At 35.9% G+C, this 57,689-nt stretch overlaps 1 protein-coding gene across 1 annotated transcript; it reads right to left on the bottom strand.

Annotated features, from left to right (window-relative positions):
• Positions 1 to 20,598: 20,598 nt before the first annotated feature.
• On the bottom strand, positions 20,599 to 54,866 carry LOC129253718 (amine oxidase [flavin-containing] B-like). The gene is made up of 17 exons (XM_064095533.1): positions 54,113 to 54,866; positions 48,348 to 48,442; positions 47,631 to 47,768; positions 38,899 to 39,003; positions 37,473 to 37,668; positions 35,820 to 35,857; positions 34,757 to 34,820; positions 31,954 to 32,042; positions 31,172 to 31,255; positions 30,455 to 30,530; positions 30,028 to 30,118; positions 29,611 to 29,664; positions 29,120 to 29,177; positions 25,584 to 25,681; positions 24,532 to 24,643; positions 24,078 to 24,140; positions 20,599 to 22,665 (listed from the first exon to the last, which is right to left on the bottom strand). Exons 1-17 carry the CDS (start codon positions 54,165 to 54,167, stop codon positions 22,477 to 22,479), a joined length of 1,605 nt encoding a protein of 534 aa, XP_063951603.1. The 5' UTR covers positions 54,168 to 54,866; the 3' UTR covers positions 20,599 to 22,476.
• Between the last annotated feature and the right edge of the window lie 2,823 nt (positions 54,867 to 57,689).

Here is a 57,689-nt window from a genome sequence, read left to right on the forward strand (position 1 = left end):
TGCAGTCAGTCATGATAAAAGCTCTGCAATAACCAAATCAGCACTGCACTAAATTTGAATGCTTGATTGTTCTGTCCATATTGATGCAAGATGCCAAAGAATAAGACCAAGAGGGGCAAGAAATCCTTTCTGTTTCAAGTGACCAAGGTGGAGATTCACCTGCACCACAATCTGAACATAGTGATGCAGCTAGCGATGAAACTCCAAAACAACAAAAGGAAAAGAGTCAGGCAAAACAATCAAGGTACTTTGTAGATCAAAAACAGAAAATTTACGTCAGAAATACTCAGTGGGCTTTTTCTGATTTCTCATTCTGAATTTGTATTTTTATATATCAAATACAAAATCAGAACACGGTTTCAGCTCTGTGGTTCTGTTTGCAAAAACGAAAAAAGCATATCGCAACACTCTTTCCGCTCCTTAATTCTGTTTTCGGACAACCTGACCGCAAACATCAAAATTGACGTCGGTTCTCTGATTTCTGATTTGCTTTTCGTTCATCAATATTAAAGAACACCATCTACGTCAACAAAATGTTTAAAGCGCCAAAGTTCATAATTATCTTGATAGAATTCAAAGTAAACCAACGTTCTAGTATATATACTGGCAAGCATATTGGTGTCGATCTGTATTCATGGTTGGGGCTGCTTTGTTCTCTTGTGAGGGATCTTTTTGGGGGGATATCTTTTATTTCATTTGTTTTTTTTAGTTTGGGCGGAGGTCAGTGGGGGAAAGACACGATAAAAGGGCAAAATAATTTCAAATTAAGTGAGTTATCGAGGGAAGCGAGCGAGCCAAAAATAGCTTCTTAATACATAAATCAATTTGTTATGACGGATTTCGTCATGATGTTTCAAACATATATCATATCATAATCAGTTACAAAAATTTGGTTTATCTATTTAAAAGGCTATTTTTGGCTCGGTCGCTTCCCTCGCTCACAGCATTTTGAAATCAATTTAGCCCTTTATGTCATGTCTTGTCCCGAAAACTTTAGAATGGACTTAACAGACAACTAATTATATTTTTATCCTACTTCACAGCAGTACAGTGTTCCCGACAGCAGCAAAGATGTTTTTATTTATTTATGTATTTATTAAAAGTCAATGCATAACATATAATACACAATATATAAATAAATCTCTAATGTTTAGAAATAAAACAGATCAAAGAAAATTGAAATGTATCCATGTAATTGAAATTATTTGAAAAAGGAAAAAAATGATTATAGCAATAATAAAAAGGCAGAGTAAACGACATAAAATAGACAACAGTATATTTAAATTGAATAAACATATGAACTAAGAACCTCGAGAATGAATTACTTCAAAATCTTAAAAGCTTGTTGGGCTCCTGGGGACAGGAGAAAAAGCAATGAGCAGCAAAGAGTTGCTTGAGAAGTTTATAAAGCAGGGAATGATATAGGCCTACTGTATTTTGTTTCCGCAAAGATGCCACACGCAGCCGTACGCAACGCTACGTAGACAAGTTACGCAACTCTACGCGACACTATGCTCCCCTACGCAGGGACTACCCCGATGAGTACGCAGCGAATATTCGCGTACTCCCTACGCAACTCTACGTAACTCTACGCAACCTTCGGTGTGAAAGCCCCTTTATTGGCGAAAGATGGATCCGCCCCCTGCCTGTCGTTGCAGAATCCTCAGTGGAAAATTACTTATTTCGCAGTCTTCCGTCGTCGATCACCAACTTCAGGGGAGTGTTTCATCAACATTTTCATCCGACAAGTTGTCAGATCTGACATCTTTCCTGGATTCTGATTGGTTGAGAAGCACTGTTACTATAGTAACTGTCGGATAAAATAGGACTTGTCGGATAAATGAAAGGACTTGTCGGACGTTTTATCCGACAAGTCCTATTTTATCCGACAGTTACTATAGTAACAGTGCTTCTCAACCAATCAGAATCCAGGAAAGATGTCAGATCTGACAACTTGTCGACGAAAATATTGATGAAACGTCCCCCTGGGAATGTCTTTACAAATAACACGTCTCTGTGCATGGGTTAAATGTTGCCCCCCCCCCTGGCGCCAGCGGCGTAACAGGGGTCGGTGGCCAGGGGGGGGGGGCAAGTGCCAAAAAATTCCCGGTCATATCATGGTATGAACAGGCGTAATGGTGCAATGAGGCGACTATTTTGAGGAGGCCAGATGTTGCGTATCGAGCAGAATTTATCTTTTAAAAAGAGTTGCGAGCGAGCGAAGCGAGCGAGCAAAAATTTTGACATTTTTAATACAAAAATCCAATTTTGTGATAGATTTCGACATGATATCCAGAGAATAATATATTTCACTCTTCTCTCTTTAGATTCCTTTCTTGTGGTCTTTACGCCACTGTGAACTGCAGCAGTAGCGTGAAGAGTAAAAAAAAACTAAACGAGGGGCGCAGTATAGCACATGTGCTAAAAAGCTGCTTTATATAAGTCCCGAGCGAGCGAAGTGAGCGAGAAAAAATCACCTTTTCATGAGAATCTAACTTTTAGCTATTTTTTGACATTATATTCAGTAAAAAAAATAATATCCTACACTTTTCCTTTGCTTTTCTTTCCTCCTATTTTGTTGTTCTTGTTTGTATAACTTTTTGGGGCCATGGGCCAACCCTTCCATATGCAGTGCTGTGCGGTTGGGGTCCGGTGCGGAGCGCCCCGGAACTACTTTAAACCTCGCAGATTGCCGATATTTTAATCAAATCGCGGGCATATACAGAATATGTGACATGGTTTGTCTAAATCAGACAGAAGTCGCTCGATACCGAATTGAGAAAATGGGTAAAATGCTAAGAATTTTCAAAAATGTCGAAATTTTTATTTTTACATTTTAGGGATGTTTAATGTTTCAAGTATAGTCTGTCAAAAAATCAATCGAAAATGATAACGGGAAAGTATCGAAAAAGCCGTTTTTCTGCGAGTGTTTTTTTCGGTCAGTTCGAACTTTTCTGACACTCCGCTCGTTCAGCAAGCTCAAATCTTCGCGCTGTACTAAGCTCCGCCCCTAGCAACGTACGCCATTGTTAATTGGCTATTCATAGTACTCGCACGTAGCCGGTGCATGAAGGGGATTATTTAGCTGAAATCGATGAGCTGGAGTTGAGAATTTGCATCCCGTTAGTAAATCTTTCTTAACAGGCATGCTTTTGAAAAGCGATGCTTTTGATCTATCTTTTTGAAGCGCGGGCGGGAAGGTTGTTATAGAACTGGGAAGGGCGGGGGCGTGGGCGATGAGCTCGATTATTGGGTCTCAATAAAAGCCAAGGACAAAACGTATTCAAAACACGGTTTGTAAGTGAGGATTAATTTCATTGAAATTACAAAGGATATGCTGAATTGAGAAATAATATTTTATTTAATCTTAGGCCCATTATCAGGATTTTTTCATTAAGCGTTAAACTTGAGATGGCATTTTCAAAAGAATGATTCTCAAATCCTTTAAAATATTGATCGTCAGTGAATCCGTGTTTATTTATTAAGTTCAAGAGAACGAAAGAGATCAAATCTATCATTCTCCCCTCACTATGTTGGTTCACTGTGTATTCCCATGTCTTTTCTTTTTTTGTATGGTTCTCTCTGTTGGCCATTGTCATAGGTATTTATTTCATATGTAATTCATTATAACTATTGTTATCCGAGGGGTCTACGATCCAGCTTCTAAGTGGACCTCTTCATTTCCAGCGAAATATTCACCATAGTTTTTTATTGCAATGAGTTTTTATCAATTTTGGTTTCACATTTACAAATGTAACTGAAAATATATAAATATAACTGAAAGGTAGATTGCATGTATTCTACTTTGCATTATTTTCATGATACTTGTAATTTTGTATTTTTGGGGAAATGAGACAAAAAAAACTGAACTGAACTAAAACTGTAGCGGGAATAATCATAATCACTTATTCAAGATAGGGAAAGCGGGATCTGGAAATGTATACTGTTTACTGTACACTTTGTGAACTTATAGGGATTAGAATCATATCAAACCCTTTATGATTCAAACCTCTCGCCGTCAAATTTTCTCATGTCGTTTGAAGAAACAATAGCATTAGCGAAATGTTAACAAAGATACCAACAAATCCAATAGAGAGATGAAACAAGAAAAAAAGATCGATTGCTTAATCAATCACAATCACCAACGATAATCGTGATTCAGGGTAACTACAATGATAATGATAGTATAATACTAACGAAAATAATAATAATGATAATACAAAATAACAATTATAATTACAGGGATGATGGTGATGATAATCGTCAAAATGACAATTATGATAATTAAAAGAAAATCAATAATTAAATATAAAAATCAATTTGAGCTTGTACTGCCTTTTCCGTATCTCAACAGTTATGGCTATCAAAATAAAATAATTCTAATCAATTTAAGAATCATAAACTACTAGGCTTAATCTTAGTGTTTTCTTGCTAAAGGCCTATAGGCATAATAACGTTCTCTGATGGGTGAGAAGAAACATGGCATTAATACTGAATTTTGCTTGTGGTTTAATGTTATTGTGATAGAAAATAATAATAAAAAACAAAACAAGCATGTTCGAGTTAGCATCTGTGTCTGGCTTTGGTAGGCCTATTCATGACGAAATGCTAACAACGCAATCATTACAAAAAAAAACAAAAAAAAAACAATCTGTTACGATTCCTATTTTTTACTTTTGATGGTGCAAGCATAGGCCTTTACGTAGAAAAAAGACAGATTTGATAATGAACAATGAAGATAGTCCAGGGTGTAGCGATGGGGGTGGGGATGCTCCCGGCCTGCGCCAGGTGCAAAGTTTTTGTAAAATACTTCAAAAGGTTTAGGTTTTTTCTTCTAATTATAAAAGCTAGATTGGGGTAAAGAAAGGAAGCATCCCCCTCGCCTTCCCGCCCGCGCTTCAAATAGATAGATCAAAAACATCGCTTTTAGTGTTCCCAAAAGCATGTTTTTAAGAAAAGTTTACAAAGAGGATGCGAATTCTAAAGGCGTAGGTGTGGCGATAATGGCACTGGGCCGGGCGGGGGCGTGGGCGATGGATTATGAGCTCGAGTATAATCGCGAAATAAAAGCCAAGGGCAAAACGTATTCAAAACACGGTTTTTTATGAGGATTAATTTCCTTAGAATTACAAAAGATACTATCAAGGAGACAATGATAACAGGTACTTTCTCTATCATAGGCCATGATCAGGATCTTTTCATTATTTAAAACGTTTTTTTTTCGGAGATGGCATTTTCAAAAGAATTAAAGATTTTCAAATCTTTAGAAAATATTGATAGTCCGTGAACGTGTGCTAATCTATTAGTTTTAAAGAGAATAAATAAAGAAATTAAATCGAACATCAAAGTTTGCGCTATCCAAGTGAAGCCCCTTTCACAATGGTGAATTATGTAAGAAAAAGAAAGAAATTGATGGCTTAATCCATCACCAACAATAATCATGATAATTGAAAAAAAAAATAATGGAAATAACAATGACAGTAATACTAACGATAATAACAGTAATCATAGATATAAAATAACAATGGTAATGATGATAGGCCTGTAATGGTAAAAATGTTGATTATGAATGATGATTTTTTTATAAATACAATTTAAAAAATATATCAGGAGCTTGATCTTTTATCCGTATCTCAATAGTACTAGCTATTAAAATTAAATATTTTCTAACCAATTCAAGAATAATGACTAATAAGCTTAATATTAATTTGTCATAGGCATATAATAGCGTTCTTTGATGGTTGATAAAAAAACATGGCATCAATACTGAATCTTGCTTGTGGTTTAATAAAAAAGTTATGATAGAAAATCATAATAAAAAACAAACAATTATGTTCGAGTTAGCATCTGTGTCTGGCTTAAGTAGGCCTTCATGACGAAATACAAACAACACAATCATAACAAAATAGATAAGAAACCAATCTGTCCAGATTCCTATTATTACTTTTGATGGTGCAAGCATAGGCCTCTACGTATAAAAAAAAAATTGATAATGAACAATGAACGCGAAATAACCAAGGACAAGATGTATTAAAAAGACCGGTCGTATGTGAGGATTAATTAATTTCATTGAAATAATCAAGGATGTGCAGAATTAAGAAAGTTTCTTTTAATCATGATTACGATATTTTCATTAGCGTTTTTAACATTTTCAAAAGAAAGATTTTCAAATCCTTAAAAGATTGATCGGCAGTGGAAGTGAGTTTAGTTAATCAATTTTAAAGAGAACGAACACTAAGAGTTAAACGTAACACGTTCTTAACAAAAAGCGGGGTCTATGAGTGGGGGGATGTTAGACTTCTTGCATGATTTTAAGAAACACATCTGTGAAAATATCCTTCATGGAAGAAAAATAAAGCGGAATAAAAGCAAAGACGGCGTGTGCCTCTGTGTGTTGGTTTTTACGGTGGTATAAACACAGTTCGCTTTACTCATTTTACCCCGGCATTTTACGTTTTAAACTCTTCTCATAAAGGTGATGAAAGTTCTTAAGATGCCACGAAATTGATAATAACTTCAAAAAAGAAGGAAGAGAAGAAGGAGAAGAAAAAAAATGAGGAGATAGCAGATTAAACTCCCGGATTAGACTCATGGTAGTATAGGGCCGATACAGGCGCTGGTATAGACTCAAAAAGGTTCAGTCCGCATTCAACATGGACGCCACACACAATCGCACCTGAAAGCACAATGTGACAATAGACAGAGAACAATACCAGACACGGCAAAAGCCACGCAAAATCCCTCACGGTCCAATAAAATTAGCTTGTGTTTCTCTCTTAAAAAAAAACGTATAATTAATGGTTGAAACGATTACAAAAACTCATTTTCTTTGAGGAGAGATCTCAAGGATTCAGGAAAACCCAATTTTATTGTAAATCATTGACGGTTGCTAAGCACTTTCAGTCAATGAAAGGATGAGTTTCCGCGTGAAACATGTGAAAAAAGCTCCGAGAAGTCTGAAAGCGGGCGAAACTTCAGAAGCGATTTTCTCGTAAAAATACTTTTTATGAACTCTCGTACCTGGGACATTTAAAAACTATTTTCTCAGCAAATACCGTGTCCCTTAGCATGTGCTATATATCAAATTAAAGCTTGAGAAATGGAGAATCATAATCTTACAAAAAATTATGTTTGAAAAAATCGAATTCTGTCTGCTTTTGACAGGACGAGTCACATATAACTTTTACACAACACATTTATTCAACCCAGTTGCGTAATGAACCAAATATTTTGAGGGGGCGAAACATATAGCAATGTGGAAAAAATTTTATAAAGTCGCCAGCGTGCAAAGCGAGCTGGAAAAAAATTGCCTATTGAAATCAAATTCTAAATATGTGATAGATTTTTCCACTATATTCAGCAAATAACACATTTCATTGTTTCCATTCATTTCATGATACGTTGTCTCCTATAATTTCTTTTTATTTTCTCTTGGGTGTGGAACCAAACCCCCCCCCCGCGTCAGTATGCCAGTGATTAAACGTGATTGAACGGGGGGCGTTATAGAGCCATTTGAAGGTTATAAATGAAGAGCCCCTACTGCGTGGGGTCTGGGGCAAAGCCCCGGTAGCTTATTTGCATAAAATTTAGCAAGCTTATAGCACGATGTTGTATGCAGTCCATTTTTCTTCCCGCTCTTTAATTTCAATCATCGGCAGCCCGGTCGTGTTATTATTTTTTGTTCTTGTCCCTTGTGTTTGTTTTCCAATTTAGCTTTTGACTAATTACATTCTACCTTCGTTTCCCGCTATTGTTTGCCATTTTGTCATCTTTTAATTTATTTCCCACCGTGCTATTGCATTACATAGGCCTATTTCGGAATGATTTGTTCTTTCTCAAATGTTCTTCTTTCGTACATTTTCCCGCTTTCCTTCCTTTTCCATTTAAAAAAAAAATGTCTTCGTTTTCTTTTCACTTTTCCCTTTCCCTTTCATTCCCCTTTCTTTCTCCCTCATTTTTTTCTTTTTCCCGTTTTTCTTTTTTTTCCCGGTGATATCCGCCAGGGGGGGCAACTTGCCCCCCCCCCCTGCCCCCCCCCCCGCCTGTTACGCCACTGCCTGGCGCTACGGTGAAAGCTAGATCTGTCCCTGCCAGTCGTCACATCGAAGCCTCATGCGGTGGAAAGTTACTTATTATACTCATTCATTCTTCATTGGTCACCAACAATATCTTTACAAATGACACGTCTTTGGTGCGACCATCCTGTCTCATCTCAAAATGATTTTGAAAACATAGTAATGCTCTATTGCCATACCTGAGAAGGTCTGATCAGCCTGGATGATCTCGTATAAGCACCTAGCCGATTATAGACGCCCATTATACAGGGTAATTCACCGACTTCAACCCCACCCCATACTCAAATGTACATGTATACTTGATATTCATTGTTATTATTATTATAATTGTTATTATTATTTTTTTTATATCATGATGATGATGATGAAGATGATTATTATCATTATTATTATTATTACTATCATTATTATTATTATCACTATTAATTATTATTATTATTTTCTGATTTCTGCAATTTTAGTATGGAAGTTAGGAAACATGCTCATTTAAAACTGGTCACTTAGTCCAGTATCCGTTTGGTCCAATGCCCGATCAGTCCAATTTCCACTTGGTCCAATGCCCATTTGGTCTAATGTGTAAAAATACATGCAATATGTAGTAATAACAGGTGTGCACCCCTCGATCCCCCTCCGGCTCCTGCCTCTCATACACCCCCGGCCTGACCCCCCCCCCACACACCTTCACCCCTTTCGTGACAGATATATCAATGCACAATAATTCTCTCTTCAGATCTCAAAATTGAAAATTTGATTGTTTTCATCAAGTTATTTCTCGCTTGCCATTTGTTTTGAATGCAAAAAAAGAACAAACAAAATAAGAACAAAAAAGGTTACGATTCTATGCATTACAAACACATAGATAATAATAATTCCATGTCCAAAATTAACTGACGCATTCGGCAAGAGAGAGAGAGAGATAGAGGGCTATAAATAATATTAAAAAAAAACACGTTACACCATGACCCTACGTTAAACATCGATTTGACGCGCCCCCTTAGGTTAAGGCCAAATCATAATTCCCATCTTATGTCCCACCTCTCCGTCTTTCTTCCTCTTTTCCTGTCTTCTTAGCGTCCCCTTTACCTAGCCAGGGGACACTTTCCAAAAAGCACCACCTATACGCGAATGATTGGGGGGAGGGGGCCTAGTTTCAGTGATCTTCTATTCCACTGACGTAATTAAAGGAGAATGAAACCCTTGAAACCAGCTGAATCCATATCAAAGAGAAAAATCAAAGAAACATATTGTTGAAAGTTTGAGGAAGATTGAATGAATAATGAGAAAGTTATGAGCATTTGAATGTCGAGATCACTAATGCCATGTAGATCCTCCCATTGGCAATGCGACCAAGATCTGTGATGTCACACACGTACAACTCCCTCATTACTTTAGTACTTATTTAACTTATATTCTCACTTTTAGAGAGTCTATAACAAGGTGAGGTGTTCTCTTTATGAGAGGACAAGTACAGAGGTTTCACAACATTATATCATTGATGAATCGTTTGTCATATGATTAGAATGAGCAAAAAGAGATGTTTTGGGGTATATTTTCAGTGTCCAAAAGGGGAGAGTTGTACATCTGTGACATCATAGATCTTGGTCGCATTGCCAATGGGAGGATCTCCATAGCATTAGTGATCTCGACATTCAAATGCTCATAACTCTTCTATTGCTAGTCCTATTTTACTCAAACTTTTGTTGATCTCATTCTTTGATTTTTCTGCTTTCACAAAAGCTAACTTGCTCCAAGAGTTTCATTCTCCTTTAAGAAAAAGATGAAGGGGCTGATTTTTTTTATCAATATGGTGCACTTTTTCTGTTACATTGTAAGGCAGCAAATACTATGGAATAACAGTTTTCTCCACACAAACGCACAAAACCAGTGTGTTTATCCTCAGCACCAATATTCAAGTAGAACCCCAACATAACCGTCAAGTTGGGTATGAAAGCAATTTTTTTGCTGGAAGTTGTATAAGGTGTCTACTTCAAGAATCCGACGGGTGCCACCTGGGCACCCTTGGCCATTTTTTTTATTGACGTCATAGGCCACGCCCAACTTTTTCTCATACCTCTTAATGTGAATCGCTACGCATTTAAAACGTGTCCAGGGCCATTAAATGTCATTTTAGGTCATAAAAGGTCAAATTGGGTCACAAATGTACGTAATGCAACAATGTGGAATATAAATCATGTTCGGGAATACAAACAAATTGGGCATTATTTATGTAAGCCTATTGCGTTATTTATGTAAGCCTATTGCGTTATGCTGAGGATTTGCAGATTAATAATCTGACGAAGGCTACTTTGGCAACCTTGGGCGAAGTCATTTTCTGACATTATAAACCACACCATCCTTTTTCACATAGGTCAACCTCTTAATTATGGCTAGTGTACAAAATAAACATATTATGTATGGTATCAAATTAAAGCTTATGGAAAATGGAATGTATACATTTAAAGGTCAGAAAAAAAATGAAGTACAAAGGTGACCTTTATGTCATTTACACGTACGAAAAGTTGATGATTGCGCGAGTTAAACAGGACTTTAAACAAAACGTTTACTATATAATTATGTATCAAATCATTTCATATGATTCCAAATAATCTACACCTGCAATTTAACATTTTACACCATGTCTGGTTATATTCCTCTTACAACTACATTCTGTACCATACTTCTTCAACCAGATGCTCATAGGATTCCCCTTCACCAACAATCTCAACTAGATGCCTCTGCTCTGCCAGAGCTGTGTTACTTAGATTCACACTTGCAGTATGAACTATGAAATATATGATTCGACGGCCGACCAACAACAACTTGAAAGCTATAGAACAGGGTGACGCTGACTTTTATGGTGGCCCTGAAGGGACATCGCAAATAGACCAAATCGCGAATATTCACGACGAAATTGGCGACGAAATTCACGACGTCGCCAATTTCGTCGTGAATTTCGTCGTCAATTTGAATATTTACGACGAAATTGGCGACGAAATTCACGACATCGTGAATTTCGTCGCAAATTTCGTCGCGAATTATTCACGACGAAATTCACGACGTCGTGAATTTCGTCGCCAATTTCGTCGTGAATTTGTTCTGCTTGCCTGGGCGGTATGTATGGTGGCCCTGAAGGGACATCGCAAATAGACCAAATCGCGAATATTCACGACGAAATTGGCGACGAAATTCACGACGGAATTGGCGACGTCGTGAATTTCGTCGCCAATTTCGTCGTGAATATTCGCGATTTGGTCTATTTGCGATGTCCCTTCAGGGCCACCATACTCACCTCTCAAAAACTTAAATTGGAAGGCTAATTCGTGCCCATAGCAGCCTAATTTTATACCCTTCATTTAAAGGACAAGTCCACCCAAACAAAAAGTTGATTCGAATAAAAAGAGAAAAGTCCAACAAGCATAACAATAAAAATTTCATCGAAATCGGATGTAAAATAAGAAAGTTACGACATTTTAAAGTTTCGCTTAATTTCACAAAACAGTTATATGCAAATGAGACTATGACGTCATCCACTCACTATTTCTTTTGTATTTTATCATATGAAATATTCTAATTTTCTTCTCATTGTCAAGTGATACGATTAATTCCTCCCTGAACATGTGGAATTACCATTGTTTAATACTATATGGTTCAGTCAAGTTGGTCCTTATTGTCAAATCTATACAAAATGAAATATTGTATAATTCAAACAATAAAAAACAAAAGAAATAGTGAGTGATGGACATCATCGACTGACTCACCTAGTTGTGCATATCACTGTTTTGTGAAAAATAAGCGAAACTTTAAAATGTCATAACTTTCTTATTTTACATCCGATTTTGATGAAATTTTCAGCACTATGCTAGTTTGATTTTTCTCAATTTATTCAAGTCAGCATTTTCCTGGGTTGGACTTGACCTTGACCTGAAGTGGGCAGTGCTCATTCAAGCATGAATAGTTTCCCAACTTTTTGTGTCATTTGAACGTTGACATTATTGACTTTCCAGATATGTAAGTCTCTTCCCAATTGGATTTATTTTTTTATTTGGCAGCCATTTTAAAAGTGTATAGTTTTTTTAGACGCATCTAATGTTATTTAGATGCCTTGTTCACCGGCAAAGGTGCCGCGGCTGGGATCGCTCCGCGGACTTCCATGTGTCTCGTCAGGCGCCGCAGACCTCCCGTCCACGGCACCTCGAAACACATACACACCCGCACCACAATCATCCAACACACGCACCTCGCAATCATATAATACTCACATACATTGAAATAATATCTATCACAAATACTTATTATAATGTCAAGAACCCACAATATAAACATGTTACTGTGAAACGTCATTTTGATATACTTTCATGATATTATCATGAACGTTTTCATACCCTGCAACCAATATTTTCACGGTATTCTTTATTTATTGTGCTAGTGGGATTCTTCTAAACGGAGATGGGGGTAAAACAGTGTGTTAAAGGGCTTGTTCAACCTGACAATTTGATGGTTTTAATAAAAGCAAAACAAATAGGAAAAATAATATTAGTGAAGGTTTGATGAAAATCCGTCAGAGCAGAACTGATTTACGAAAATATTCAAAATGTTCATTTTGTGACAAAAAGGTAGCTTCTCAAAATGCCGTGAGATATAAATTCCTAAAAGTGTACTAAGAAAAAGAAAATGATTATTATATTTCGATGATAGATATACTCCATCACTTTTCACCCCTTTAATATTAATCATTCATTGTGTTTCATTTTAAAAAGGGAATCCATGAAATTTATGCCCCATGACACATCGGGGAAACTGCTCACATATAAAGTCACAAATAACACACACATAACTATCTTATACTGTAATAAATTTTCATCAAATCGTCACCAATATTTTCTCTTTTCTATTCTGCTTTTATTAAAACCAACTAACCATTAGGGTGAACTTCCCCTTCAACATTAATTAGAGCCGGGTTATTTGGACCCAAGCACCTCACAGCCGGGGGGGGTGGGGTGGATTCCACTCCCCCCGAGATCTCGGCCGCCGATCACGCGAGCGCCGCGAAAATTTGCAGAGCGGTAGTGTGTGATGGAATCTACAAGGATGCACGGTTAATATTTCATAAAAAGGGATTTTGTCTATAAACTAATTATGCTAATTTATGCGTAAAATAGAGAATTTTCTTTAATTAACTAAATACAACCCAAACAGCTAATTTTCTATTCGCATACTCTCTGTAGGATTCAGATCAAACGTATCTAAAAAAAATAAATCAGTATCGCAATTTTTTATTATTTATTTCATCGTTTTCTTAATTTCTTGTGTATTCTACTGTTTTTCAATTGTTTTTTTTTTTTTATGGAAATGTTTGCCGAATTAACTTAACCGATAAGAAACAAGGCAAATTCAATTGATTTTAATCAGTAAAACTAGAAGTAATGATACATCCATGAATTAAGGCTAAAAACACAATTTTCAATGGAACTGTAAATAAATTTACGTTTTTGAGCAATTTTTGGTCTGAATTATGCACTTACATATAGTTGCGTAATTTCGTAACTGCGTACTCAGGCGTCGCGAAATTTGTCTTAAAAGTTGTGCGAGACTAGAAAGCAAAAAGTCAGCGAGCGGTGCGGTCGAAAAATTCGCACGGCAGATTTATCGTGAAAAATTTCGAGGAGGGGGGGGGGAATTCCGCCCCCAGGCCTTTTAGGGTGAAGTGTCTTTGCAGGTAAACGTTTAAGCATACGACATGTAAAGAATGACGGAACCTCGGGGGGGGGGGGGGTTACACACGTATAACATGGCAGAGGTAAAAATGGCAAATGCAAAAATGGCAGAGGTAAAAATGGCAGAGGTAAACATGGTAGAGATAAAAATGGCAGAGGTAAAAACGACAGAGGTAAAAATAGCAGAGGTAAAAATGGCAGAGGTAAAAATCCCGAAGGTGAAAATGGCAGAGGTGAAAATGGCAGAGGTATAAATGGAAGATGTAATAATGGCAGAGGCAAATATGGCAGAGGTACACTATTAGAAAAAAACCAGAAGATTTTACAAAAGAAAAATGAAAAAAAAAAAATTTTACAGAAAAAAATAACCAAATCATTCTTTAAATTAAGATTTTCTACAATTTTACTGACCAGTTCTGTTATTAAAATAGGGAAAACAGTTTTATTACAATAAATTTGTTAGGTTACGCACACCAAAAACCATTTTTTTCTGTAATTTTATTTTACACAAATGCATGTAAGATTTCATAATACTATCGAGACTCTGCTGCAGGATTTTTTTTTAAGTAGAAATGTTTTAACAGTGTAAAAATGACGTAGTTAAAAATGGCAAACTAAGGTAAAGATGACAGAGGCAAAAATGAAAGAGATATGGGGTGGTGGTTTGTTAAAAAACCAAGAAAAAAGTTTTCACTCCAAAATGAAAGGGGATTTCGTTCAGAAGAGGGAAAATGACCAAAAAAAGGATTTATTCCAACTAAATGTAATTCATTTAGGTCAGAAAAATACAACAAAAATAATAATTAAATAAAAAAACTTTTTCTTCTGTCCAAAAATAACATACAATTGTGTAAAATCTCTACATTTTAGCATACCAAACAGATTTCCTGGGGTGCTGCTTATGGTGTACAAAATACCCAAGAGCACTCCCGCCTCCAAGGGTTATAGTCCAGGATAGAAGGGGTCGAACCTTGTTTTTTTATATATACAATGTTTTTTTATGGTTTCTTGTCAATTCGAGGGTGCTGATTCCGAATCTGAATGATGCCACTCGTGTAACCTTGAGCATTTTCTGCAAATTGGCAAAATCCAATATGGCCGCCAAATTACCCATGAAAATCATAAAATTGTCCACACATTGGCTTTAAAGTACATGCAATTGTGCTGCCAGAGTGAAATGATATCTGAAAAATGATTTTTGTCAAAATATTTATTTTCTTGATATCAAAATGGCCGCCATCATAGACCCCTGTACAATATGAATGGGGAAAATTAATTTTTACAAAATTGAGCACTGAAATGCAAGTAATCATGATCTATGAGTGAAGCAATGTCTGTAAACATGATTGCTAACGATATATATCATTTGTTATGTCAGTTATGTGATAAATCCTGTATTTTGATATTCAAAATGGCCTTCAAAAGCCCTAACACTATTATGTACAATGTGAATGGTGACACAAAAAAATCACAAGAGTGAGCACTAAAATGCATTTTGTTGAGATAAACGAGTGGAATACTGACTAAAAACATTTTTGTTAACGAAATTTATTATTTAACATGCCATGTATGTGATAAACCCTGTATTTTGATATTTAATATGACCGCCAAAGGCCCTAAAATTATGATCTACGATGTGAGAGAGGACAAAAACAATCACAAGGTGAGCACTAAAACGTATTTTTTGTGGTAAATTAGTGGAATACTGTCTTCAAATATAATTTGCAACGAAATATATTATTCGGGTTTCATATTTGTGTTAAATATTGTATTTTGACTTTCAAAATGGCCGCCAAAAGACATTGACTGTATTATGTACAATCGATCTGGGAAACCAATTTTCACATGAGTCAGCACCATAACATGCATATAATTGTGATTTAAGAGTAAAATATTGTCTGAAAACATAATTCCTAACAAGATATATCATTCATTCTGCCAGGTAGGTGATAAATAATGTATTTTGAAAGTCAAAATGACCGCTACAGGCCATAACAGTAGGCCTATTATGTACTTTGTGAATGGGAACATATAATTTTAACAGAATTTGGCTTTGCTTGACTAAATGGTGTTGCATGTATGAGTGAAATATCGTCTGACAATATGATTTTGTAACCAAATAGATAATTTCTTATGTTATTTAGGTGATAAATGCTATATTTAAATTTCAAAATGGCTGCAATATGTTTCTTTGTGGAAATTATCTTTCCCCATTCAAATTTTACATATTAAGATAAGGGACTATGGCGGCCATTTTTCATTTTTAAAAGGCTGCATTCATCACCTTTATGACACAAGCTATGATATATTTCGTTAGAAATCATTGGGTTTAGACAATACTTAACACTTACATCAAAATTAAGCCATTTTCATAGTAAAAAATTTGTCAAAATTATCTGTCCCCAGTTACAATGTACATACTACTTTGGGCTATGGCAGCAATTTTGAATTTCAAAGTAAGGCCTTTATTACCTTCTCAACCATTATGTGATGTATTTAGTCAGAAATCATGTTCAAGACCAAATTTTACCTATACATCACATAGTTACGTGCGTTTTTGGATCTCATTCTGGTGATGATTAGTTTCCCTATACGCATGTTACAGAATTTGTAGGGGCTTGTGCGGGCGTTTTGAAAGTCAAAATACAGTATTTATCACCTATGGGAGAGGAAATGTTATATTTCATTAAAACAAGTGGAATGCCTCTGGCCGTCTCACCTGCATCACGCGATTCAATATAGCAGCAGTGCTGATTTTGAAAACTACTATAACTCGCACAAGATGTTCAGTGATACTTGGTTACTCTTATTTCCACGTTTTATGAACTAGACCAATACACTTATAGAGATATGATGGCAATTCAACAAATACCCCCAACGTGGCCAAAGTTCTTTGACCTTACATGACCTTTGACCTTGATCATGTGACCTGAAACTCGCACAGGATGTTCAGTGATACTTGATTACTATTATGTCCAAGTTTTATGAACTAGACCAACACACTTTCAAATTTATGGCTGTAATTCAACAAATACCCCAATTTGGCCAAAGTTCATTGACCCTAAATGACCTTTGACCTTGATCATGTGACCTGAAACTTGCACAGGATGTTCAGTAATACTTGATTACTATTATGTCCAAGTTTCATGAATCAGATCCATAAATTTTCAAAGTTATGATGGTAATTCAACAGATACCCCCAATTCGGCCAAAGTTCATTGACCCTAAATGACCTTTGACCTTGGTCATGTGATGTGAAACTCATGCAGGATGTTCAGTGATACTTGATTAACCTTATGTATAAGTTTCATGAACTAGGTCCATATATTTTCTAAGTTATGATGACATTTCAAAAACTTAACCTTAGGTTAAGATTTTGATGTTGATTCCCCCAACATGGTCTAAGTTCATTGACCCTAAATGACCTTTGACCTTGGTCATGTGACATGAAACTCAGGCAGGATGTTCAGTAATACTTGATTAACCTTATGGCCAAGTTTCATGAACTAGGTCCATATACTTTCTAAGTTATGCTGTCATTTCAAAAACTTAACCTCAGGTTAAGATTTGGTGTTGACGCCGCCGTCGCCGCCGCCGCCGCCGCCGCCGCCGCCGCCGCCGCCGCCGCCGTCGCCGTCGGAAAAGCGGCGCCTATAGTCTCACTCTGCTATGCAGGTGAGACAAAAATCACGTTTTCAAACAATATTTTCCTTATACAACAGAATCCCAGGATCAAAATCCAGTTGAAACCAATTAGAGCAAAACCAATTGAAACCAGTTGGCCAACTGGTTTCAATAGGGAAATTTGAACAACTGCAGCCAATTGAAACCAGTTGCCAACTGGTTCCAGTTAAAACCAATTGGGCAACTGGAACCAGTTGGCAATTGGTTTCAATTGGTTCCAGTTGAATCCAATTAAGCAACCAGTTGGCAACTGGTTTCAATTGGTTCCAGTTGTTCCAATTTCCCTATTAAAACCAGTTGAATCCAATTGGAGGCAACTGGTTTCAATTGGTTCCAGTTGAAACCAATTGGAAGCAACTGGTTTCAACTGGAACCAGTTGAAACTAATTGGTTTTCAACTGGATCCAATTGGAAATTCCAGTTGGAATGACTTAATTAGTTACAAATTAATTAGAATTTGCACAAACTCTATTGCTCATGCCAACAAAGAAGCAGTGCTATGTGTTTATTAATACCAATGTAAAGGGCATTAATAAAATAGACTTTCTTCATGTATATATATTTGTATGAGAGATCTTCAAATATATATATTTGTATTTGATGTAATTTGGTAACAGTTAGTGGTGTACTAATTATCTTATAATCTGTTTTAATTATAATCTATAACATTTATGAACATGGTTTTCACTGCTAAGCATTCTAAACACTTATCTGAAACAAGTATGGTACTTGAATTAGAAAAGAATTAAATAGATACATTTTAAATGATGATGAATCACATAAAACATTAATCTGTGCACACTATAGATAATATGCAAATTAACTGGTTTCAATTGGAACCAGTTGGGTAACTGGAAAATTTCCAATTGGAAACCAATTGGAAGTCATTTCCAGTTACCCAACTGGATCCAGTTAGAAATAATTTCCAGTTAATCACCTTTCCAGATAGAAGTCATCTACAGTTACCCAATTGGTTCCAGTTAGGATTTCCAGTTACCCAACTGGTTCCAGTTATAAATCATTTCCAGTTGGAAGTCATTTCCAGTTACCCAACTGGTTCCAGTTAGGATTTCCAGTTACCCAACTGGTTCCAGTTAGAAATCATTTCCAGTTAGAAGTCATTTCCAGTTACCCAACTGGTTCCAGTTAGGATTTCCAATTACCCAACTGGTTCCAGTTAGGATTTCCAGTTACCCAACAGGTTCCAATTAGAATTAATTTCCAGTTAATCACCTTTCCAGTTAGAAGTCATCTCCAGTTACCCAATTGGTTCCAGTTAGGATTTCCAGTTACCCAACTGGTTCCAGTTAGAAATCATTTCCAGTTGGAAGTCATTTCCAGTTACCCAACTGGTTCCAGTTAGGATTTCCAGTTACCCAACTGGTTCCAGTTTAGAAATCATTTCCAGTTAGAAGTCATTTCCAGTTACCCAACTGGTTCCAGTTAGGATTTCCAGTTACCCAACTGGTTCCAGTTAGAAATCATTTCCAGTTAGAAGTCATTTCCAGATACCCAACTGGTTCCAGTTAGGATTTCCAGTTGCCCAACTGGTTCCAGTTAGGATTTCCAGTTGCCCAACTGGTTTCAATTGGTTTCAACTGGAAATTGTTTTATTCCAGTTAAAACCAATTGAAACCAGTTGAAACCAATTGAAACCAATTGAAACCAGTTGGAAATCCAACTGGTTTCAATTGGATTTTGGTCCTGGGATTATATGGATTTCATAGTCAGGCAAATCCTAATTCTTTCAAAAGTATTTGTCCCCATTTACATTGTAGATAATACTGTAAGGGCCCATAGGGGCCATTTTGAATTTTACAATACAGCATTTATCTCATGCATGAAAAATTAAATGATATGTTTCGCCAGAAATCATGTGTTTAGACAATATTTCACTCGTATAGATTACAATTACATTCATTTTATTGTTTTTACTCTTGTGAAAATTAGTTTCTTCATTCGCTTTGTTCATAATACAGATAGGGCCTATGGCAGCCATTTTGAATGTCAACATGCAGCATAATTACCGAAATTGCAAGGGAAATGATATGTTTCGTTAGAAATCCTTGTTGTCAGACAGTGTTACACCAATATTTCGCAGTTATTGGCATTTTAAAGTCAAACAAATTCAAAGGTTGTGAAAATTATTTGTCCCCTTTTATATATTGTACACAGTATAAGGGGTCTATAATGACAGCCATTTTGAATATCATAATACAGCATTTATCACATTAGATAGTATACAAATGACATAGTTTTGTTAATAGTCATGTTTTCAGACAGTAGTCCACTCGCAGGTCACAATCACATGCAATAATAGTGTTCTTGTTTGAAAAAATATTTTCCCCATTCATATTCTACATAATAAAGTATACAGGGGTTATGGCGGCCATTTTGAATATCAATAAAATAAATATTTTGTCAAATATCGCTTTTCCAATTGGTATTTCACTTCTGCACAACAACTACATGCATTTTATAGCTAATGTGTTAGCAATTTTATGATTTTCATGGGTAATTTGCATATTTTGGCGGCCACATTGGATTTTGCCAATTTGCGGAAAATGCTCAAGGTTACAAGAGTGGCATCATTCAGATTCGGAATCAGCACCCTCGAATTGACAAGAAACCATCAAAAAACATTGTATATCTAAAAAAACAAGGTTCGACCCCTTGTCTATGGGGCCTATCCTGGACTATTATGATCATCAAGGCCTTTATATTCAATATCATATTCGATGCAGTAAAGGTCCAGGGTCTTCTTTTATTTAAACTATCTGAACCAGACTCATAATCGATCCCAAATTGGCTTACCGGGCAAAACAAGATTATTGTTGATTTTCATAAGTTACAAATGCAGTGACGAACCTGGGAATGCATGCTTATTGTCATTCAAATATTTAAAAAGAATAGTACAGATGACATACAAATAAGGACAAAATATTCAACCACAGTCGTTCATGACAATTTCAACGGATAAGCTTTCCACCTCTATACTCTCAATGTTTTTCCCTGCCCCAAACTCTCTCTTTCTCTCCACCTCTCTCATGTCTCTTTCTCCTTTGTTATCGGTAAACCTGGCAAAGCTTTAGATCAAAATAACCAATGAGACAAAAAGGAATGTTAGAAAAAGACGACTGAGAACAGTGCAGTTTCATTTTGCTTCTGATAAATTGAATGAAAAAATATCTGGCCTTTGATTTCTTTTTCAGAAGCCCTCACGGTACACCTCCAGCGAATTCATTAATAACATTGTTAGACCGATGAAGACATAATAATATGATGAAATGCATAACCGTGACATGCACTTCTTAGTAAATCTATGTACATGCGGGGGCTTTTTGACAATTTATTGCATGGAGGTTTAAGACTGGGCATGGCCATATGTGCCTCTGTCATTTTTTATTAATCTGTCATTTTTACATCTGGCATTAACACCTCTGCCATTTTTACCTATGCCAATATTACCCGTGCCATTTTTACCTCTGCCATTATTACCTCTGCAATTTTTACCTCTGCCATTATTACCCTTGCCATTTTTACCTCTGCCATTATTACCTCTGCCATGTTTACCTCTTCTATTTTTACCTCTGCCATTATTATCTCTTGCCATTTTTACCTCTGCTATTATCTATTACCCCTGCTAATTTTATCTCTGCCATTACTACCCCTGCTATTTGTACCTCTGCCATTATTACCTCTGCCACGTCTGCCATGTTTATCTCTGCCATGTTTACCTCTGCCATTAATACCTCTGCCATTTTTACACCGAACCCAATTAATCGCCACAGTTTTTATGGGTAGGATTTTATTCTTTCAAAATTTAGGGCCGCACACCCCTACCCTTTCCAAATCGGAGAGCCCCCCCCCCCCGGCGAGTAGTAGAGATAACTAACCTATTAGCCGAGTCCCCCCCCCCCGATCGCGAGTAGTAGAGATAACTAACCTAGTAGCTGGGTCCCCCCCCCCCGATGGCGAGTATTAGAGATAACTAATCTATTAGCCGAGTCTCCCACCCCCTCCCTCCCAGATGGCGAGTAGTAGGAATAACTAAGCTATTAGCCGATAATTAAATATCAGCAATTTGTGGTTTTCCCTACATGTTTTTTTAAGAAATGATATAAACCTAACATGGGTAGCATATTGTTTTATAATTCGAAGTTAAGCGATTTGTTATCTAATTCTACCTAGACCCACTCTATACAATAACTATAATCATCATTTTAAAAATTACTTGTACCTTAAGTTTGCTTTTACATATCATTGAAAGATCGGCAAGTTCCCAAATATATATTTTTTCGAATGATATATTCACCGTGCGTGCATTGTTTTGAGAAAAAAGTTTGTCAAACTGTCTACAAAATTACAATATTATCATAGTGCACGTCTTATCTATCTTTTAAGTATTTTCAATCAAACATGATTTGATTTCTTCCATCAAACACACTAAACTTGCATTATATTGAATTTGTGCACACTTTGCAACGTCAACAATTTTCCTGATAGAATATAAAAATAATTGGCGACAAAAAATCATAGCTCCTTAAAATACATCTCATTTGCATTCAAAACGTACCTTGATAATCATGTTTTTTCTTTTTTCTTTTTTGTTACCTTTACATGTTTCTTATGCCTATTATTGTCATTGTTATAACTTGTTATATTTCTTCTATGCCCCCAGGAGGGGCCGTCAAAGAAATAAAATCATTTTTATTGTCATTAATAGGACCACCCATCACTGAACACCATGTTTTTGAAAATATTGTCCAAAAATGCACTTAGTTTACTTTTATGCTCAGCACAGTAGACGCACTGAAGAATGGAAAATGTCTAATAATCTGTTTTCGTATTTATCTAAATCTGTTTCAAACACCTTGGGTAATTTCAAATTGAACGTATAAAAAGTGGAAATCTGACAACTCTATTCCTGAAGATATAATATATATTATTCATAAAGCGGAGTAGTGCTTTAAAGGTTGAAGACGGAGAATGGGGGGGGGGGGCTATTGTAACAGTTTCAAAAACTGCTGTGCCCCTAAATTAACGGATGTTTGTAATGCATCCCTCTTTATCCATAAAGCCCCTCCTATGGCAGTGATGAGAAAAGATCCCCCAACGTATTTCAGAAACCCACTCAATGAAGGAAGATGCTTCTTTACCAAAGGTTCCTCAAATGGACGAGCCGGCATGTCCTGAAAACAGATAAGATATCAAAAACAATAATAACACAACGATGATGGTATACTTGTACTTCCTCCACCACAACATTGACTGTAACACAAATTTAATGTAAAATATGAAAAGTACTGCGGTCACAAAAAAGCAATTCTTTAAACTGGAACTACGGATTATCATCCGTGGCGGCACCAGGATTTTCAATCTAGGTGGCAAATGGGGGGGGGCATCGGAACATGAGGGGGGGGCAAAGGCGGACACGAATTTGTTTGCCTGTTTCACTAAATCTAGCATGGTGCGCGAGCTAAAATTTTAAATATAGATCTATCAACTTAAAAGGGAACTGTTAATGACCGTTTTCAGTTGCTGGTAAAGATACCGCACCAAATACATGCCAGCGCGAAGTGCAAGCTGATTTTTCTTAATATCCTGAAATGATATCTAGAGGTTACAAGTACTTTTTGTACCCACGGAAGTAAACAAACAATCGGTACAAGCGTGTGAGCTGAAGACTTTTAATATTCAGCACTTTTTTTTGTAGAATTATGAACATGCAGGATGCGTATCTTGCTAAAAAAAATAATGAAAACTTATATTGACTTGAACACTGGATTTGTAACTTATCTGTGTTATATTCACAAATAATCGAGTGTATTGGACCCAAACAATTGTATTTTTGACTGAAATTTTCACTAAGCGTCGGGTAATTTGGACCAGACCTTTCCGGAATTTAGGGGGACCTGTTACACCCACAAATGTAATAGCGCTCACAAATTTAACCCAATATGATAGCACATGCCCTGTTATCCTATTGAACACATCATTTGTTTATCTGAATCAAGAGCCACTGCGAAATTTCAAATTTTATATGACCTGATTGGGAGCTAACAGTGACAGGATGACAAAATTTTCAAAATTTGAATCGTGAAAAATGCTTCTCTGGAGCGATTAAAACTTGAGTAAGGTGTTTATGATAACATTGACTCTACATTTATTTTTCAGTTTTCAGAATTTTATCACACTGAATTATACTACTAGAAAATTGTTACTACTAGCCACTACTAACAGCCACTACTACGAGTACTTCTACTACTACTACTACTACTAATACTACTACTACTACTACTACTACTACTACTACTACTACTACTACTACTACTACTACTACTACTACTACTACTACTACTACTACTACTACTAGTACTAATAATGATAATAATAATATTACTGCCATTGGTACATTCTAAATGACAAATTACAAGGGAACCCTTTAAGTATACTTACTCGGATTGTAAATTTTGTATAGAATAACATAGATAATTACAATGGCAGTATTCTTTTTAAACCATACAAAACAACGTTTGGTTAAGATTCCCTTTGTAACTAACTTTCTTTGGTATTTAAGTGATGGAATGAATTTTAGCCTCACCTGAGCCTCTGGTTCCTCCTGCCATATTTCATCCTTATTGATCTTACCCATTGCATACAGTATCTAGTGATAGAGGAGGAGAGAGGGGAGTGGAAGAGAGAGAGAGAGAGTAAAAGATAAATGGATCGAATGTCAGTAAGTCACATTTATCAAAATGACCCCTAGATCGATCAAAGCTGACAGACCTATGGTGAATGGCATACCATTGATCAGTTTGAAGTCAGCTTTGTTGGTGAGACTATGACGCTGAAATTGCCCATTACTTTATAATGGAATACTCCTATTTTCACGATCTTAGCAAAAACAAAATACATAGACTGTGAGAATTCACTGGAACCGTAAGCTTGAAATTGAATGAATCAATGAGTTACAATAACTTCGAAATAAAAGATTGAGGTATAATGAAAATTTATGAAGGACAAATTAATATGTCGCTCGTTTTTATATAAGCTACCTCTCTTGCAGCCCTCTCTCCTGCCTGGACAGCCCCGTCCATGTATCCAGACCACTTAGTAGCTGTCTCGGTGCCAGCAAAGAAAATACGACCAATTGGCTCTCGAATAACTCTGTTGTCAATAAAAAGAAGATAAATATTTCATTTGTTGATTAGTTGTAAAGGAAAATAAAAATTATTTTGAAAAAAACATGTCGCTGTCACACTAACGTAACTGATTCTAAAACGACCAATCGTATGCCATTCAAAAGAATGCACTGACTTTGTTTGGTCTTGCATTTGTTTTATTGGTGTGACATAGACTCAGAGACGGCGCCAAGATATTTCGAAAAAAATGGTGGAAAGTCAACGACGGATGACGTTATTTCACTCTGAACTTAATAACAGGGGTATTGTATCAACCCAAACTCTTTTCTTTAAATGTTCTCTCTATCTTCCTTCTTCCCTTTTCCAATCCCGTTTTTTCTTCAACCTCTTTGTTTTAATACTTGAATATTTTAATACTTGAAAAAAAATATAAGAGACGGTAGCCGTCTCTGGTACTGCTGCCCGTGGAGCTGCCCTGTGATTTCGATACGCCGCCTATTGTGCGGAATATTGTATTTTTAATGCTGCGCTCTCCAAATTATTCATGCGCGTAGGAATAATTCCCTAATAAGAAGTTTCAGCGTCGGATCTACTTGAAATAATGGTTGACATTTAAAAAAAAAGGGAATCCGCTTTGCGGTGACAATCCTTTTCCTGTAAATTTGTTATGTTATCATGATTGGCAGTAAATCATTTTGGCTTAGAATGGCATTCTTAGCACACTTTATCTAGGATTCATGTAAAAAAAGTAATCCCCACATATTGTGTCTTATGTTAGGAAAAATGTAGGGCCTTATTATACGATATGGCATGAATGCAAAAGAAAACAATCAAATCAAGGTAAATCAAAATATTGTACAGCCTCCTGTGAGTGACTGATTGTGAGAAGAAACAAATAGCTTTCTGCTAACAATGACATTAAACTTAATTATTGTCGTTGTGAAACATCAAAGAAATATTTTTACCTGCAGTATTTGGTGATAACTCCAGGTGGTGTGTAGCCGACATAACCCCCTCCTATAAAAGGTTCTTCCATCCAGTTCTTCTCAACATAGTAAACAGGCTACAGCAACAAAAACTTGATGTAAGTGGACATGCAGTAATATAACAATAGTTATAATTTAGATTCGCCATTGATAGATAGGTAAAAAAGTTTCAATCGATTTCAATTAAAAAATGCTCTTTATTGATGATGATAATAATTATAGCATTTTGAGGCGCCGATCATCTAGTTGCCTAATCAATGGAGCACTATATATTTCCCCGGCTTTAGCTCCAGCTGCTAAATGTGCTTGGTGCATTCAAGGAATTAATCCTGCCAGATACCCATTCTCCTCACCTGGGTTGAGTGTAGCACAATGTGGGTAAATTTCTTGCTGAAGGCAAACACGCCATGGTTGGGATTCGAACCCACTAGCCCACGATACCCCCTCTGAAAATATGTTTATAACTGTCGCACATGAACAAACGACTGGAGCTGGAAAATTCATGTTTACAAGTTTATATTGACACAATAAATTACATAGTAAAAAAGACAAAGTAAGTGCATTAAAAAGGCTTTACATTCAAAAGCTAATGCATTTTTTTTATTTATGTATTTATTAAAAGTCAATACATAACATATGATACACAATTACATAAACAAATCTCCGAAGAATAGGAGTAAAACAGATTATATATATATATATATATATATATATACACATATATATACACACACGTAATTGAACTTATTTGAAACAGAAAAAAGCTAATGCAATTTTTGGTGAAAGCCTATTAATCATGTTAATGGTACTTTTGAAAATGGCTGACTTAAAGGAGAGGAGACTGGCACTTTGTGCTAAACTTTAGTGACAAAAAGACTGTAAGGAGGAGGGGGGGGGGTAGGGTTAAATCGTCCATTCTCTTTCATATTCTACACTCATCTATTGTTGGGTGTGTCATCCAAAAAAGGCAATGGACCGTTTTTAAATCTTGTTGTTCTTGTTTGACATTGTTGATAGTTGTTTTAACAGCAAGAGATAATAGGTGTTTCTATGTTTTCCCCCTAGTTAATCATGTTTTACACAGAGAATGATTTGAAAGTGATTTTGCAAAACTTTTTTTTTACAAAGCGCCTATCTTCTCTCCTCAAGTGTTGGTAAATTACAAACCTGACATGCATTTGTGTATGTGATGTTATAATGTTCTAAGGTAATTTTACATACTCTCCGTTGTATTCTTTCAATAATATTATTATGTTTGATGTAAGATTGCTATTGAACATTGGGGCATAATATTGCAAAAATTGGTCGTATATAACCCATATATATTGTCACTAAATCCTTAAATGGTAAAATGAACTTTTTCAGTTTCCTTGATATATACAATTTTCTAATGCATCACGTGATAGTAGGGCGATGTTTTGTTCATCGACCACACAAGAAAATTCATAGTGTTTGCAAGAGTTTCATTTTCAAATGTCATTTGAATTATTATCGACCACTTTACTTTGTTCTGTTGGAAATGAAATAAAATAAATAAAATTCAATTGAATAGGGTTAGCTCAATGGGCGATTCCATACGTGTCGTACGGGAAATTTCGACAACAAAAATCTATTCATTCGAGAACAATTGCTTGGAGTCGTTTAACATTCTCTCCTAATTTATCTGATTCAGATATAAAGAATCAAGCGTTATGGAATAACTCATTGATCAAAATAGATAAGAAAGTTATATAAACAACTTTGGCTTAAAAATGGGATCACCAATATTAAATATTTTATGGATGAAAATAATTTTATAATTTTACAATTTTCTCTCACATACAACTTTAAAAAAAATACAAAATCAATTGTAATTCTCTTGAATGTAATTCATTGATTTCTGCAATACTAAATAAATGGAAACATATTCGTCAACATCTTATTGAGAGTAGACAGCTCAAGAAGATTTGTTGTATAATTTAAATAATGTTTTCAAGGTATGCAAGTTTATCCATAGAATTTCTGTTGAAAAAATCTTAAAGTCCCCGACTTCGCAAATAAAATGGCATCCATTTTAAATGAACCTGTTAATAATTGGAATTGACAGTACATGATTCCCTTTAAATGCCGTCTTTCAACAAAACACCGCTACTTTCAATATAAACTTTTCAATCGGATAATTGGGGTGAACAAACATCTTTACGATATTGGCGTGTCTGAATCTAATTTATGTACATTCTGTCTCTGTTGAAAGTATTTCGCATCTGTTTTCTTAGCTACAGATCTGAGATGTAAGGGGGCATGAGTATGAACGAGCAAAGCAAGTGAGCAACATAAATCCCTTTTTATGAAGAGTGTGTTTTTCATAAATGTAGGGAGCATTTCATTAGACTTGTATGCTTTATCTGACAAAGTCTGTTTTATCCGACAGTCACCATTTATTTATTTATTTATTTATTTTTATTTATTTATTTTCCACTCGTGGGCTGGATGACCCTCTTCAGCCACAGGCTGTTCTTCTGAGGGGTCCAGTACACACGTTTAAAAATACAAACATACAATATACAAATAAATACATAATTATATAAAGAAAACATAAATCAATGCTATACAAAACAACTTACGACTACAAAACACAACTTATAATAAAATAAAAAATAAAAAAAAAAAAGCATGGGGGATGGTGGGGGGGGGGTAGCATGCAGTAAGGGGGAAATTATAATAAGTGTTGAGCTAATGTGGTCCGAAGTTTCATCTTGAATGTAGTGAGAGAAGTTTCAGGAGGGATGTACGATACTAATTTGTTCCATAGCTTTCCGCCTTGAAATAAGAAACGTCTTATGCCATATTCAGTTTTGGGGCAGTTCAAGGCCAGTTGGTCATTTCCAGACCGTGTTTTGTATACAGATTTACGGGAAATAAATTTATCGCTAAGGTATGGTGGGCCAAGACAATGTACGGATTTAAACATGACAACGGCCAAGTGTTTGGCCCAACGAATTTTTAGATTATCCATATTAAGCGAAGAATAAAGGAGTTTCGATGGATATAGATGGTCAACCTGTAATACAGTTTTCAATGCTCTATTTTGTATTGTTTGCAATTTCTTATAATTGGTTTGAGAAGTTTTTCCCCATACAGTGGAACAGTAATCAAATTGTGACTGTATAACAGACCATGGAAACAGCCGGGCACTTGTGCCTCTCAATCAAAGGTAAAACCGAGGAAAATGTCCGGCCTGACATCTTGTTAGATGACAAATGTTGATGAAACGCTCCCCAGGATAAAGGGTTTTTTCTTTAAAAAAGTTGATTTTGGTACAAAATGTTTCATAACCAAAAAATAAGGAAAAGGAAAACGGAATCCCCTCTGCAACCAAACGATTTTTTTTTCGTATAACAAGTCAATAAAACAAATCATAGAATGTTAATAGATATCACCAAATGTCAATTATCTGTAGGAATATCTCTCACACTGTATTAGTACAAACTTTTTAAGTTTTAAAAACAATATAAAAACACAATGTGATTTCTCACCTTTAGAGCTTCATCGGTTTTGAAAAATACTGCATACCTCTGAGCTATGAGATCTCTCCTAAATTATGAAATTGAAAATAATAATAATGAAAACAATAAGCTATATTCATGTCTATTTTCTGGCACCTACACCAGCAGTGACTACATTGAGTATCCCTGTATCAATGGAGAAACGTGTAAATTAGGTTTAATTCTTTTATATGTTCTTTTCCTTCTCTAGTTTTCCTCTAAAACTATTTTTTCTTTTTTGATCGCGTAACAATAATGATAAATTATATTGGTGTTGAGAATGATAAACGATAATGATAGCAGGGGTGATGGACAGAACTTAAGATAACAAAATAAGTAAACGCTTCGAGAAAAAAAAAGATGAAAGACAACAATATTTTAAAGTGAAGGGACCAACTTTGTTTATTTCGTTTTATATATTTATGAACAAGAGTAAATATATTATCAGTATTTTTTATATTCATTTTTGATAAATGGTTTACCTCTGTTCTTTCGTAAGATGACAGTGGTCCTTCGCGCCATCGCCGGACATGAATCTGGAATTTAAATACAAGTTAATCATCTTCAAAAATTGTATAATTTATTCAATTTCAAATCATTTATCAACTTTGACAGTATAATGACGGATGCAACAACATCAATGCGGTAATTGGTGAGAGTGGCAACAATAATAATGACTGTTTGTTTTTGTATATCACCTTGAAAATAGGAAGCTTCATCAAGAAAATTAACTTATTCCGGGCAGACGTTTGTTAATTTCGTCTCTGGTAAATATGTTTTTAATTGATTTCTGTATTTCATCGCCATTTGAAATCAAGATTGAAATTAAAATGGAGTCCAATAAGAGATAAAGAAGAACGTGGTGGAGAAATATAATAAATATTTTTTTTAATACCAACCCAACTAGAGCATGCCAATTTTCAATTGTTGCCTTGCCATCGTATCGTATTTCTGATATTATGCCATCGGCCAAAACTGAGCCGGAGAAACCTGAAATGAAAAAATGTCGATGGAACCATGGTAATAAAACGTATATGAATTCATCAAAATAAAAAATGAGAGTGATAATTATGAGAATTAATAATAAGAACAAAAATAATTACATTGATGATGATAATAATAATGATATTAATAATAATAATGATAATAATCCAAATAATATATAAGATTAAAAGAAGAACGTTTCATTTACCAAGTGTAGCGACTTTAGTTTGGAAGCGGCTCGTACTGTAAGATGTAATGCCCTACACATAAATGATGTAACATTTATACCATACATGGAAACGAATTGTCCACACAATCAAATGTCATTAAAATTATATTTACCGGAGTCTTTCCAAAATGGGCGTTCATAATATATGGTAGTCTTGATCACAGCCCCCATTGGGTAGCGTTGGTCAAGCTGAAATGAGAATAACAAAATAATATTCATACATTTAGGCAATTGTTTGTCAAATTGTCAGTATTTCTTTGCGCAGCTAACAATACAGTACCTTATAGGCGTAGAAGGTACTCACTGTTTGCAGTCGTGCAGGGGTGCTGTTTGTGGTATTCTCCACAGGCAGCACCCCTGGAAATCTAGTAGGTATGCTAAATATCAAACATGTAACCCACATGACCTACAATTTGCAATGATAACCTTTTTTTATTTTTATTTTTTTGCTTTGTCAAGTTTTTTATTTTTCAAAGCTCACCATCATTTGGTAGCAAAGAGCCCCCCCCTTTTTTTTTTCAAATTTCACCCAGCACCCCTGTTTATAAATAGTTCCGAGGGCCCTGCTTTTATTGGCTCCTTAATCTTTTTTTCTCTATCTAATATTTTTTCATTGTGCCCTAAGCACTCCGCAGAGTGGATGCGGCTCATTATAAAATCTATCTATTATTAATCAACATGTTGTATAACATTTGTTTATTCATTTGAACAAAACGTTTTAGTTTCAAATAAAAATTATGTTTGTTAGTTGTTGTTGTTTTTTTTTTTTTTTTTTTTTTGGGGGGGGGAGGGTTATACTTTTGATCATACTAACTATCAAATAATCTCACCTGATTTCTCAGAGCTGGTAGTTTAGGTGTGAAGTTGATCTTAGTTAGCATGGCAGGAGGAAGAGCTGCTATTATATATTTTGCCTGAAGTGAATAAAAATGAAACCACTTATATACATATATATTACGACTCAAATGCATTAAGTACTACACACCTAAATAATCAAACTTGAAAAAAAATCAATGCTGATATAATAATGGTGTCTTATCAATTACACAACTGAAAGGTGAAAATACATTCTCGAGTGTAGTTCCTATTTACATTATATTATTGTGATATGAATAAGGTTTGAGTCTCACGTTTCAAGTCGGGTACCAATCATCATGATATTGTCACATATGCAAAGAAACATTTCATTGAATTAATCATTGAAAGGTCACATTGCCTTTTTATACAACCATCTTTATTGGACAGGTCTATCGTATCTCAACTATGCCATTTAAATGCAGTGCCAAAACATGGCGTGTGGGGCAACATTTTCTAAAAAGTATCGAGCATTTGAAAATTTTGGCATTACAATATTGATGTCTAAGTTTTTGATAGCTTTTGACATATGAAAAGGAAACCCCAATATACTTAACCCTTTTCATTTATTTTTTTCTCATTCGAATTATGCCCGTGGTCGTAGGAATTTGTGGGAGCCAATGCCCCCGCCCCGTCTTACGCTAGTAATTGAACATTTCAAGAATTGTTTTGAAAATATTAATATCTGGACAGAATTGAGGAATCGTATTTTCCTGATAAATAAAAGATACATATTCGATGATTTTTGGCTAATCACCTTATATGACTTTCCATCTAACGTGGTAACTGTCACACCTTCCTCATCCTGTAACACACTGCTTACTGGACTGTTCGTTAAAACTCGATCTGAAAAAAAAACACAATCGATTGGAAAGAAATACTTCATATTTCAAGAAAAAAATGATGTTAGGGCTAACTTGCTGTGTACTCAAACTGAATTGGACTTTCGAGTTCTAAAATATCAATTCCGTTTTGTTTATCCATACCACTATCACCATAACCACCACTTCCCCCAGCACATAAACACCACTTCAACCACTACCACAACCTCCGTTGCCACTAATCTTTTTATCTAATACAACACCAACATCACCAGCCACTATTTATACTATTACCACCACCACCACCACCACCACCCTCACCACCACCATTACTACTACTACTACTACTACAACTACTACTACTACTACTACTACTACTACTACTACTACTACTACTACTACTACTGCTGCTGCTGCTGCTGCTGCTACTACTACTGCTGCTACTACTACTACTACTACTACTACTACTACTACTACTACTACTACTACTACTACTACTAGTACTACTACTACTAGTACTACTACTACTACTACTACTACTACTACTACTACTAGTAGTAGTAGGTCCATACTACTACTACTACTACTACTACTACTACTACTACTACTACTACTACTGCTGCAGCTGCTGCTACCCCTACTATAGTTTTTACGAGTATAAGTGAATGACAACTTTGCAAGGCTAAAATAATTGTTGTCATTTTGCAAAAGGCCAGTCTCTCCCAAAGTTTTCATCAGAGTGTTATCCAAACTCTCTATCGTGTCTTAATTTGTGATAACAAAGCCAAGGAAGAGCCCCATTGACTTAATGACTTTTCTTGACTATGCCTTCATCTTACATCTCATATTTATGATGCAATATCTTGCCATTCTGTGTCGAATAACACACATTATATTGAATTAATTTTGTATTTACTCACACTACAAACTGCACTTAAAGGTCATCAATCATAGATTATTATAGACACAACACATGAGATAATTCTCAGTCGAATTATAATCAAATTTGTTGATTTTTTCCCCGCATATGCCTTAATGATGTCTTTGTAATGTTGTTTCAAATAGAAACATTGTATTATGACCTGGTTCCGGATGATCGAGTTTTGACATAGGGAGCGGTGTGTCGGATTGCATTGGACCTCATCAGTAATAAATAAAAAAATTCCCTGAAACTTGGCGATGAGGACTTGGTGCTCGCGCCCCCGCTCTCAGAGAAGGTCCATGCTCGATTCTCCGGAATCGGGTCAAGAACACTCTTTTGAAATACATACCTGCATGCTCATGTTTTTATGCTCAAGACTTGATCTTTTGTTTGTTATATTATTGATTTTGTAACTGTTGTTTATACTGTGATTGATTTTTTTCAGTAATTTACCAGTATTGCCCTGCATGTAATTTATTAGTTCATGACCTGGGCTTATATCATGTTTGTTATGTATACACCTATGTTCCTTTGTTTGATTTTGAGTATTGAATAAAATGATGATAATGAACTGCTGCTTTTACTATAGTCATATATATACTTTTGCCCGGTTAATCCTGATAGAATACATTCCAAACACTACATGTATATGGGACCTTCAAGAAGTGATTTGTCTCAAATTATAATAGTCTGATACAGTGGTTTAATGTGCGCAATTTTAGGGGGCTTAACATGGCGCAGGGACAAAAGATTGTGACCTTTTTAAAATGAAAATGTGACAGATTTCAAGATGATAATTAGGAAATATTTCATTTATTTTCTTCATTCTGTGCCCTTATTTTTTATTTTTGGCCGTGAAACTTTAGCGGATCAAATGCCCCCCCCCTGCCCCCTACCATTTATACGCCAGTGCATTAAGCAGCTCATGAAGGGAAGAACAGATACAATCGTAATCAGACGTACAAACTGATCAATTACTTCATGAAATTGTCCTACATCTTCTTATCCTTGATGCCCTAATAATACTCTGACCGAATAATACTACCCCTAATCTTAGTATGTACGATAGCAGCTGCATCCTTCTTATCCTTTTTATTTTCTTCTTTTCTTTTTAAAGTCATCTTCATCCTCTTTTTTTACCCTCATTTTATCCTATATTTACATGCACATATGTATATTACATTTTTAACCAGTGATCAATCCAACCATCTATCAATGAAGAACCATGTATGAAGGATGAATATAGATTAGCTTCTTATATTCCTTCTTCTAACCTATTTTCACGTTTATTTTCTGGTTTCAACACGTGTAGTTATAATCCCTGTATTAATGGAGAGATGTGTCAAGGGCGGATATAGGTCCACTTCTTTTATTTATTCTTCTTCTTCTCTATTTTATTTCTTCTTCTTCTTCTTCTTATTTCTTCTTCTACTCTATTTTCTGGTTTCAACCCATGACGAACCAAGAAAGATGATCAAGTGATAAACCCTGCATCAATGGAGAGATGTGTATGGAAGATGAGTATGCGTTCACTTGTTTTCCTCTCGTCTTTCTCTCCTCTTCTTTTCCTCCTCCTTCTCAAATTACTTTTTGTTATGTAATACTGCTACCATTAACAGCAATAATGATAATAAAAATGATAATGATAATAATAATAATAATAACAATAATAACAATAATAATAATACAATAATAAATCCGATTTCAAATAGCACTTAAACATCTTAACGATGTCTCTAAACGCTTTATAGATACATAATGTAAAAATTCCAGCGAAAAGCCTTTGAGCTGAATTTGAAATGAATACTGTTTCTAACCTTGTCCAAGTCGCTCTGCTATGGCTAGGGAGATACTTTGACTGCCTCCGTGGAATTTTCTCTCCTGAAATTAAAAAAAAAAGACTCAAACTGAAACTTTTTATCGGCCTCATTTCTGCCATTTGTCTCCAAACCAACTAGTGTCGCAAACTGCCACACTAATTGAAATCATTTTCTCTAATATTATCCCACATTCTGATTTATTCATGATTCTGTCGAATATAACTGGTCATTATCCAATTATGAAATCCTACAAAATATCACTATTGTCTTTTCATTAAGGTACCTGTTCCACAAGACGTAATGTTAATACAAATAATTAAATCCGTTTAAGTGCTAGTCTTGAAAACATGGAAAGTTCATGTGTTTATGATATGGTATATTTTATCTGCCATTTTTATTACGTCGTATATCTCTTTAATGAATTATCAGATTTCTTCAAACGTTTATTTCAAAGTCATTTAATATGCTATGCGAACCGTGTTTCTCAGCGGATTTTCACACTATTTTGAACGAGCTTTTGTTATTAGTATATCTGCAATTGATTTGTATTTATATTTGATTTGTATTCGTATTTGATGTACATTTATGATGGAAATTAAATTAATTTCTTGAATATTGGTGAAGAGACAATACAGTTGAAATATAACGAATGCTGGATTAAGCAAACAATGATGATGACGATGATAATGATAATCATAATTAGTTTTACTACTACTACTACTTCTACTACTACTACTACTACTACTACTACTACTACTAATAATAATAATAATAATAAAGGTAATAGTAATAGTAATAATGGTATCAATTACAATCAGACGATATTCGTGCAATGACTCGAATTTAAATCAACCAAGTTGTCGGATTACATATTTCAGTATAATATATGGTGAAAGAAATGAATGAAGAGAACACTTGTGAAGTTGTCAATACAAGAGTTGCCAAAGCTGTTGTACAGATGTTTGTGTGTGTGTATGTTTTATTTGAGCCCTTGATAGGGCACCTAAATTAATTTAATGTAATCAAGAAAAAATATATTTTGTTTCAGTTTCAAACATACCTGGGCACCATTGACTGTGGATGAATACCTTAGATATCCTGTACAACAAGAATTTTTGGAAAAGATAATACAAAAACAAGTTGAAATATAAAATTCCATGATGAAAATGAGATATTTTCCCTTTTCCACTCCTTTAAAAAATTAATTCGAATATGAGTGCATTTTAATTTTGACTGCGATATTTTCCCCTTTGAAATACATTCACATGTGGACGGTAAATATTTGGTAACTTCCCATTTCATAATATCCCCATATGATTTTTCAAGAAGTGAGGGAACAAGGGAAAAGAGGAAGAAAACGGACAAACGGATGAGAGAAGAAAGAATTTAACAAAAAGACAGGTAGAGGTTAGTCTGCAGGCACATACCTTGATTGAAACTTTGAACAAGTGAGTCTTCACACTAAGACTAAACGCATGCTAGCTGTTTCAATTCTGCCAGTGGGCTTCAGCACACAAGTTATAGTAGGCTTTGTCTTCAGACCACTTAACTCGAGTGAAGGATTTGCAAAGCAGACTAAGTCTAGGTCGTATAAAACTAACTACTACCAGTATTATTCAATTGGTAAAAATACTAAGTTATCTCCAGGTCCTTGTGTAGTCTTGTCTTATATCAAAATACTCTGGCGCCGCTTCCGACAATGACCATTTTTTATTTTAAAAAATCAAACTGATAGATGAGTCTTCTTGCCCCCTCCTCCAAACCTGATGCAACCCTTGGTCATGCATGGTGAATTATGAGTAAAGATAATAGCAGAATTAATACGTGATTGTTACAATTATGAACTTATCATTACGTAATTCAGTGGGCTGGCGTAAAAATAATAATAATAGCTGGATTTATATAGCACTTTTACCCGAGGATACGAAGCGCTTGCTATTATTACCCCACCTTTAGCTCAGTGCATTCAAGGAATTAATCTTGCCAGGTACCCGTTCACATCACCTGGGACGAGTGCAGCACAGTGTGGGTAAATTTCTTGCTGAAGGAGACCCACAACCCTCTGTTTGAAAGGCGAGAATCAGAATCACTATAATGAACCCCCCCCCTAAAAAAATGATAATAATTATAATTAAAAATGAGGGGCCTAACATAGCGTATGGGGCATAAATAACTATTGTAAAATGCTGCGAGAAAAGCAAAACTTTAGACCTTCTTAATACCAAAATTTGATTTTGTGAAAGATCATTAGTCACAAAATACTCAGAAATAATTATTTCGCATTTTCCCTTTCCACACCACCTCATTTTTTGGGGGGCCGTGAAACTTTTAGGGGGTCTAGCTATGGCCCCTAGTTAAGCCACCCCCCCCCTCATGTGTAACCTACTAACGTTATTGGGATCGGTGATTAAACCCGGTCCCAGAGGCCGATGGGCAAAAAATATTGTTCGCATAAGGGACGGACGGACGGACGAGCAAACTCTCGGGGGTGACTCCAGAATCACAGTGAACAGATGCTCGATGGATAGAGCATATGAAACACGTATGCAATGAGTACTCAACCAATGCATAGCGTTTCCAACGGATGGCAAGATGTTTTTTTTTTTTTTCGTTGTACATCCTCTTTGCATCCGTAGGTGGGACCAAGCCTTTATAGGTAAAGATTCTCAATGAATTATATTATGCACGGTGAAATGTAGGTAAATCATCTTACCACAGCATCCTTTGATATACCATAGAAAGTAAAGCAGTGATAGATCACTAGCTTCGCAGCATAACCCAGTACAGCAATGGACAGCGACCGTGTCTCTGGTGAGTTGGAACCAGAAGGTCTTATCGCACCATTCTTTCACTGTCATGTTGTCCCATTCTTCGGCTTCAGGGAAGTCCCAGGGACGATCCATTGGAATCTAAAACATTTACACATATAAAATATGTATAGTAAATATAATAAATCAAAATGTATTTTGATTCACTATTATAATGATTTCTCTCGTCCGGGACAATAGCAACTGTCAACTAATAACACTAACAAGGACCGTGTAAAGTAATCACAGGGATTGGTCGCCAGGCTAAATATTATCATTGGTCATACGTAAATTACAAGGTAATTAATGATATAAATTATCACCATGATCAATTGCTAAACTTCATGCTACGAGGCTCCAGAAAATGTATGCTTAAGAGAGAAGGTGCTCTCATATGATATGCCAATAAGGAAAGTGCCCGGGGGGGGGAGGGGGGTGCATTTCCATTGACGAGTGGATAGCATGCGTTACCATGGGGTTTCGAAAAGCACCCTAAACAAGTATTTTCCATGTTTTTAAATGCACCAAGCCTACCCTTAACAAGTATTGGAAACAAAACGATACCCTTGACAAGTATTCCCTGAATAGACCCCCAAAACTAGTCGACGATATATCTTAATTGTTTACGTTGCACAGACGTCGGCTTTTACACTTCGCTCAAATCGGACCCTGAACACGTAGTGTTGGGGCAAAAAGTACATCGAATTTTTGTATTTTCCTTTTATACCCTCGCAAATTGGACCGGAAACACGTAGTCAGTTTCCTAGCGAAATATATACCTATTCTTCATTATTTTAGTTTTCTTGACACCCTTATTACGTTAAAAAGGAAATCCTTTTTACGTGTTTTGGCCGGGGGTCACGCATGTTGTCCACTCGTCAATGGAAGTGCCCCCCCCCCCCCGGAGGGAGGGGGTGCCAGGACATGTCAGTGGAGAGTTTACGAGTTACAACGGAGGCATGCATAAGCCGAGAACAAAGAAATCTCAGTTGAGGAGAAAAGCCCAATTAAAACATCATTCATAATGTAGGTCATTATTCACGTATACCGGTTGCACCAACGAGATACATACTAGGTCAGTACCTCCACACTGTGGCAGAGTCTTGAGAACCAGTCTGTATAATGAAAATAACGAGAACGGAATGCAGCACGCACATGACCTGTGTTATACTCTGACCCTTCAACTCCTAGCTTGAACGCAAAGTGACCACTGAGCATTTATCGATAAAACATATAACTTTGGAATCTAACGGCAATTTTTAAGTTATAAAGTTATTAAAACGTGTTTATAGATGAGCATTGCATTATTCAAGTTCATAGATTGAATCTTACCTTTTTGCCCATCTCATCAATAAGATGATAGAAATGATTTAGGTCTATGAAGAGTAGAGGGTTCCAAGTTGCAGGGCATTGTCCAGATAAATATCGCCATATACCCTGTATGAAATAATGCAGATATACCAGTAAGATATTTCTCGGGTGCACAAACAATCTGACTTAAGGATGTATATTATACATGTACATCTAAACCAAAACGAATGAACTAGTAGTTTTTACATTCACTTGGTCTACTAGCAGAAGTTTGATTATCAGAACGTCTGAATGCATCTTACTTGATCGATTATTAATTTGGTCCAACCGTCATTTGGTGTATACACTTTGTGGGCCATCTGTGCGTCTATATCAACATCGTCTAATTTCTACTTCGTCTACCTTACCTACTTTCTTGCATTTGTTTAAAAAAGTTTATATAAAAATGTTTATAAAGAGTTCATCTAAATATAGATGCTAAATTTAAGAAAGGTAGATATTAGATAAGAAATGAGTAGGGCCTAAAAACTAGGTGGAAATTAAAAAAAAATATATGCAGCAGTTTAACCAAACGGTGAGTAGACTGTTATCATTCATTTCATGGTTTATCTATTTTAAGTAATACAAATATACGCATGCTGCAGCTAAAAAGTTGAAATGTATGTATTTACAAAAGTATAACAATTGCACATGTAGCATAAAACAATAACGTAATAATGATATTAAAAAAATAATGATAAATTAAGAAAAATATAGTATACAAAATGAAATTATAATGAAAATATGCACTTCACGAGTTATTAAGGAGATTGATGGGTATTGCACTGTGTTTGAAACGGGAGGTCCTGCATTTGTATATTGAATATACTTTTGTTTCTTGCGTAAAGTCATGCCAACAACGTTCCTTTCCGGTAACCGGTTTTTACAATGTGGATTTTTGCTCACAGATACTGCAAAATTAGAGCATGATTGTTCACGTCTCTCTTTTAGTGTATCCAGTTTGCATCGTTTTAAAGCATCTTCATATTTTGAATAACGTTTGTCTAAGATAATTTTACAAACCCTTTTCTGGATTCTTTCTAGTTTCTGTACACAAGGTCTCAAGTTAAACTTCCGTCAAACACAGGCACACAGTATTCTAAAACAGGGCGGATGTATCCGATATTATCTTTGAACTTAGTCAGAAATTAGTAATTTATATTTGTTCACTAATCTAAACACATAGAGCCTTTTATTGCACTTTTTGGATATAAACTCCTCAAATCTTTAAAGGATAAACGTAAGGTTGTTCTAAATCGCCAATATATTCGATTTTATATTCTCCGAACCTAGAAATGTTCTTTCCGATGAAGTTTTTTTCTTGATTCGTGTTCCTATGGGGTCCTAGAACAAATTCAGCTTGGTTGCCCAAAGTTGCCGTTTGGGCAATTTTGCTAATTTGCATAAATCCAAAATGGCCGCCAGTTGCCATGTTAAAAACCTAACTTTTGAACCCCTTTCCACAAAATGATGAGTAATGACTCGTTTTAGGGGTTTAGAGATGTGTAGAACCAATTTCTGGAATCATTTTTGCAATATAAGGTCATCTTCAGGTCAAATCCCAGATGGCCGCCAGATGCCATCTTGAAAAATTAAAGTTGAACCCCTTGCCCCAGAATGATGAGAAATACCTTTGTCTAGGGGTTTTGGGGTGTGTAGAATCCATTTATGCTGTCTATTTTGCTATATAATGTCATCTTCAGGTCAAATCCAAGATGGCCGCCATATGACGCCATCTTGAAAAATCAATTTTTTAACCCTTTGCCCCAGAATCCCGAATAATAACTCTATTCATGACTCATTTGGTACGTTGATTAAATTTATGCTGTAATGTTGCCTAAAAGGATAATCTTCAGATCAAATCCAAGATGGCCGCCAACCGCGATCTTGAAAAAATTACTTTCCGAGGCTTATGCGTGTAAGAGCTAATGTAAAGGGATTTCAGTAAGAATACCCATTTCTTGTATTAATTCTCAATTTTTAGTATTAGGGGAAGTCACATCTGAGATGTCAGTTTTCGACATTAACTGCTCACCTTAGAATGAATCCTCTTTAGGTATGGGCTATGATCCATTTCGCATGCATTTTAATTGTTTTAATGTCCATCCATACTTTTGTACTGAAGAGACTTTAGAGTCTTATTTAAATTTGAAAGTGTTTTCTCAATATTTTTTCTAAATCAATGTGTCCAATGATTGATAGGCATCAGTTCCCCTTAAAACACGATGGTGTAGCGCTAGGTCTTACAATTTCGAGAGTGACTGTAGAGCTCCACTCTAGAGTGGCAGTATCTATAGCAAATTTGTACAGATGAAGGAGGATGGCGCTGAGACAGGTTTAGATAGAGATGCTGCCCTAGCCTTCCTCCTAGGTCTTTGGTCTGCCAATTTAGCATTCCGATTATTTTCTGATGTCTTGACCCCTGTACTTAGTAGCTCTCCATAGAATGGCGACTATCATCTACATCTTCACAAGTGTTCTTGTCTATGCCGGCAAGTTTTATGTCACATTTGCAGGTGTCTCTATAATGGAGGTTTAATATACCGATGGGGGTGAGACCAGTCACACAGCTCACCTTACCTTGGCGAATCCAAGAAGGGATTCGCCAAGGTTTCATGCGGCGAACATGCCCCAACCATTTGAGGTACCTTTGACTAAGGAGCGAGAATAAGCTGGGGACGCCAGTACTTACGCTGAAGGGCGTCTGTATTTTTCACTTTGTCCTGCCATTTAATGTGCATGATACGTCCGAGGCAGCTGACATGGAAGGTGTGTAGCCGCTCTTGGTCGGCGTACGTTTTCAAGGACTTACTTCCGTACAGGAGCTTGGCCATGACTGACATATTTTACTATCCCGGTGCTTGTATACTTGTCCAGTGAAAGGGAGCTACATGTATGTAGTCGATCCAAGGTAGGTGAGGAGTCCACCACAAACAGACGAGTGCGTGCTGTTGATATAGATATCTGGAGGATAGTCAGTGTCTTGAGTCGATCAGGATTTCTGTCTCACAGGCGGATGGGTGATCCAAACTCCTTACATGCACAGGACAGGCAGCTGTTATGTATGACTATGTCTTGTTCCGTCACCTCTTGAGAGGCAGGGGCGACATCGTTTCCGTACAACATTTTACGAATGAGATCCATCCTGACCATGGAACAGTCTTGGGGGAGCCTATCATCTGCAGGAGGCTAAATAGTGCACTCCTGCTGACAGTTAATGGCTCTTGTCAGGAGGAAAAGTCCAATTATAATTATAAAGAAAGTTAATAAGTTAATTAATTTTTAGAAAAAAATACGGAGAAATCAATTTTTAATTCAAATAATACTTTAAAGTCCTTTCACTGGAAACGTATGGTTGGACAGAAAAAAAAAGGATTAGAACTCTCGAAATCATAGCAGAAACCTTGAATGGTTTCATTCTAAAGTAAGCGGTTAATGACGAAATCTATCAACCATCTGACCATCTTAGACGTGACTTGACCTCGAACTAAAAATGGAGTGATTAAAAGAAATGAATCATTCTCACTGAAATCCCCTTACATGAGCTCCCATACATAATAGTAACCTTATTAGGGAGAGTACTTCTTCAAGGTTCGATAGTCTCGGGAAATATATATTTTTTTCTTAATATGGCGTTTAGCGGCCATGTTCGATTATTTTGACCTGGAGATGATCATATATTGTAAAATTATTTACAGAAATGGAATCGACATACCAAATAACTCGTGAAAAGAGGGATTATTCATTATTATGGGACAAAAACGTGAGAATTAATAAAAGAAATGAGTACTCTTATACTGAAATCCCTTTACATTAGCTCTTACACGTATAAGCCACGGAAAGTAATTTTTCAAGATGGCGGTTGGCGGCCATATTGGATTTGATCTGAAGATTATCCTTTATGCAAAATTACAGCATAAATTGAATCAACATACCAAATGACTCACGAATAGAGTTATTATTCATGATTCTGGGGCAAGGGGATCAAAAGTCAATTTTTCACGATGGCATCTGGCGCCATCTTGGATTTGACCTGAAGATGACCTTATATTGCAAAAATGATTCCAGAAATCGGTTCTTCACACATCTAAACCCCTAAAACGAGTCATTACTCATCATTTTGTGGAAAGGGGTTCAAAAGTTAGGTTTTCAAGATGGCATCTGGCGGCCATTTTGGATTTATGCAAATTAGCAAAATTGCCCAAACAGCAACTATAGGCAACCAAGCTGAATTTGTTCTAGGACTCCATAGGAACACGAATCAAGATAAAAACTTCATCGGAAAGAACATTTCTAGGTTGGTGTATTGAGCCTATGGGACTGTCAAATCGACTAATATGCAACGACTCACAAAAGGGTGCATTTTTCAGAAATATTATGTTCAAAGCCATGCACTGTATGTCCTTTCTTATAAATCATCTAATACATTTTGTAATGTTGATATATATATATTTTTTTTGTAAGTTATAGGGTCATTCTCAAAAAAATGTTACAATTCACAAAAAACGTGTCTCGACTATCTTATGGCCACTAGCTTCACAACCCTGAACATTTTCTACAAAAATATTATCAAGAAAATGACAATAATAGACTAGCTCCACAAAGCATATGCGACCAGTGACTAGTAAAGCTCTAATTTTATTACAAAAGCCTTTTATTTTTGCTTTTTGTTAGAATCGACGCTGTCTCGGGTCAGTTTTAGATTTTACTATCATTCTCTTTCCTAAGTAGTCTGTATTTCTTACCTACATTAATGTCTGGTGAGGGCAGCTTGGTGTAAACGTCCGACATACTGCGCTTATCCTAGTATTTGATGATCCCTTTGTGATTAATTTCACTTTTAACTTTGTCCCAAATTCATTTTAACCTCCGTAACGAATACTGCCACAAGTTTTTTCTCCCATTCATACTGAATGATATTATGTGATAATGTGTCTACAATTAGAGTGATATTCATTAATAAATAATTGATAGGGAATTATCCTATGTGTTTCCTGTATTACACGGAAATAAAGGACTATTCTTAAAAAATAAAAAGTATGACTAAACAGCTTTAACATCCGTAACGCACCATAAGAAAATATGCACTTTGGCAGTTCTGTTAAGGATTCAGTATTATATAGAATAAGAGACACATTTCATAATAAATACAATTTTCAAAGGTATGGCTACTAAATAAGGACCACGTTGGACCATCAAGCATAAAGACATTAACTTCCGTAACGCATTAACTTCCGTAACATTTTTTCTTGAATATGCTACAAATTTGTGCTTTACTGAATCACTCTGGATCATACAGATATAAATCATATAAGGTACCGTCCACCTATTTACCCATAAAAATGATAGCTATTCATCCTTGTCAAATTATTATTACACACCTTATTTTCAACATCACTTTGAAAAGAGGGAAAATTGCCAGCAAAAAACAATTTCCCGAGAATTATATATGATATTTAATGCTTTTAGAATTTTAAATAATTCATACTACAAATTTTGAATATTGGCATCTTCTTTAGAACTTAAGATTTCTAATTTCCTTTGCTATATAAAGTGCATTAACCTCCGTAACAATTACTGTTACGGAAGTTAAAACACTTCTTTGCTGTACTTTGCTAAGATTGATAGCACGATTCTAGTTCCAGAACAGGTGGCATGGCTTTGTCTAATGCTGTAGTCGGCAGAAATGGTGTAGAGAAAGGGAAAAATGAGAAACAAATAAGCTTTCATGGACAAGGAAAGAGACGGAAAAACTGTTTGCAATGACTCATGAGGAGGGTTAATGTATCACCGATCAAAAATGTGAGCGCAAAGCGCGAGCTAAAACTTGTGTAGTCTAACCTGAAAACTTGAAATTCTAGCATTTTTTTGTAAAAATGATCAGGATGTTATCTGAATAAACTATTAATGCGAGTACAAAGTGTTAGCTGATTTTCTTTTCGTATTCTGACTGAAAGCTTGACATTCTAAACACTCTTTGTACCAATCACAAGGATGGGTATCTTAATTGATGCGACTGTAAATTTTTCATATTTTGATATGAAAACAATCATTTTTGGACGTTGTAATTTGAGAACAAGATATATATCCAATAAACAATTATTGCAAAGGTAAAACGCGCGCTTTTTGAGGTTTAGTCCCCAAAATGGGACATTCTACTAATTACTTTTTGTAATCATAAAAAGGATGGGTGTCTTGCTAAGGAAATGATGCGCAGTGAGTGCGAAGCGCGAGCTGAAAATATGTGTCATTCCAATATGAAAACCAGACATCTTAAGCACGCTTTCAAATAAAGAGGATATAAATTGAATAAAAAATAATTTCATGCAATACAATACAAAAAAAACAAGTGGGGATTACATGTATGTACACCATCAATCAACTCTTTTAATATTCATGAAGATATGCATAGACTATATTGTTTCACTAAAATAATGCAAATCTTTAAAATGGCATAACTTCGTTATTTCTTGTTCAATTTTGATCATATTTGCAGTATTTTGTTTATCTGCTTATTATCTGTTCGAGATCATATTTTTCAGCCTGGATGACCCCTTTAATGTGCATGAAAAGCGCTTGAATAATCGATATAGGCCTACTGACATGAAAACATGGAAAGGGGTATTTCAAACACTCACGCTTTGTTGGAATTTATAAATGAAATACGTATTTCGATAATCAAACATTTTAGCTATTCATCATTTTTTTTTAAATCACAAATAGGATGCGTAATTGCGTATCTCGATAAAACAAACTAATGAAAAAAAATCGCGATTAGATCATATAGATTCCATTAATAATTTATGTATTTGTGAATTTTTAGCCTCTTGTTTCATTCACCTTACTTTTTTATTATTCATTTCCCCATGTCCTTTTTAAAAAAAAATTTCCCCTATTTTTCTATCTTTTTTTACTATTGGCAAGCGGCGGGAGTCCTCGTAACCAAGAGAACTCGTCCTGGTTACGGGACTGCGATTGTTACATTTTGTTTATTGCCAGAAACTTTAAAGATGAACTGTAATTCTGTGGCCCGGTTATTCGGTTTTCTCATTCCAACTTTGAACAAGAACGACAATAAAATTACAGTTTCCGTTTCCTGTTTATGTTTTTCACATTTTTTTTTGGGGGGGGGGGTGGCAAATTAAACTATGCGTTCCACATTTATCTTTATTTATTAAAAAAAGGTTATACGAATACCTAAATATGGAATTTCCTAAGCTAACAAATAAATACTGCAATTTGTAACTTAATTTAACTTCCGTAACGAAGATTGACAAGGGTAAATGCCACTCGAGGATTTGATGGTAAAGTATCTTGGGATTCCCAGAATTGGTCATGCATTGCTTAGGATCTTGCTTAGGATTACTTAGGACCAGAAACTTGTAAGATGAACTACAATTCTGTGGCCCGGTTATTCGGTTTTCTCATTCCAACTGTGAACAAGAACGACAACAAAAATGACAGTTGTCCGTTTCCTGTTGTGTTTTTATTTTTTATTTTTTATTTTTTTTAGGGGGGGAGGGAAATTAAGCAATGCGTTCCACATTCATCTTCAATAAACTAAAAGAAAAATGTTATACCAATACCTTAATATGGATTTTCCTAAGCTAACAGAATAAGTAGTGCAATTTGTAACTTGATTTTAACTTCCGTAACGAAGGTTGACAAGGTTAAATGCCATCGAGAGGATTTAATGGTAAACTATATTTTGATTCCCAGCATTGGTCATGCGTTGCTTAGGATCTCAGGTTATGGATGAAAGTTATTTTAAGGTTGCCTCATTCAAATTATGAACATTAAACTAAACGAAAGATGAGCAATGATTTTTATGGTACTTTTTGTTAAATGTTATTTGGTAAAATCCTGCTTCTGAAAAAGAATATTGAATATTTTTGCTATCTTGCAAACATTTTTGCTTCAGTAAATAAAACTGTTGATACCACACTGAAACTAAATGGTGTGCATTTCTATTTCAATCATTTCAAAAGTGATTTAATTGAGTAACATAAGTGAACAATGCTAACGATTTAACCTCCGTAACGTTGACATACAGTGCTTGAGTTAATCCGGTCAGTACTTCAAATTGACGCAACAGCGACATGCCCCTTTTCTGTTGCCACTTTCTCATACATGGTACTTTCACAATATGTATTTTTCAACCCATTTTCTAGACTTCATTTTTACGATTTTTCCTCCCATCAATTGTAGCATTTTTCTGAGAATGACCCTATAGACAAATTAGGCTTTGATCATGTGATTGAGATGAGACCAAGGAAAGAGGACAAAGAGAGTGGACATCAAGTGGCAACAGATGAATCCAGGGCCGTTATTAGGTGGATGTGGTCATTTTTTTTAGGGGAACATTCTTAGATTAATATGATGATACATAAATGAATAAACCGATCGATCAGTGAAAATGTGATCAAACTTGAATTTAATATACTTTGAAAAATTAAACAATTTTGACAATTTAATGTTAAGTACTCTACACGGTACATCATGATCACCATGCTTGCCAAAGATTTATACCTGCTGATTTTTCTTTTCCAACATGTCCTATGAGGACAGTTAACTGTAATATCGATGCGCAGAATTAACCCATTCAAGATCTTGATTAAGACGAAAACATTAATGGTTTTGAATGCGCTTAAGTCAAGAATCAATTAAGCGTAATATCTGATATATTTCTCGCATTTATAGTAACTATTAATTACCCTGTTGTAAGCTATGACGTCACCGTCGTCTTCGACGTGAAAATTGTCGATACCCAGTTCCTTTGAGAGTCGGTAGATGCGATCCTGGGTGGGTCCCATGTATGCCCCGCCCAATTCGGCATATTTTATAGACTCGTCCTGTAAGATTTTGAAGGTGACATTATAAAGTGAAAAGGAACAAAAAGGGGGGGGGGGGAATATGATCATCTAAAGAAAGTTCAATATGCAAGGGTGTTTACAACGAAAATCTAATTTGAACAGGCAGATAACCAAATAAACCAGAGAAATGACGAGAGTGATTTGTGGAGACAGAAAAATGCAACTTTAATTTCACCATCACTGGACCAAAGTATACACAAAATATTTTTGTTTCTTCCTTATGTATCCAAACACCATGAATAGTTTACATTAGCTTTATGGAGATTTATTTTTTGCATTCTAATACTAAACATACTGTTGGGGTCTGATCAAATGAGTGATATTTAATGTCAGGGGCAATATTCCTAACAATTTGATATGAGGTGATGGAAAAAATAATAAAATATGAGTCTATATTAGTCTTGTATTTGTCTATCTTCGTTTCTTTGAACAAATGGTAAATTTATTGGTCTATTAATTTATCAATAATTTGAATTGAAACATTTCAAAGTGCTATGAAAAAAAACATATATATTTTTTTTAATTTAACATTTCAAATTCAGAAGTCAGAACACTCACATAGAAATTGAGAGTCCGTCCTCCTACTCGATCATTTGCTTCTAGTACCAGTACATCTTGGCCAGATTCATGTAAGAGCTTGGCGGCTGATAAACCTTTAAAAAAAGGATAAAATTTTGACATCGCTATTGTTATACCTCCTCTTAAAGAAAATTTAGAGAATTCTTACCTCGAGATATGAATTCTGGTTTAAGCTTACACTGTAGTTCGGTTTACTTATTTTATTTATGTTTATGTATTAAGATATCTTTATACAGGATAAACATGTTCAGATAATACACTTTTTTAACATGGCCCTGTTGATACAAAAAATATCCAACAACATACAGGAAAAAACATAAAACAATATAAATATAGTCATAGAAGATAAGCAAAAAGACTGAATGACATAGGTATTAACAAACATTGATATATGTTTTGGTTTTAACAGGGTGGTGAAGGTTTAATTTGTTTAAAAAACTCAAATCTCTACCTCCTTTGTATACCTTTATTTCTTCCCGGACCCTGGGAACGATTTTTTGTTACATGGGTTGACAGCAAGAAAGATGGTTTCACTACAAATTGAAAGTCATTATGGTTATAGTTCTCCATTTTGCCACACATACCAGAAATCCAAGGGTGCTGCCTATAGGAGAATAACACCCCAGTACCCCCGCTTCAGAAGACCATGATTCAATCTACACTTTCTCCTCTACAGGGGGGGGGGGCTTATGGGCCATGGAACCAACAAATTATACGACAAAAAGGAGAAAATCAAAGAAACTAAAAGGAAACGAGAAAGATAAATTGTTATTTTACTGAACTACTTCATATTATGTCAAAATCAATCACCAAATTATATTTTTACATCTAAAAGGTAAAAATCACTTTGTTCAATCGCAGTTTTTTAAAGAAATTTTGCCCCATTCGGCAATGTCTGCCCCCTTAAGTTTTTTTGTGTTCTCTGCCACTGTTTAAAAAGAGGAGTAAAATAAGATTTTTTGCTTTCATCTCTAGGCTTTCAACACGAAACTCATCAAAAGGGCTGTCATGACCCGGTGAACACACACAAAAGAGAAAACTGTGAATTGATCACAGACCAGACAGGCTTTCTGCCAGTTTTCTTTTATGTGCATGAATGGACTGAGGGGTTCCGAATAAGAACGGGTGAACCTTTCTAGTATATAGTCAATTCCAATAATACCGGGGCAGTTCCAGCTTTCCCGAATAGGGGGGGGGGGGCTCGATTCATCCACATTTTCCCCGATCAGCCGCTTAATTGAATGAGAGGGAATTGCAAACTCAAACTTTTGGATAGTGTATGTCAGGGCCCTGGGACCTTTTAAAAAAAATTACAGGGGATGCTGATGTAAATCTGACAAGCAAAAAATGGGTTTCATTTACAAAATGAAGGTCATTTTGATCCAGAGAAATTTCACTAGCAAAAAAAAGGGGGTTTCAGTAATCAGTATTCATGTAGGTCATTTTGCTTATATTTCTATATTTTGTCACACCTACCAGAATTCCAGGGAGAAGCTGCCTATGGAGAATAACACATGCAGCACCACCAGGAAAATATGTGGGTGCTTCAGCAACCCCGCTTCTTGGGGCCATGGTGTTTGTATTCAGACCTGAAAAGTGAACGCTCAGAGCGATTTTTAGATGTGTTTCTATGTCGTAAGTAAACAAGCAGGGGCAGCGGAAACGGGGGGGGGGGTGGGCTGATTGTACTTTTTGGCACGGTCAGTTCTCCCCCTACTTTTGGCTCACCCACCCACCCCCACTTTCAAAACTATTCTGCGGCCACTGACAATTAATAATGCGAGCGTGAAGCGCGAGCTGAAGTTCGTGATACACTGACCTTAAGACAAGAAAAGGGACCTGTTTAAGATTATTTACATTGACTCACGAGAGACGTACATAATTTTGATAATATTTTGATATAAAACTTGACATTCTAAGCACTTTTCTGTACCAATAATCAGGATTTTGGATAAATAATTGATGCGAGCGCGAAGCGCGATCTAAATTATTTTTATATTCTCACCTGAAGACGTGATATGCAATATGCATGACATAGATCGTGCAATGTTTTGTTCCCAATGCCTCCCTTTCTCTCCGGGGGTAATCTCCCCCTCTCTGTCCTCTCCCTGCTCTTCTTGCCTTCCTTTCTCTCTTTTTTTCTCCCTTCCTCTCTTTCTCTCTCTTCACACTGACAGGTTTTTTTTTTACCTTCTTGTTTGGTTGGGTAATTGCAGGGAGGAGATGGTGCTTTGTAGGAGTTTTCTTTGTTGATATATACATTTTTGTAATGGTGCACTATTTCTTTATAATTGCCGTTTATGCTTTTGCATTTCTTTCACTCATGCATTTCAAGAGTTTGTCATAAAATGTATGTATATCCCGAATAAAAATCTTTATGGACTTGAATAGATTGAATTGAATATTCTCAGCACTTGTTGTAGGCCTACCAATTTTCGGGATGTTATCTGAATAAACAATTGTTGCGAGCGTAAAGCGCGATCTGAAATGACATTAGGTTTATCATGGACCTATAAGAAATGGACGATTAACGCGATCATTCTTTTGATGCGATCATAGTCGCCGTCTCCTGATTATGTGCATATTAATGATAACATACAGGTGCTTTGACAATAGCGACTACCAAGGCGAATCCGATCTTCACAAAGGAATGTTTTGCTCTTTTTGCCGTTTGTTGGCTGATGTCTTGTAGCAGATTATACCTTTCAATTAAGATGTTTCAGATTTGGAACAGCAAATTGAGAAGCAGACGATTTTTGTGATATCAAATTTATTATTATCGATTTGCACGCTTCTGCACACTCATAATGACTTTTCTAACAACAAGAGGGGGACGACCCCTACAAGAAACCCACCATGTTTCTCTGGAATATTATGAGGAAATCTTTAAAATTTGATTATAAATTACAATCAATCCATTTCATTTTAGCCTCTATCTTGAAATATTCATACATTTTTCCAAATAAAAACCATGGAACTAAGATAACCATTTGTAAACCAGAACTGCACATTAATTTCCGAGAATTCATTTTCCCAATGAAAACTCGACAGCAAAGAAGAAGAGGGTCCTCACTTTGTCTTGTGTATGAAAGAGATATTCCCTTTAAAATATTGACTATGTCTCTCAAGGGGGGCAAGGTGCCAGATGTGCCACCCCCCCTCCCCCGATCGATCCGCCACTGATTTTTACATATTGACTTAAAAACGGGCTATTTTAATCCCCTTGTTTCATTCACATTTCTCCTTTTTACTACCGATAGTACTTATATCCTCTCCTTCTCATTTGTCCCTTTTCTCACCTTATCTTTACATGCTTTTGGATTCCACGGAACCGAGGGACCCTGACCCCCCCCCCCCCCCGGTTACGGGCCTGCATGTGGGAAGAACGAGTGAGACGCGAGAGAGAAGTAGCACGCAAACTTTAATTGACAAACCCCTTTCTTATATTCCTTGGAAGCCTTCTGTACTACAGTATATTGGATTTTTATGCTCACAAATACAGTTTCTCCTTGAAAAAAACATTCCAGCCACATTCCAACGGTATAATGTCTGATATATTGCATTTATTTCAGTTTGGTTATTCTTGCAGTGAAACGAATTATAATGTAATAACCCGGGGGGGGGGGGCACTTCCATTCACGAGTGAATACCATGCGCGACCATGGGGTCTCGAAAAGCACCCTAAACACGCAATTTCCATATTCTGAAAATGCGCCCCTTAACAAGTATTGGCGTGTGAAACCATACCCTTGACAAGTATTGGTAACAAAACGTTACTTTTGGCAAATGTTCCCTGAAATGAACCCCTAAACAAGTACAGGAATGTTTTATTGTTACGGGTCCTTCGGTCGTCGGCTTTTCCTTATTTGGTTTAGAACGACCCCACCTTCTACACCTCGCGCAAATCGGACTCTAAACACGAAGTGTTGGGGCAAAAAGGACATCCTTTATAAAACATTTTAATTTTGTTTTATCATCCCCGTGAATTCGACCCCAAACACGTAATTTTACTAGCGAAATAGATACCTTTTTTTCATTATTTTTGTGTTTTTGACACCATTATCACGTTACGTACGTAACGTGCCCTATCGTGAAAAAGACATCCTTTTTACGTGTTTTTTTGGTCGCGCATGGTATCCAATCGTCAATGTAAGTGCCCCCCCCCCCCGGGTGTAATAAGAACAAACCCAGGTGTTGCTAGAGATGCCGCATCGGGGCCGCACTGCCATGCGATATGCAGCCTACGTACGGTTGGGTCTCTTATGCTGTAAAACCAAGAGGAACTTTGAAATTTCAAATTACTTCACCATTTGACACCTCCCCACTGGGCATTTTACCCGATATTACCCGGGTTGTAACAGGTAATAACGTAGTTATTACCACGGTAACACCAGTGGGTAGTAACGGGGAAATAGTAGACCAATCTTTCCCCGTTATTACCCGGACCCGATATTACTCCATTTACCCAATATTACCCAATTAATGTCGGCTCATTAAAAAAACAATTAGTGTCATTAGGGTCATTGAAGCACATTTTTACAACTCCATACTCTAAGCCATATCATCTTATCCTATCCTAAAATCCTACATCCTAATCCTAATCCTATCCTACACCTATCCACCAAACCCTGTCATTTACTTCTATATATTGTGCGAGTTTACAACACTTGACAAATTATGGTTAACAATTATTCAACCCTAAAACATTTTTCTAAAATTAATGTCATGATTATGACTAATATGATATATAAACTACACATTTTTCTGAAAATTTTCTGGGTGGAATAATTGCATAAACATAAACACATTAATTATTACAGCTATATTAGCTAAAATTTTGGCCATTTATTGTAGTAATGAATATTCATGAGTAACTAATATTCCCAGCATTTTCCTGATATTACCATCTGATATTACTCCATTTACCCAATATTAATGGGTTCCGCATGGGTTGGAGGTCTCGTTTCCATCTGAGTCCTATCTGGGCACCATGTGGGTTCAAGTATATGTTTTCATCTGGGTTCCATGTGGGCCCATATGGGACCCAGATATCCCAGATAAGAACCGTATGTGATCCAGATACTTTGCTGTCTGGGAATGGAAGCGTTTCAACATTACCCATTACCCCTTATCAACCTGTTTGTAACTGGGTAAAATGTTGGTTTCATCAGGGTGATAACAGTAATTTTTTGGACTTTGAAAATTTTGCTGGGATTGCTGTAAGATTGCTCTTATTACTAAAGTTTGCAATGTTATAACCAATCAAAGTCATTCAACATTACCCTTATTACCCCTCATCACCCTGTTGTAACTAGGTAAATGTAGGTTTCATCAGGGTGATAACAGTAACAGGTATCAACAGGAATTATAATTTCGGTAATAACATGGTAATAACGGTAATATTTGGTGTTACTCAAATTTCCGGGTGATATTACCGGTAATAACCGGTAAAATTGGTAATCGGTAACAAATTGCCCAGTGGGTCGCAGTGTTTCATTCGGGATAGCGTGGAAGCTGCTGAAAGGGATCTCTCTTCAAGGTTCAAAGGTTCAAGGGAAAAATGAAATAGTACTGAAGTCATGAAGTGTAAGAGACAGAAGTAGGCCTAGGGATCAGTAAAAAGTAGCGGAATTGCTCATTCATAATTTAATGTGTAATTAACGATAATCTATGCATATTTTCCCCTCGAAAATTGGATAACCAGGATAACCAGTTTCCATAAATTGAACTAATCAATATCTTACCACTTATACCTGCTCCAACAACAACAGCATCCCAGGTTGTTTCGCCAGCCATCATTCTTTGGGTCCTGTAGCTTACAAGATCTGTCCTTCACGACTAAATACGAATCCTGAAAAATGTGAATGGTTTCACACATCAAACAACAGCAACAATGAGAAGTTGAAATGCGCACATTGCTGTTCTAAAAATAATGCTACAATATCATCGCGTTGTCACGATGCCACTGCTGAACACGGTGAATACATCGCAATTCCAAAGGCGTGTTACGTGCCAATGGGCACACATCCAGGGGGTACCATATGAAAGGGTCTTTCGTAGAACTGTTCTACGTAAGAACGTGATTTCGCTCAACTGTATAGGTCCATGGTTTCACGAAGCTAATGGGAAGATTGGTACTTGCATGGTCCATGGTCCTTGGAAAGACACCTCCAGGCATGTCCGACGTAGGCATGATCTTCTTTGCACACCCGCCACCGTCGGGACTGAGAGAAAGTGCGTTCATGCTGAGGTCATACGGCCATGTTACGGACGATACGGATTAGTTATGGATGTTACGTATGAATTACGAATGTTACGGGTAAAACCAGCGGATTCGCTGCTTTCCCGCTGACACATGTAACGGACCACTTACGGATGACTTGCGGATGTAACGCATGACTTACGGATTTTACAGATGACTTAGGGTCGATATGGATAAGTTACGCTCGTGTCAGTGCGCATGTCAGCGTCCTCTGGCGTCCGCACCACCCGCATATTAAAAAAAAAACCAAGTAGATCGGAACTTACTTCAGTCGCATTTTATAAAGTCTGAGAGCTAGAATACTTTATTTTTGTGAATTTTTACCATTATATACAGACTGCTTGGAGATATCGAGAGTGTTTTCAGATATACAAACTGTGTTGTTGTTTTTTCAAAGAAAGTATTTATATTCAACATTTCTCCACAAATCATATAATCAAAATATATTAGAAGCAGTGGCGTAAAACTACGGGGCACGTGCCCCCCCCAAAAAAAAAAAAGGGGGAGGAGAAAAAGAGGGAGAAAGAAAGAGAAACGTAGTGGTGGGAGAAGAAATTAATGTTATATACAATTACATAAGATTTTTTTTTTCATAACTTTATGAAAAATAATTTGCTTATAGGGCCTATGTGTTCATCATTCCTGGTGCTCGCATTGTCTGTTTAATTAGATACATAATCTTGCTGCAATAAACATTTCGTTTTCAAGTCATTATACACGAAGTACATTTCCTCGCACTTCCAGTTATCATTGTTTTATGTAGTGACATTTGCTTCTTTTTCATGACTACTAAAAGATGAATAGATGAATTTGAATAGATTAACAGATGAATCATATATGAATTTTTGACCTGAAATTAATGTTACACTGTGCGTTTCTAAGAGTATTGGCATAATTTTCAAGTTAAAACTTCTTCTTCCCCATTAAATATTATTCTTATTGAACAATTATTTAGTCTTCCCTTATACAGTGCGTATCAAAAAAAAAAGTTTACACTTTGAAAAAGCCCTGGGAATTAGAAAATATACAACTTGTGGGTAATTTTTTTTTCACATATATTCTTGGGTTTGGGTCTCATCTATCCAATGAAAGTAACATTTCTGACAGAATGTTACACTTGAATGAGCACTGTCCATTTTTGTAAAGCTCGCAGAAATCTGTTTGCGCAAAAATGCTCGTTTTCACGCTGTGTCAAGGAAAAGGCAAAATCAAACTTACCTTGCGAAACATTTCTCATACACTTGCACTTTTAGTCAATTGAAATAAAACGGATACCATCAAGCATTTTGTAACAATTTTGCCACCCAAATTAAAATGTTAACACTTAGTAAGCACAACTTTTACCTTTTTTGTGCCAGCTGGATCTGACGACATTACTGAATGTAAACAAATGTTTAGATCAGACACCTCCAGCATTTTTTATCATTTAAAGTGGGTTTACATTTCATTTTTTCATTTAATACTTGTTTCTTCACACTTTTCCCAAGCTTATAAATGATTACCAAAATGAAATACAAACCTAAGCCATTTCATGTAAATCACAACTCAGTGTAAAGTCAATATCGTCACGATGGCCTCGGTGTGTGGGGGAGTGGGGTGGGGCGCAATGACACTCTCCGAAGTGTTTTGGGCAAGGCAACAATCTAGAAAAGGTAAAGGATATCTTCAATTAATTTTGTTAGCTAAATTCCATGTGTTCTTCATGATTAAGGTCTACTTTTATTCGCATAACTATTTCAAAGTTCTGCGCAAATCATTTTTTCACTAACTTTTCAAAAGTAAGTGGTGCTCACTCAAGCGAAAATATTTTTCGACAGTTATAACGTCAATTGCTTAAATGGATCTGTACCAATGCTATAAAATGTGGAAAAATCTTCAGGATATTACAGATGTATAATTTTAAAAGATATTTTCTAAGTGTAAACTTTTTTATACGCACTGTATTACTGCAATGTCGTTTGGGCTAACTGTGGTTCTTTTAAATTCAATTCTTCAAACTACAAAAGATAGCCATCCTTATGTTTACAGGGCCATATTACTAAGCTCACACTGACCCCCTTTTTCATAAACTTTAAACAATTTAAACAAAAGTAGCAATCTTTATGTTCAATTATATCAATAATCAACTCCCTCCATCCTTAGATAATATGTATAGGTTGAACAGGTCTGTCCACTCCTGTCCAACTTGCATACATCCATCTCACTAACCCCAAGTTATTGATAACCTATAAATGCATTCGACATTATGGTCCCGATATAACAGTAGTTTGCTTTTAAATGTGCCTAGATTAAATCTTACCATTTTCCATCTTGTATTCAAATACGTTTTCCTGTGCGTACAGCAAATCAATGAACGCCATTAACGCTTTGTATGTACTGATGACGTCATCAGCATGCATCCGTGCAATGGCACTTCGTTCATGTTCAGTGAATGTAATTTGGGCAACTTCGTTTTTCTCATTCAACCTAAAATACAAAATAAAGATCGATGATATTCATGAAAATTGCCATCGGAGGTATCCCAGTTGATGATATTTTCATTCCCACTCCACCCTTTAACAGAAAAACATCCTGTTTTATATAGGTATGAACCAAAAAAAGAAAAAAAAAAGTGTGTTGGTGATTTTTGTTAACCACCCTGGAGGTTTTCGTTCTTGAGGAGGAACAGCTTATCAAAAATGTATTGACAAATCTTATAGGCCGAGCAGTTAGTGACAGATCCTAAAAAGAGTAAATAAGGGGGTGTTAAGATCAATTTGTGAGTAAAATCGCACTTAAGGATGGAATAAAATCATGTAATTTTTACAAAAATGTGAACAAAGTTACTGTGGTGCCTATAATTATTATGCAAAGAAAAAAACTTTGCAAAAATTGTGCAATCAGTAGATCTGAGGCTCCGTTAGACCTCGCAATTGTACCTCATACTTATTCATATTCATAATTATTTGTACGCTCTTGCAGGTTTCAATTCAAATTTGTTGATTTTACACTTGACTCACTTTTTACGAATTAGTGTCTACCTTTTTTGTTTACTTTTTTTTTACATTTTATTTACTTTA

Source organism: Lytechinus pictus, chromosome 2 (genome assembly GCF_037042905.1).
Source record: "Lytechinus pictus isolate F3 Inbred chromosome 2, Lp3.0, whole genome shotgun sequence".
Lineage (NCBI taxonomy): Eukaryota > Metazoa > Echinodermata > Echinoidea > Temnopleuroida > Toxopneustidae > Lytechinus > Lytechinus pictus.

Bases quoted from the DNA above. Each gene is read 5' to 3' on its own strand.
- LOC129253718 (XM_064095533.1), bottom strand. From the start codon at position 54,167: ATGATGGCTGGCGAAACAACCTGGGATGCTGTTGTTGTTGGAGCAGGT. The intron at 35,858-37,472 runs GTAAGATGATTT...CTTGTTGTACAG, and splicing joins GTATATCAAAGGATGCTGTG to GATATCTAAGGTATTCATCC. The intron at 29,665-30,027 runs GTTGGTATTAAA...TTTAAATTCCAG, and splicing joins AATTGGCATGCTCTAGTTGG to ATTCATGTCCGGCGATGGCG.